The sequence below is a fragment of the Trachemys scripta genome, chromosome 7 (genome assembly GCF_013100865.1).
Source record: "Trachemys scripta elegans isolate TJP31775 chromosome 7, CAS_Tse_1.0, whole genome shotgun sequence".
Lineage (NCBI taxonomy): Eukaryota > Metazoa > Chordata > Testudines > Emydidae > Trachemys > Trachemys scripta.
The window spans coordinates 76,011,237-76,083,325 of record NC_048304.1 but is presented as its reverse complement, the minus strand read 5'-3'; positions in this window follow the sequence as shown (position 1 = coordinate 76,083,325).

Genomic DNA, 72,089 nt, shown 5'->3' with positions numbered 1-72,089 from the left:
CCAGGTCCCCAGCTTCTAAATCAAATGGATTGCCAGGAAGTTAAAGGAATGGCCCTACTAGAGCTCGTACTGTGCTATCCAATCTTGATTACACAGAGGATTGAATGGATAGTGGCCATGGAGGAGGGTTCCCTGATTGGTCATTCTCCTTTGCCTATAAACACTCACAATCAGAATAGCAGGCTTTTCTTAAATGTTTAAACATTAAATATTTTCTGAGACATTTTATAATTTTCTGCATGGATGAGATGGGAAACGTGAATTATTCTGTCACTGAAACAAGTATATAGAGCAAGAGTCTGTGGATTGCCTGAACAAAAGCTTGTCTCTCGTCACCAATTGCTTCAATAGTCTGTGTTTTGATTGCTGACAGCATTCAAAAGTGGTTTTTGTTTTCAAGTAATTTCTATTTATTTGGGAACTTGGAGGGTTTGTTTAGTCCTTACAAAAATGAGGTTCTGAGAGCACTGATTGGAGGTAGGTATTGTCCACATAACACTTACTGATGCTTCCTTGTTCTAACAATGCACTTCCATCCTGACCTGCATTGCCCTCTACTCTACTATTTATGCCTCTCTTGAGCATAGAGCTCAATGAATTGGATGAATTGTGCCCCATGGTGTAGTAATTGTGTGCTGTGAACGGTCTAATTTGTTACATTCTGTGTCAAAACCATCAAACTCTTCTCGCTTGTGGCCTAATTTTAATTTTCAGAAGAGCTGATCAAAAATTCAAAACCTGAACATTTTTGACTAAATTTAGAATTTTGAGAGGAAAGAGCAGCAAAATTTCTATAACACTTCCCAAACCTCAAACACTTTTACCTGCTACACAGCTGATCCAAACTTTTTAGATTTATAAATTTCAAAATTTAGAATTTCAGAAAAAAAATCACAGATTTAAATATTAATGCACTCTTCATTCATGCGCTGACATTTAAGATTAGAGAAGGGTGAAAAGAAGGGGGGGGCATTTCCCCCCCTTTCTTCATCTCACTCTAGTAATCAGTATTCAGTATTTTCCAAATGCTTTTAAATGAACATTACATTTTTCAAAAATAGCATTTTCTTTCCAGTGTTCTACGGTTGCCCTATCACTGTAGTTATATATGTACAACCCATATTGCATTCACCTCTGGTAATCTAAATGATAGGCTTTAGATCTATTGTGATGTGGATGCAGGAACTGGGAATGGGGAAGGGTGGCTTTGAGTACCTCTACGCAGTAAAAAAAGACACATGGCAGCAAGTCTTAGAGCCCTAGTCCAGTGGTCTCCAAACTTTTTTGATCGCGCACCCCTATCAGTAAAAAAATGTTGAGCACGCACCCCGTGCTGTGCCGGCTCTACCATTTTTGCCGAAGCAACAACAACAATAAAATTCACTCAGACTCCCGCCTGAAGTGCGCGCACAAAAAAAAAAAAAAAAAAAAACCTGCTCAGACTCCCGCCTGATGAAGGGAAAAAAAAGCGCTCCTCCTGCCGCGCACCCCCAAGAATGCTTTTGCACACCCCTGGGGTGTGCGCACCCCACTTTGGAGACCACTGCCCTAGTCAACTGAGCGAGGCTCGCACTGTGGAGCTAAGAATAGCAAAGTAGATGTTCGGGGCTGGGCTCTGAGACCCTCCCCACTTGCCAAGACCCTCTCCTTTCATCAGGTTTCAGAGCCTGAGTCTCTTTTCCCATATACCTTTCTACTGAAATCAGCTGGGGGAGCTTTTGTATCAGCCTTATGATTTGAACTGTCAGGAGTGGGAAGTGAGGTAGTGCCTGTGTGTAGATTGGGGGAAGTGGGAGAAGGAATAGCGCTGGAAACCCGCTTGCCCTTTGGTTCAACAAAGCTTGAATTTGCTGACCTTCAGGTCATGTTTAAGACTTTTTTCTGTTTACTCCAGCCTTTGCTTGAAGAAGACTGGGGACTGAGTTTCACCATTATTTTTGAGGATTTTTTTTAAAGGTTGATTTTATAGCAATTAAAAATGAAGCACATGAACCCATAGGCTATGATACAAGCCTGCAGGGGAAATGCATCCTTGATTTTGGAGATCACTCACAGTTGAAGCTTGTTCACATTCTTTCTGTCTACTTCCTTGCCAGCTCCCCATCTCTAATCTTGGCCTCCCCTTTGTACTTGACTCTCCAATGTGAAAACAGGAGCTGAGTATTAGGTTTCTGATTATGATTCTATTTACACTTATATTGTCCTCTTTTACAAAATTGAGTTCTTTCCTTCACGTCCTTCAAGCCACTGATTCACTTCCTGTCCTCAAATCTGCCATCATTTGCATCTCCTCTATAGGCCTATAATTACCTGTCTTTCTGGAAGGCATTTTAGGATGCTGTGTATGAAGAACGTTGCATTGTATTTTTTCATTCTCTTGACTGTGTTGCTGCTCAACCCAAGTTATCACCTTGCCAGAGACAGAACAATTATACAAAGATCCATCCTCTGACTACTCCCTGTCATCTTTCACTATAGCCAGGATAATAGGTTAAACCTTCTACCAAATGCCCTTTCCTTTTCTCACCACACCCTTCTTACCTTCCTCTGTTTGTATAGATTAGTGAAGTATAGAGAATGTTTAATTAAGTTTAATTGCATGACAGCTTAAAAGTGGAAAGGTAATTACTCATTTAATTATTGTGCTGCTTGGTGCTTAAAGTGTGTATATAATTGCTCTTTTTATAAGGACACTCGACTTTGCAAGCTTGCATGAAATTACAATCTCCTACCCGTTCCCCCTGCTTTAAGTGAAGCTTAGCACGTCAGATCTATAAAGACAAGAGAAACCTGTCCTAAAGTCTGCTAGTCCATTATCTGAGGCCTATCAGTTCCTTAGCTTCCCCTGACTTTGAGGTGCCTGTATTTTAAAGTGGGGGACTTTCCTGCTGGGAAGAACTTTAAAATTAATTCTATTTAAACATATATAACCAATTACCTTTCACATGTTTTTCATAAATTAATATTTGTAGAGCACATTGAGATCCTGGGATTAAAGTCATCTTAAAAGTGCAAATAATTCCACATGCTGCCTTTTAAAATTATATTAACAGGGGCACCTGCCAGTAGGCAATTTCCTGAGGCAGCCAAGGTTAAGTGACTTGTGGTTGTATGAGTGCTGATAGAAGGAGAGGGCATTTCCCAGCGTGTGTAGAGCTATCAAAGGTAGTGGTCTTTAAACAAGCATATTCTCCTTCACAGTATATCTTCTCTTCTTACTTCTTGCAAGTGAGACTGTCTTGCTGAATTTTTTTGCAGAGCAGAGAGCCCTGGTGTCCTAAAGACAGGAGTAGGATTTCCCTGCAGGACCCAACAGAAGGAGAAGCTGAGATGTGAAGGAGAAATCTAGCTGTTCAAACACACATCGCTGTAGTAACAGCAAGGGGGATTGAGACAATTGCAGACTTGGTAGAATTACTTTTTTGTGTAACTGTTTGCTATTTAAAGTGTTCCCCGGTGTGTAGGTCCATCCCTCTTCAAAGATTAGGAAGATGAAAAAGATTTCCCTAACTCCCCCATGTTTACTGTAAAATTAATTCATGTATTGATGTGTTCTCTAGGATTTCTTATGAAAGGAGAGGATGGGTGTGTGTAGAAGAGTATCTAAAGTTAAGAACCAAACGTTGCTTTTGTTTGGAATCTTTCATGTGACACCACTGATCTGAACTGACCATGAACATGTACTGTGTATATCTATAGGCCCTTTGGATACTTTTGTGACAGATGCACTCAGGCATTAAGATTATTTTTTGGTAAAATGGTGAGCATGATTCTTTGACTTAATCTAATATGGTGAGAGAAGATTTTAAGCTAAAATTGGCATAGCCATTTTACAGCTACAAATGAGAGAAAACAGACATTTGTTTCCTCATAGCCTGCAAGGGTCAGCTAAACTTAATATGTTTTTACACAGTCTCATCTGAAAGCGGCACATATAGCTGATGGCTGTGTATTGCACAGTGGAAGTGAGTACTTAAAAATGTTGTGCATAAGACCCATAGTGGTTTGGAGAGGTAGGTGGGAGAAATCAAACAGGAATCTGAAAAAAACTGATTTTGGTGGGTGATGAAAAGTTTTTGAAATGTCTTTGCATGGTTGGGAACACCCAACAAGACACTGTTTGGCATTACCTTAAAAGCCAAGCAAGGGCACAGGACCTGTTTCCTTAGGACTTGTGACGTGCTGATCTTAAAGATATTCAGTATTTTCTGAATCAGACTGGGTTTTCCTGCTATGTAATAATAATTTCAGCTCTTGTGCATTTGGCAAGAGGAATGAATGAACAGGGAGAAAAAGCAATCTGGCAATGGCACTTTTTTTTTTTTTTTAACAGAACATGCTTTCTTATATTTTTGCCTTGGAGGTGTGTGCACTGACAATGTAGAATCAATTTTCATCATTTCCACAGAAGCAAATTCCTTCTTCGGAAATGCTATGCAGCATTAGTGAAAGTCCCAGGTACTCTCAGCAGTAGTTAACAGATTTTCATCAAACTTATTATAAATGGATTCATCAAAAAATAAGAGGATGGAATGTGGGGAAGGAAGATGATAGGGGAAAATGGTACAGTATATATTGGAACTTTATTAATAGATATGAAGCAAAACTGAAACTCCAAGTACAGTGTAGTAATCGAATGGTCAACTGAATGAGACAGAAAACATGAAATCTAAGGTCTGACTCTCTAATGAAAAGGGATTAAACTTGTGCCATTACACACACTGTGTATGTGATTTCCCAGAGCTGGATTAGCGTTGTCATTTTCTGTTTTAGTTCTGCTGTGATTGACTGTACTATCTTTTGGTGGCTGGTGCCCTGATATTTCCATTGTATAACTAGTAAACCATTTGTGTGTGTTTATCCCATATACAGAAGAAAACTGAAAGAGATTGAGCCTAAACAAGGGAAGAGAAACTGATGTATTCAGAAATTTGTGAATAGATATTAACTATCTCGATGCTGTTCACAGTCCTAGATCTGAGTCTTACATAGCAGGAAAGCCCAGCCTGATCTGCATCACTTTAAGCTCAGCTTGTCACAAGTCCTAAGGAAACTACTCTCCAGGTCCTCAGCCCCTAGAACCAGGTCTTAGCTTTGCAGCTTTAACTCCTCTCTGAATATATAATACTGTATATATCTTGTGCAACTCTATTTAAACAGCACTGTCTCACTAGCACTGTCTGCAGTGACTGAGGAGCATGAATACCCACCTCCGGGCAGACTGTTAAGAAGCGGGACACAACCCCCAAATTGGTTGTGAATTCTATTCTTAGATTTCACCAACCAATTAGCAAGTGTAAACTCCTCAGGCACTATAACAGCCTAAATATGGAGCCACAGACAGAGCAGGGTAGCCAAGGGGGTCTATCTTGCTACCCATAGTGAGCATACCTTTGTGATAGAGGGTCCCTTACACCAATATTCAAGTCACTCCCAGTCCCAAGGGACCAATCACTTACCCCAGGCACCATAGATATCAATAGCACCCTAGATATCACAGCAAAGATGCTTGTAGCCAATCCTATAATAAACCATATAAAGATTTATTAAATGGGAAAAGTAAATGAGTTATTTACAAGGTTAAAGAAGGTAAAATATATACACAAATGAGTTACAATCTTAAATTTCAAAAAGCAATAGAAGCTTCTATAATAAGCAAGATCTAGATGTTCCTTAGGGCTAACCCAGGCTAAGCAGCTGGGGATCTCTTGCTTATGCCTAAAATCTTGCCCCCAAGAGTCCAAGCAGCATAGAGATCATCAGTTCCTTCTGCTCGGGGTTTTAAATCCCCCTTCTACCATGTGCTCTGAACTGCAAGCTTGGCTCATGGGAGTCCACTTGCATGACTCATCTTCAGGGGGGGAAGGGCAGAACAACCAATGTCTTTTGTCCTCTTTACTGTCCCACAGTAGTCCATCTGGTGTTGATGTACCTTTCATGTTGGGGAGGACATAACACCTTCTGGTGGAAATCAGCACTTTGCAATAGTTAATGTCTCTCTCCTCTCTGGTGATTTACCTAGTTACAGGGGGCCACAATACAACCACTCAAATATTACCTTACAATATGGGACTCAGAGGTTATAAGTTAGCCTATGCTTATGTCACAGAGGTCGTGGAAGTCACAGAATCTGCTTTAGCCCCAGGGGTTGCGGGACTGCAGCTGGCAGCCAGCGGGGCCCCAGCAGGGTTCCAGTGACAGGCAACAGCAGCAACAGGCAGCAGCATCTTCAGGGGGCCCCCTGCAAGATTCCAGTCACAGGCAACAGACTCCTGAGGGGCCCTCCTCAGGGTTCCAATGACGCACGGGGGAAGAAGGGGAGAAGACACCTTGGGTGAGTAGCTGAGGGTGTCCCATTTTCTCTTTGGGAAATATGGTCACCCTACAGCTCCCAGCCACCATAGGCAGAGGGATCCCCCCCTGCAGCTTCCAGCTGCTGTGGGCGGAGGGGGAACCCCGCAGCTCCCAGCCACCACTGTGGCGGGAGAAATCATGGAGTCGCAGCAGCAAAAGTCACAGACAGGTTGCGGCTTCCATGAATTTTTTTTTTATTGCCCATGACCTGTCCGTGACTTTTACTAAAAATAACCATGACAAAATCTTAGCCTTAGTTATAAGTTAAATGAATTCATGTGTAACATCAACAGACCCCAGTCATCAGCGGGTCGGATCGAACCAGGGACCTCTGGAGCTTAGTGCATGAGCCTCTACTGCATGAGCTAAAAGCCCTGTGGCTATTAAGCAGACTCATTAATTTCTCTAAGTGGTTTCGGTGCCACTAGGTTGGATAGAACACCAGACCCAGAAGGTGTGCGGGTTACACATGCAACTACTGATAAGCATTCAATAAAGTCTAAACACATTCTTATTATTCGGATTCCTATTTTAAAGGTATTAACACACAGCTGAGCCAGACTGATTGTCCGTGTTCAGTTGAGTCATGGGACTTTGGCATGAGCTGGCACCTGTTTTGCCAGGACCACACTAACCACCTGAAGAAGTGCTCCTGGCCAGAATTTCCACCATTAAGGAATTGCCGGTGATTAGAAATTCTCTCTTGGGGTGGAAGAGTTCTCTGCGATCCCCCAATTTCCTCCACCCCTTTTTTATTACTACTACTAACTTACATTTCTGTATTGTAATACCATCTCAAAGGATCATAGTGAACTTTACTAATTATATCTAGGTATGATATTACCCTCCTTTGAAATGCAGCACACAGATCAATCAGTATTGGCACTTCCCTCTTGTCTGTCTAGGATATTTATTGAGTGACCAAGTGACATTCTCTCTAGACCGTTGAACTGCTCTAGTCATTCTCCTGAAGATCGACTCCTGCAGAAAGTTATCTCTCTTGAAGTGCTGCTGCATAAAATGAAGTGGAAATACAGGAAGATTTTGCTTTTGATACATCAGTGCAGAGCACTTGGACACAACAGCAATGAGGGCTGGATAAGTAGGTATATACATAGCGCCTCCAGATTATGGTGAGAAAGCAGTTCTAGGAATCAGCCAGAAGCTTTCATGGGATGGATGTCATCTGTGATTTCACAGTGGAACCAGCTAATCTGTGTCACAAAGTGACAGAAACTTAACTGTGTGTCATGCTGCTGACACTTCTGAAAGCATGAGCTGTGGGGGGAGTGCAACCATCTCTCCTGTCTTCTTTGTTTGGCTGTCTAACTCTCATAAGATTCCACCTCCTCCTTTATTGCCTATGAAGGTCAAGGAAAGATGGCTTCCCTTTTGATTCCATCCAACACAAAGCTAGGTTGGGTGGGCTTGGCTAAGCATTACCATTTATTTATTCCAATGTTTTCCAAAGTTTGCAATGTTGTTATCTTCTCTGCCCAGGAAGGATAAGAAGGAAGTGAAGCTGGAAGAAAAAAAAGACACTTGCACACAATCTGTTACTAAATATTTTATGTTTAGCTGGAAATATCTTTATTAAACAAATGTTCCATCCTTGCATTGATTTGGGGGGAGATTCTCCTTCCACTGTCAAAATTACTGAAGCTGTATCTCTCCATAGTGCATGAGCTTCATTTGCATGGAGATTTAGTCAAATGCAATACAGTAAAATCTTATTATGCTGCCATAAAAATAGGTATGCTATATATGTTCCCAGTAGTTCAAATTCTGGCTATGGCACGTTAATCTGCTGTAATGATCTAGCCAGGAGCTTGCTTGGAGCAGATGTAGAAACTACAGACATTTTTACCTAAGGGTATGAGAGAACTACAGACCTTGATCATGTAGTCACACAGTGTCAAATACATTTACTCTGGACACACTCTCTTCTCGTCCCAAAGTGGGTGAAATATCTAGAAATGTTGCAGATGGTGAGAATCTGCTGTGATATGGGATGCCTGTAAAGGGTCAGTCAGTCCTTAGTTTAATAGCTAAGCTACTGGAAACTAGTTTGAATCAAATACATCATCAAGTTGTAGGGGGGTTTCAAAATCAATTTTCTTTTTCATTTATTTGGTATGTGGTGCTTCCTAGGTATTCAAAAGAGAGGGCTCTCTGTTACAGCACTTTCACCTGTGCTAGAATAGCTCTAGACTGGATGGAGTTCACAGGTTTTTCTCTATCCCTTTTGTTCTCTTGTTTTGTCCAGTAGCTCACATAAACTCATGCACAAGTATTGCTATATGTCAGCTATTACAAGAGCTCACCAATTCTGATGACCGTATGCTGTTGTGAGTTTGAGATCCTGCTATGATGTGATATTGAATTATATTGTGTGATAGCACAGGGATAAAGGAATGTGTACAGAGGAATACATGTATCTGAAAGGAGTCCATGTTCCCAAGCAGGGCCAAAGGTGTTTGTATGAAGCAGTATAGAAGTGCTTTCCTAACCACCCTCTCCACCCACACCCCAATATAGTGTGCCAATAAGTGATAGGGAACTCACAGGGACTTCTTGTTTTTTTTTCTGTATAGTATTCAGGTCTCCCCTCCTCACAGGAGAGAGAGAAAGCCTGCTGCCTTGGCTCTCCTTCTCCGCACTCCAGAGAAGAGCGGGAGCTAGTAAGGGGACAGGTCTTCCAGTAGGAGAAAGGAGGTAGATGAGATTTCACAGTGCCCCCATGCCCCCAGACTGCCACAAGGGGGAGCTGTATTCCATTAGCCTCACCCTTTAAATCTTGAGGATGCCACTGCAAGAACTCATATTCTACCCTTCTAGGGAGAGGTATTCCATCTGGCCTTTACCGTGGCCACATTAGTAGCAGGGGTGCTGGGACAGTTTTTATAGTGGGGATGTTGAGAGGCACTGACCTAAACTATAAACCCCGTATATAATGGAATCCACTTCAAGCCACGGTGTGTGGCAGCATCCCCAGCACCCTAGTTGGCAGCACCTATGGTTAGCAGTGCTGCTCCCTGAGGTCAGTGTCAGGATTTGCTGCGAAAGAAATGCAGGTGGCCCCCTTTTGCTGGCACACATGCAATGCAGCAGGTAATCCCAGAAATATCCTCTCATCAGATCAGTCAGAGAAGTACCATAGGTTTCTGAAGGCAAACGTACAGAAGGCCTTTTAATTCATAGAGCAGTCTTAACTAAATAGAGTGTGTCCACTCTACAAGATACCCTATATAAGCTTCAAGTTCATAAATGGAAAAAGATAATGACAAATTATGTTTAAAATATTTATTGTGGCCTGTGGCCATGTCACATCTTTGGTTATGAACCTCACTCATAACCTGTACTACCCCCTGCTAGTCTAGGATTAGACCTCTTCTGACTACAAAGTATTGCATGCCAAATGATCAGGTGTCTTGTGCTGTTAAAATAAATCTCCACTAAAATGTTATTGACAGGTCTACATTTAAAAAAAATGTAGATGTCAAGCTGAAATGTCTGTCCCTAGTTACACTCGAAAATTGACCCGTTGCTAATATCATAACAATAATTAAGTCTTATGTCTCTCTTATCTGTAGGTCTCAAAACACTTTACAAAAGAAGCTATGTATCATTATCCCAATTGTACAGATGGGACAGCTGTGACTTGCCCAAGATCAGACAGCATGTCAGTAGTAGCAAAGCCAAGAACAGAACCAGGTCTCTTGACTCCCAGTATAGTAGGACACGTTACTGATTGTGTGCAGCCGTGCCCTGGCATGAGTGCTGACGATGTTCGTGTAGTCCGGTAAACCCATTACATGTTACAGGCAGGATGGGTTGCTCTTGTCTAAGCTAGCAGTTAACCCTTTTCCAACAACATAGCTGATAACTATTGACAGTATAAATAGTAGTAGTAGCTACGATAGCACAGGTAGCAGTGCACAGTTTTGTTGTGCCAAGTATGTATCCACAGGGTTCAAGTGGGCTTGTACTCAGCACAGCTAAGCCAGGATTCTGCTGCCCATGCTGCAGTCACACTAGGATTTATATTTGCAGTAGCTCTCACTGAGCTGGTCCAAGTATGCGTATATGAGGTGGGAATCAAACCCCCTTGTTCACAGTGTAGCCATAGTCCATATTCAAGAAGCAGAGGTGGGAGACCCATCAACAGAGCAGTTTGGGAGACATATCCCCTTTATTTCCTCTGTGGATCTGTCTATTCGCCTGCAAATGCTGACAAATGTCTAAAATAAGAAAAACAAATATTGCAGTACAGCAGCCAGAATCTCTTTTGAGTTCAAAAGTCTAAAAGTCTTGCTGGCTGGTGTTCTCACTTTTCTGTGTCAGCCTCACAAACCCACAGGAATGTATCTGTGCCTCTGAATCAGAGATGATGAGATTCTAGTCTCTTCCCACAGGCAAAAGCTCCATTTGAGCCATCTGCAGTACACAGTACTCCCACAATAAAAGTATCTTGATTATGTTTCTATGTATTATTTACAGAAATAAACTGCAGTAAGGAAAGTGAAGGCAATCACCTGAGGTTCTATTTATTCAGCATCTATTTTCCTTAAGATATTTGGTTCAAATGAAGTATCTTTTCTCTTTGTGCCTGCCTGCAGAAGAAATAATTTTGTTTTTCTGGTATCATTGGTGCTTCATCTTGGGGAAGGGGAGATACGGATTTGTTTCTGGAGTCTGCTGACCAGGATCACTATTCTAGTTCTATTTCCACTGAAAATTGTCATGACTAGAACTTTCCCCTTAACCAGGATATGAGCATGAACAATACCACTCCTAGTATTTATGTGACCCAGAGCTTCTTACTGATCCTACATGGGCACAATAGTCAGAAGACAGGAGAGGGAAAATGATGGAGACTATGTAGTGAGATACATAGGGCGGGAGAGGTGATGTAGTGGTCACTGAGTAGATTCAGGTTTGTTTCCCATTTGCTCATATATCTGCTTTGCACACAATTGTAATCCACTAATTTGAGTTGATGAGGCCTAGAATTTTGTATAAATGGGTTCATCTGAAATTTATGTAAATTGATGTGATCTTATTGGCTATAGATGTCTGGGAATAATCGAAAGGGTAAACATAGTTCCAATGTAGTAGTGAACACCTGCCATCTAATTAAGTCTGCTTATTAAATCGGGGTGGGGCTAACTTTGCCTTTATCTGGAAGCAAAGCCGTTCCAGAACTACTGAGGTGACTTGCATGCAGACTTATAAAATGGTCAGCCTCTTTTGATCTCTAAACCTCTTTGGGATTCCTTCCGTGTTAAATGACAGTTAACCGTTTTTGCTTAGCAAATCCGAGTGACTAGTGGTTCTGCTGTGCACAAGGCTGTCTCTGATTCTCTCTTTGCCACCAGTTGAGAGTGTCTCAGCAACTTCTCCAGCCAATTATGCTGTGGCTTTGAAGTTCTCAAGGGAGTCCTAATTTATCCTCATCCTCTGAAAGATTACTGGCTGCAGTGTGGGACCCTGCAGGAAAGCAAGGTTAAGGAGGGAGAGGAAGTTACGAGAGCTCCTTCACGGTTGTGAAGCGGACCGGCCCAGGACATTGGTGGGAGATGTCTCTGTAGAATGGACTGGGGGGAGAAGGTAAGCAGGTGAGGGAAAGCAGGGATTTCAAAGGGCAAGTACTTACAAAGATTAAATATTAAAGAGCTTGGTTTGCAGCTGGTAAACAGGAAAATGCCAGGGTGATATTTCTGATGTGAAGGTCTTGGCAAATTAGCAGTAATTAAAACTGAGCTAAATCCTCTCTGTGTGTTCTTTTCCCTCTCTGTCTACATGTTTACCCCTTAGTGTAAAAAATCAAATAAGGTTAGTACCATTTTTTTAGAACCAACTTTCTAAACCCTATTAGGATAGGGACAGAACTCATACCAAGCAACTCTCAGCTGCTTTTTGTTTGGGTGTATGGGGTTCCCTCTGCATATCATGCCATTTCTTTTTCACAACATTTTATTTTTATAAATGAGCAACTTATATATAGTGAAACAATATATATTTGTTTTTTAAAAAGCCTGTGCAATTCCTTAGTTTGATAATACAGACATACACCGTAGGGACTAAAGGCTGAGGAAGTTTGGAAAAAAATTGTTTAAAACTTTCTCTTTACATGCAGTTTATTTTGTATATTTTTCCTCACTCTTATTTTATTTTTGATCAATGTGGGTAAAAACAAAAGCTTTGTTATTAGTAAGGTCTGTTTTTTTTTTATATATAGTGCATGCATGCAGTTGCATACATGAAATGTGTTAAATTGCACAGCTACTGTATGCATTGAAAACAATAGTGTATGAACCTCAATTTGCACTTTCATTTATTCAAACTTGCTGTATGCACATGAGCAATTGCTGTAATTGTGTATACAATTATGACCTAAACTATATAGAAACCAAACCCATTAGTGTGCATCTGTTCCTGAAGATGTTTTCTGATCTGTATGACTACTAGTGACAAAGCAAGAACTCCATCAACAGACTCCAGAAATCTCTAACCAGTCACAAGGACTGTAACCCAAGCAAACCTATTGGCATATCATCACATATGAATATGCTTTAGCACCATCTAGCAGTCTTCTAAGGTAACTCCCTTAATAACTAAACAAAAAATCTGGTTTTCAGACAATTGTCTTTAAAATGTTAAAGTAAGATGAATACAAAAAAAAAAAAAAAAAAGACTGCCACGATGGTGTATTCAGAACAGCCCATTTTACATAGATTCCCTGAAGTGGCAGCAGTTTTGCAAACAAAGGGTTGCAATTTGTGAGCTGGGAGTGAAAGCTGAACTTCATAAAACATATGCAGCTCTTGAGCTGTGCAAAGTGCTTTGGGGATATTTCTTGGTGACATCCTATCACTTATGTTTTTATCTTGTAATGTGTTGGCCACAACATCTCTGTGGACAGTTCACATTGTCAGCATTTTCCTACCTTGCGGTTATGGCAGCTCAGATTTGAGGTTTTAATTTTGTAACTCAAAGTTGCACCTATACAGTAGAATGTAATCCTGGATTATTTCTAAATCCCCAACTCTAAAATCTAGCACAAGTGTGTAAATATTATCAAATGAGACAATCAGATCTCATTCATTTCCCATGCCCATTGGTGCGAATTGGACAGTTAGTCTGTCTATGAATGATGCTCATAAGTGGTGATGTCATGACACACAAGGTCAAGAATCCTAACATTTTTTTCCCAACAACTATTGAACTATCTTGCGACCTTTCTCTTGACTGTATTGTATGCAGCAAAAATAAAGCGCCTTTGGAGGGCATCACCAATGCTTGTAATGCTGTGACATGGATCTTGGAGCATGTGGTGTGCCTTGCTTGTACCATAGGATTTATATTCCCCTTCACTTGTGAAGCTGTTACTCTCTTATTTGTATTGAAACCAGTTCTCCGTGTATGCAGCATTAGTATGCAGAGCAGATGTCAGCCCCATTACAGTGAAATTATCCGGAGAAAAGATAAATAATTTTCAGTGGATTGACTTTATGCAGCCTTCCTTTTCAGATCACAAAATAAGAAATGTACAAATCATTGTAGGTGACACATGGGATATGAAATGAAATCTATAACAAATAAGAAGCATGGAGACATTTGGGGTTATCACAGCATATATAGGGCTTCTGGGATCCCCGTTATTCCCACTGCATGCAGTACAGTCTAGCAAAGGGTAGAAAGATAGTTCAGTAGTTGTTGGGATAAAATGTTAGGATATAAATGCTATAAATATTAGGCTGCAAGACAGGCAGTGTTTTTAGGCTGGCTGTAATTGCTTTTCAGGCAAGAGATAAACATGGTGAAAGAAATCATAAAGCCAAAAAGCAGTCAAGTAGTATCAGATCAGGGAAAAAAGTTGTAAACATTATTTCATTATAACTAATAAAACTGAATTTGTAGTATTTTTTTTAAAACACATTTCAGGAGGATTGTAACTCTTGGCTTCTCCAACTTATTTCCAAACAGGAAATTCAAGAGCTCAGCAGTTGGCCTTCTTATGAGAGTTTAGATCACTGAGCCCTTATCAGCACTGAGTAGAATAACTTTCCCTTTCAGCACATTTATCCTGCTATTGCATTTGAATTCAGCAAAAACCATTAGTGCAGTGTCATTTTCCTCAGAGTTAGTAACCATTGTACACCTTCTCTCTTTCATCTGTGGTCTCAGAAAGGTCCATGAGAGCACACTCTGGACCAAGTCACCATAACATTAATATTATTGGTTCACAGTAGACTTTAACCTGATTGGTCAGCAGCAATGGTGTCCTAAGGCCTGTATGTCCACCTAAGACTTTGGCTTTCCTAGAGTCCTAACAACAGTGACCAGATACTGCAGTTAACTTTGTCCTAGATTTGAGTGGCTGAATAGGGTGATCAGATGATATGGCTACTATGTTCCCATTTTGGGTTATATACTGACCAATTTATATGTGTGGTAAATAGAACTGACTTTCTTTTTAGAGCAGAACTACTAGTCCAGGATACCAAGATTGGGTTGGTGTAGTCTTCTCCTCATTCCAGTCAGCATCTTTGATTCTCACTGGGATTGCCTGCTCAGAGTAAAGTCATCCATGATCCAGAAACTTATGTTTTGGATAAAAGTAAGAGGTGGAGCATTCTGTTTATCTGTAGTCCATTAATAGGTTTGTAGCTTGGAACACTAGGCAACTGGTATCTAAAAATATTTGAGTGTCCCTGTTGGAGTGGGGAATTTTGTTTTCTTTAAGCTTTTGGGGAACAGGTATAGTTAAATCTGACAAGGGAAATTGGTTGTCATGTGTACTTTCTGTTTTTGGAAGGAAATTCATAATAGATGTCTCTTCGTTTTTTCCTCAGAAGTTCATTATTGTAGCTTGGGTATGCTGAAGATAGGTTCTGGGGAGTCTAGCTATGTAGGAGTGAGTGTTTGATAATTTATCTTGCATTTGGAGCCTCTATACTTTTTGGAATATGTTGTAAAATGGTTAACCAGATACTCAATATGCCAGATCCCTCTAATTACCTGAATGGGATGCATGGGGGTAAGTGGGGATTCTTTTAATGAAAAGGTTGACAAGCGGCACTACTAAGCCTGAGGCTCAATAGTAGGTATTCATAGATTCTGAGGCTGGAAAGGACCGTTGTGATCATGTAGTCTGACCTCCTTTATAATGGAGATCAGAGGACTTCTCAAAAATAATTCCTAGAGTGTATATTTTAGAAAAACATTGAGTATTCACAGAAATATTTGTGTGCTTATTCCAGATGGTGGTGTATGTATAGGTACATACACACATTATTTGTATATGTAACTCCTCCCACAAGGTCTGGCTCAAACTTCCTCTTGGAATGGCTTCGCTCTCCTCACATGGGTTGGGTTGGGTCCGGGCTTCTTTTTCTGATGCCTGGTGACTCATCACTATGTCCAAGAAGACACAACAAGTGCTGTCCTTTGGGAAAACAAATAATGCTACCAACAGGCAAGGAATATAAAGCCTAGTACTCAATAAACAGTAATGTACATCAGCAAAAACTGTAATAACAGAATGACACACCCAAAAATAACTGTATAACAAAGGGAAATTTGATGGGGAGCAGGAAAATAAGATCTGGGGAAGGAAAGGGTTAGGGTTAACTAGTAAATACTAAACATTAACAAATCCACTAATTCCCCGCCTTCCAATACTCGCAACTCTTCCCAAGCCCCAAGACCCTCCGGGGCACCTTCCTAGATGGCATCCTGAGGTTGAGTCCTGCAGCACTGTAAATGTTGGCCTGCTTAAACCCAAAGGATCCCCTTACTGTGTCTTAGCCCCTTTGTGGGGCAGTGTCTTCTCCTCACTCTCCTATCAGGCTCCCTGGTGTGGAGTCCTGTGGAGGTCTTGGCTGGCTTTTGGTAGCCGACACTGGTTCAGATTCCTATTCCTGTGGATGCTGGTCTCTGTGGGGCTGGAGCACACAGTAGTTCAGACTCCCATTGCAGATCACCCCATTCAGAAGGCGCCCTGTTGGTCAGAGCAGGAGTTTAAGTAATTTGTTCCACATCCATGACTCCAAACATGCTGGTTTCAAAGGTGCTGGTAGCCATTACAGTTGTAGTCCCTTGGCCAGGATCCCCTAGGAGCTCCGTCTGGCACTCCAGGAGCTGGCAGATTCCAAGTGGGAGCTGCATACAATATGAACACATATTAGTGTGCATAATTATATTGTATCATATTGATAGAGTGGAACAAGGCAACAGACCGAAATTTTACAAACCTTTGTCTTAACATATTCTTCAAAAAGGAGGGAAATATTCTAGCTGTAGTGACTTTAAACTCAATTTAAAAACGTTTATAGTGGCCCAGAGTGTCCAGGCTATTGAACTGCTAAATGAAGCTAATCTGATCAAATGAGGCCCTTGGTTACAAATGGATGGAACTGTTGGGCTCTATGTATCGTCACTGTAAATTGCCAGTCTTTGAGATAATTTTAATAAAACAAACCTCAGCTCATTACTGCATTAATACTGTTTTTCTCTCTGTAGCAATGCTTTAAAAGGGAATAGTCCAGCAGTTACAAATGGAAGAAAGTAGGCTAGCTCCATAAGGGCATTGTGATGAGGTGTATGGACCTACTGAGAGGTTGGCAGGAAAGGACTACAAGAGAGACCATAGCTGCCTGCTGTAAGTGCAAGGATTTGCAGGGTAGAAGAACTAGGTCAGCTATGATGAATTATTGCCTCCTTCACATTGTGAGAGGGATGGTCTGGGGAAGTTGTAGGCAGGGGTGAAAGTAACTTAAAGGACTTACCGGTATGCTGGCGTCCTGAGCAGGGGCATGGCCTCAACTGGAAGAGGTGGGGCATTTCAAGATTTAAAGGCCCTGGGGCTCCGGCTGTGGCTGGGAGCCCCAGGGCCTTTAAATCACCCCAGAGCTACCAGCTGCAGAGGTGGCTGGGAGCCCCGGAGCTCAGGGGCAAATTAAAGGGCCCGGGGCTCTGGCTGCCACGGAGCTCCGGCCCTTTAAATCACCACAGGAGCCTGGCTGCTGGAGCTCTGGCGGGGATTTAAAGGGCCCGGGGCTCCGCACAGCGTCTGGAGCCCTGGGCCCTTTAAATCACTGCCGCAGAAGCCGGTCCAGTCCGGCACGGCGTACTGGCTCTTGCCGGTACGCCGTGCCGGCTTACTTCCTCCTCTTGTAGGAGAGGAGACTGGAAACAATGTTCAGAGAGGATGGTCCTTTAATTAGATAGCTGGAGCTGAGAGGAGATGCAACAACATGGAGATGTTCCTGCATTGAGCCACACTGAAGACCTTTGCTTTGGACTTGGCTCAGGGGAGCTCTGTAGTATTTGGTCCGGACGGGGCAAGACGTTCTTGATTTATTAAATCTCTCTTTTACAATAAAGCCTATTGGAAAAGTGTTTAAACTCCACCTAGATGCAAAATCCTTTCTTCTTCCTAGAAGCCTGTCACACACCTTTCTAAAACGGCTGTGTTAGAAATATCCAATTTTAGCTGGGCCCTCCAAGCAATACTGTAATACAAATAATAAGTAAGAATAGAAATTGGCATCTGAACTGAATGAAAGAATAGACTTATGAAAGAAAGAGCTAATTAAGATAAAATCTTCTTTTTGCAACCATTCGGATCTGCTTACAGGAAACAACCCCTGCAATGCATTTTTTTTTGCCCACATCTCCTATCAAAGAACCTGTCATTCTTACTTTCCAGGTTAAAAAAAACCCCACTGCAGTGGAGGGAGCTGGGGAGTTGTAACACTGTGGTTCTGGTTAGTGAGAGGAGGGACAGTGCTGGGGTTCTTCAGGAACTCTATGGATGCTGCGGTTCATGTGTTAAGAGGGGTTGGTGGGGAGGAGAGCTGAGGGAGTGGCTGCTCTTCGTAGCTGTGACACTGTACCCCATATTCTTCTCAGATGAATGCAGCAGGCTATTTACATATACAGATATAAGGAATATAACTATCCTCAGTTCTCCACTTCCCACTAATAACAAAGCTAAGGCAATTGAACAGACAGTGAAGGTCAGAGCAAGATTATACAGGTAAATGTGTCTCAGTGTAACTGTAGCAATAGTCAGTGAATGGAGGGATTCATACTACTAAATATCCGGAGGATATAGATTGGCCCCACATAATGAGGTGTAACCCCAACGTGGCCTGGAATTTCTGACTCTATCTTGCCAGTACTTCTGTGCCAAGTTCCTGGCCTTGCTACATTGTTAAAATATGCTATATGCATGGCTACCTGTCTCTAGAGTGGGTTTGAAATAACTCGTTCAGTGAAAAGGAAAGGAAAGCCACTGACCTAAAATCCCAATGATAACTTCAATAGGCTAGGTAATTGCCATCATTACACATGCATTAAACACATAGATAAACATGCACAATTATATGCAGTAGGACGATAAGTGCATACATTGGAGCAGAACCGTTCAAACACTATCAGGAGAAAACAGAAACATTCTTTACAGGGCCAGTGGCTTACATGAAAGCCGCCTTTTTTTCAGATAGCACATTAACAAGATCAGATTTAGGGGAAAAAAGAAAAGAGGGGGGATGTGGGGAGTTATATTTTCCAGCACTGACTGAGAATTCACATTTAAAATAAACAAAGGTGGGCATAAGTTGTGACCTATTGCTTGAAGATTCTTTGAAGGATGATGCCTGTTATGGCTTAGTGCTCAGGGAACAGATAATGGGAGCCAAATAGAAAATGCTGTGATAGCAAACAGATAATGAGTGAGTTAATTATTGCAAAGAAGGGTTTTTATTAATTCACACAGTGAATTCTAAAACAGAATCAAAATACAGGTAATGCATATAATGCCCAATACATATGGTGAAGTGCCGTTTCATCATCTGCTGAACAGAAGTGATAAGACCTACCAGGATCTTTAGAAGAGTTGCGGTGCAATTGCACAGATGGTTTAGGCAGGTACCACCTTAACAGGTGCAAGTTCAATCTGAGCCCCCCCCCCCCCCCCCGCCAAATACATAGACTCCAGTAGTGTCTGATTGCTGTCAGTGCAGTGTGATCAATAGTCCAATTGAAGGGAAATAACATTAAAAGTTTACAAAGCCCAGCCTATCAGGGGTACAGTCATCTGAAACACCCATTAAAGAACTAGCGTAATCTATGGGAATGGTCAAAGTGTTACCTCTGATGGCAGTGATATAGGAGTGCTTGAGGAGATTGTGTCTTTCTCTTCTTGTATGAGTCTTATGGCATCCAGAAAGCTTTCTGTGTTTATATTCAGTTTTGCATCATTCATTAGTTTCTTTTACTTTACAAAATCTAGCAGCTTCTTCTGCACTTTTACTTTGCTAATTAACTATGGAAACTCAGAATGCCTTGATTTTTCTTGGGGTATGTCTTCACTACCAGTCAGATTGGCGGGCAGCGATCGATACAGCAGGGATCGATTTATCACATCTAGTCTAGACACGATAAATCGATCCCCGAGCGCTCTCCCATCGACGCCTGTACTCCAGCTTGGCAAGAGGCGCAGGCAGACTCAACGGGGGAGTGGCAGCAGTCGACTCACTGTGGTGAAGACGCCACGGTAAGTCGATCTAAGTACGTCGACTTCAGCTACGTGAATAAAGTAGCTGAAGTTACGTAACTTAGATCGATCCCCCCCAGTATAGACCTTAATTTTGCATATTTAAAAAAACATACCGCCCCTCCTTTCCCCTGCACTCTAACAGATTTTGTCTGTTCTAGTTTATTGAAGGTTATAACTGCATAACACCAGGGCTGTCTTCACCAAGTATGTTTTTAAAACTGGAATCAGTGATTAACTTAGTTTCTCTTTTTCCTATTGTTTTTCATAGATTTATAGATTTTTAAGGCCAGAAGGGACCATTCTGATCATCTAGTCTGACCAACTGCATAACACAGACCAATAATTTCTGTATCAAGCCCACAACTTTAGAGTTATAGCACATTCACATTTTTTAGACAGACTTTTGATTAGACTGATTTTAATCATATAAAATGTAAGACATGTTACATAGAGTGGAACACTTCTAGGCATGGTACCAGTAATCTACCTAGTCTGTTTGAATATTAATGTAGGAATGGCTGTTACTGAGGAGGAGAAAAGAGTAAAAATAGGCATAGGATTCAGTTCAGCAAAGCAATTAATCATGTGAATAACTTTAAGCACAAGCACATATGAAGTGCCATTGAAGTCAATGGGACTACTCAGTGCCACAAGTTGCACACACACTTAAGTGCTTTGCTGAATCAGGGCCATAGTGATTGAATCATAGTCTTAAGCACTCAGATCAGACAGTGATGTCAGGTAAAGTTTGTAGTATGGTACGTTTGCTGTAAGACATCTGTGAAGAGGTTTTAGAAAACCATTCTCTGTAACCGCTTTTGTGAATCTGACAATCGGAGTGGTTAAAATCATACATTCAGCATGTATCTATATGAGTAACATCTTTTTAAAGGTTAAGATGGATGCCCAGAAAAGAATAAGCTGGAGGAGAACAGTGTTATTAAAGGAAATAGTACTATTATATCAGGGCCTCAGATGTTTTCCTTTGCATATTAGCAAAATCTTCAAGGCAAAATTGGGCTATAGCAGACCCAGTTCCTAGGAAAAGATGGACTCTCCATTCTCCGGGGACAGGGGCGTGTGGGCCATCTAGGCAGCTCTGGAAGGAGGCAGGCTTAACAAAAAGTAGAATTGTTGTACTCCTTTGGATTCTGCTTTGTAGCTGATAGTTCCTTGAATTTGGTTTGTTTGCCTTAATTTTTGGTAGTAATTAAATGGGACACTTAAGAGATTATCTGTTTGAAATGTTTATTCTGTATTTTTTTTCTGCCGTATCTTAAAACAAGAGAGGTATTTACTTTATCTAATTTGGACTTAGCTGGACTGTGGTGTTTGGGGGAAATGCTGATATGTAGTGATCTTAATGAGTTAAGTTATTTACCTGTCTTCAAGTCTGGATGAAGGTAAGAGAAAAATGAAATTAACTGTTGAGGTGCTGTTCTGATAATGAGCGGGCACGGGGTCAGCAGGGGACAATGCCACAGAAAAGTTGGTGGAACCGCCAGATATCAATAGGCTCATGAGCAAGTCCCATTGAACAAAAGCCCATTGATTATGTGGTAGAAACCACATGTTCACTGTAGAAATGTATGTACAAGAACCAGTTTCACCCACTTGATAGTCAATTTTGACTCCATTCACTAAAATAACAAGCCTAGGAAAGCAGAATGATGGCCACTGCTGGGAGTGAGTGTATGTTTATGACATATCAAAAGTGCTACAGGAATACACCAGTGGTGTCTATGCTGTCTCTACTCTTTGTATTATTAGGCCCAAGGTTGTCTTTGTGACCATCTCTCCTGCAGATATTTTGTATGTACCTATCAACCAGAGATATTTACAATGTGTTTGCCTGAGAATTGATTCCTAATTGCTGTCTGTGTTGATTCAGTTTCTATGGCAATAAGGAGAGAACTATCATAAGAGTCGGTGCGACAATTACAGGAAATCCAACTAGATCCTTTAAGCATTCAGATATTCTATTTGTTCCTATATCACTTAAGAATGAGAGGCTTACCAAGACTAATATGCATGTGTTATGCAGAAATGGATTGCAAGAGCTAGGAAGAGACAACATAACCTTACTATTAGTCCTCTTTCTGTTCTTCCCCAAATAAAAGCTTTAATGATTTATTCTATTATATTTTCTTGTATAATAGTACTGACAGCCCAGCCCTCATGAGCAAACCAACAGAAACCAGTGGCATGGATATCATGGGTCTGACCTGGTGATAATCTAGTGGGATTGGGTCCAAAAGACCTATTGCTATTGAAGTCAATGGTAAAACTCCCTCTGACTTCAAAGAGAGAAGGCTCCAAAGTGAGTAATTATTATATATATAAAAAAGAGGCTTTTGTGCAAAGGAGCAGTGTGTTTGGGAAATGTAGCATCAGCAAGAATAGGAATAATTTCCTTTTCTTGTGGGAAATGATTGTGTGAAAGTGGTCTCTGTCCTTGTATAATTAAACATTTTCCCCCTTGGCGTGCTAATATAAAAAGAATGAACAATCCAGCAGGATGGCTGGCAGAGGAATAGGCAATGGGAAATAACATAGTTTATTGTATTTTAGATTAGTTAGGCTTTCACAAAGAGAGTGTTTCTACATGTGAACAAAACTCCTTCTCCCTCATGGGACAGTTACGAGAAATTACCTGCTCGGGTTTTAATTCTGAGCTTGAATTTATGAAATAGTAACCACTGCTTTGCTAAAGATAGTATTTGCCAGGTTGACCAGCAAAATAGGAGGGCTTGTGGGCTCTCAGAAGAATTTGGAGAAAGGAGAAAATTCACTGGATTCAGCTTTTTCTATTGTTTGCATACTTATTCATTTGGTGATTCTCCAGAAAAACAGCTGGCATAAGAAATTGTGCAAGTTGCTCTCTTTAAATGGTTGCTCAAGGTTTTCTTTTCTTTTTTTTTTTTTGGTCCCCCCCCCCCCTGTCCTATGATAAATTAGGACTTTTAGGGGGCAGTGAGGAAGTCAAGACATTTTGCTTCCTTTATTTAAATTCTCTCTGTCTGTCTGCTGGCAGCCTGAAATTTAAATGTATTTAATTTCATTAACTTTCCTCATTTCAGGTCTGATTCTGCTCCTAGTGAGGTTTACTGAAAGTATGTCATTGATTTTAGTGGTCACAAAGATCAGTGATTTGTTTTTTCACACCTGCTTAATTATTCAGCTAAGATTGTCTTGCCACCAATGACAATGCTGGTTCTTGATACTTAGCATGGAAGATAATTTTTGGCTAGGCACTGGCTGAAAGATTCATCAGTGATAGTAATAAATGGTCTGATTCCTGTCAGTTACAGCAGAGTGATTAGGGATAATTCCACTGAAGTCGGTGGCCTTATATTGTATTCCATTTGGTTGGTGAAGAAGCAAGAACATGATTCCTTCCTGAGTTAATCAGTGTAAATTCTTCGATTGGCTGGAGGCTGCTAAAAGATGAAAGGCTGAGCACTCATTTGTTGCATATGGCCCCTTTAGGCCTGGGGATCAAGAGAATGAAACTGGAACCCACAGAACTGTTTTCTTCATTGCCCTGCACCTTGTGCGGTCCATTTACATCAGTGCAAAATAGCATAAAGTATTTATTGACCATTCTGCTTTGGTCAATGGGACTTAAGCACGTGCTTAATATTAAGTATATGCTTAGGTGCTTTCCTAGACACCACAGTAATGGATATAGCTACTTCACAAAAAAGTCACTCAATTCAACTTATTTTTTCTTTCTCTTCCCTTCTGGTGTCTCATGCTATTTGCACTTTAATTTGTATTGAAAAGCAGCTTTCCTACCACCTGTACTTTAAATATATATATAAATAAATAAAGGGTAGTCTTTTGTTTGTTTATTTATTTATTATATATGTATATATATATATATATGAGAGAGAGAGAGGCGGGGAGGGATAGCTCAGTGGTTTGAGCATTAGCCTGCTAAACCCAGGGTTGTGAGTTCAATCCTTGAGGAGGCCACTTAGGGATCTGGGGCAAAATCAGTACTTGGTCCTGCTAGTGAAGGCAGGGGGCTGGACTTGATGACCTTTCAAGGTCCCTTCCAGTCCTAGGAGATAGGATATCTCCATTATTATTTTATTATTATTATTTTTAACCAAAGAATAAAAAAGAGAGGCATTGACTAATTTCATCAGCAAGGTTGGCCACATGTTAAGAGAGTTTCTTGTTAGCAATAGAAATGTTGAACTGGTTACTTTCCATTTGTATCTCATTCTGGTGCACATCAACACTTCCATGACTGCAAGGGTAATTATTTCTTTGTTTGCCAGGAACATTAAAATTGTAATGGTTTCTATAGATAATGTGCTTAGACTACTTAAAAGTAAATTGCACTATGGTTCATCACAGCTGGCTTTTCTGCTGGAGTTATTTTAAGTAATAGCAGCACACCGCAATTAATCCTTTGTGCTTTAGGAGGTACATCCTATTCCCAATCCAATGGATACTTAAAACAATTTAGGGGCCTGGGATGAACAGTGTCAGGATTCATTTCTGAAATGTGTCTTGTTGTACTGCTATGATCTTTGATAATAACTCCTCTTTCAATGCTGTATTGGATTTCTTGGACTGAGCCTCCTGCATTATGCTGATATGACTCTTGTTTTTCCCTTTCTTTTGAAAAAATGTGTGGGTGAATTTAGTGCTTAGGAAAGTGAGGTAGTGCTGGCTAGGGCTAGGCTATTAGTGTGGGCAGTTGCTGGGTAAGCTTCTCGAACACACATCTCTTCCAGGGTACCTAAATTCTGGCCTATATCAGGCATGGTGTACTAGTCTTAGGCTTCCACATAGCTGTGCCCATGTATCCTAGTTCTGCCATGCAGAACTAATTGCTGTTCTAGGTCTGGACTGCCCCTTGTGCTGAAATCTCCGGTGTATTTCTTTTTGATGTTGAATAAATACCCATTTGGAAAAATGTGAGATGTGACCAACCAAACTTATTTTTCTTTTAAGTAAAATGTGTGTTTGAAAGGTGAAAGCTTTGCATTGACTAGTGCATTAGCTTGTACCACCAATTCCAACTTGGAAAGAATTCAAGAATAATATTGAAATGATGATTGGAAAGGCTTCTAAACAGTCAGGAATTCCAGAGTGCAATAGGAAAATGTGTCCATCGCTGTTATAGACTCTGATTCAAAGTCCACTGAAGTCAATGGAAACACTTCCACAGTGAACTTTTATAGAAGTGTATATAATAATATTTTTTCCTTCCTGGAACTGGAAAATATGCAATTACCATGGAAAGCATTGCAGAGTCATAAGAAATCTTACCAAACCTAATCTAGGAGAATCTAGACCTGTTGACTAGTTATAAAATGTTTTAGACTGAATTATAAAAATGCTTTAAACCAAAACTTACTGAGAATTATCACACTTAGTACAATTAAAAATGTTGTTATCCACTTCTTTTGTATCTTAATATCACATTGTGGAGCAAGAAGCCCATAAACAGACCACTCCACTAGTCCCTCCAAAATTTCAGAAACTTGGCAGTTTTCTGTCTGTGTGTTCAGATTGCCGGATGCAAATACGGGGATAATCTCTCAATTTTTGTTACTTATTATCACTACCTGCACTGGAAACTGCACATCCCCATTTGGCTTTTATTTTTTCAGAACAAATTTGTTAGAGAGAGAGAATGAGTGGTTCCTAAATTTGGGCATTAAGTCATGTTAAGAAACAGTAATACGACTAGAGTTTGTTTATCCATCCTCTACATCTCTGTGTGATGTTGTGACTACTGTGATGGGGCAAGGCCAGATGGCTACAGTAAAGTAGAGAGGAACAGGTATGTTAGTCCCAGGCTAAACAAATCCCTGGTACCATGGTAACCAAATGGCAGTTGCTCCAGGTTAATCAAGACACCTGGGGCCAATTAAGATAGCTAGATTATTGGGACACCTGAAGCCAATCAAGGACTGGCTGGAACTAGTTAAAAGCCTCCCAGTTAGTCAGTGAGGTGCAGGTGTCAGGAGCTATAGGAGGGAGCTGTGCTGTTGGAGGAATGAAGCAGCACAAATATATATTATGTGCAAGGAGGGAGGCCATGAGGTAATTGTGAAGAAGATATTGAGTGGGGGCTGCTGTGGGGAAGTGGCCCAGGGAATTGTACATGTCCTATTTCCAAAAAGTCAGCTTCCATAGCTGCTAATTTTAGGGTCCCTGGGCTGGAGCCCAGAGTAGAGGGCGGGCCCGGGCTCCCCCCTCCCCTCCCTGATAATCACTGATACTGGGAGACAACAGAGACGTTGCGAAGGAGGGTTGCTTCTCCTCACCTCCCTTGCTGGCTAATGATGAAAATGGCTCAGTAGCCTGTGACCCTTGCCTCTAGAGAGAGAGAAGGGCTAAGTGGAGGGTCACAGTGAGCCTCTGAGGCTAGCAAAATCCGTCAGGAAACGCAGGACCCATGGAGTCAAGGACAGAACTTTGTCACACTACATATACCCTAGACTCTGGTCACCTTAGAGTTCAGGATTGTGTGTGCAGAGACAGCTGTTGTCCTTGTTAAAATGAAAGCAATAAGCTTAAACAATAGAGAGTGTTGAAAAGAAAGGGAGCTGCTCTTGATACACTGGGTTTACAATGGTACAAGTTTATTTCACCCTCTACATCCAGATACTCTATAAAGCTCTCCAGTGAAGTACATTGCTTTCTGAAGTTGCTTTGAGCACTGATGTAGGATTAGGGTTTCATGCATGAAATCTTTCTGCCTCTTCAAACCAAACTAAATATTAGTAGAAACTTATTTTGGATCTGAGACTCCAGTGGGCCGGAGTATAGTCCGTGGGCTGAGAGCTAAGGGACTCTTCCAGCTACATCTGTTTTTTTTTTTTTTTCAAGCCTTGTAATCCCACTGGATAAACAAAATTCTGTTTGTAGATCAGATATATTTTGTGCATGACTGCATCAGTGGTTCATATAATGAACTTGATTGGAGATTTTACTACATTTTTAATGTCATTTTCGAGTGAGGATTCTTTTTCATTTCATAGGATCATTTGTATTGTATGATTAAATAATGTAAATACAGGCCTTTGTTTAAATCTTTAGTTATCTGTGAGACATGGGTCTTGGATGGTATCAATAATACTTTGGAAAATGCACTTGAATCTTAAAAAGCAACTGACATCTCATGGTGAATCTTCAGAAGTATTATTTTCTAGAAGCAGTTCTGCTGCTAAGGGATAGAGATTTCTTCTATTTTTCTCTTTCTTTGTTCTATATTGCCTAAATATAATACCTTTGCTTAGAAGTTCATATATTGAGCTTATTTACTGTTTCTTTTCCCCCACTCTTTTAAGTCATAAACTTCTATTTATGATGATATATTCATTGCCACATCGGAATTCCAAAAAACAGGCTCTTATGGTCTTAAAGTGTAAAATAAACAGAGCAAATGTTCTTCCCATTTCTCAAGAGAAAGATTCCATCTTCATATAAATCTCATGAAGAAATGAAAAGAGGGAAAGAAGTAAATTTCATATAGTTGTAGATATCCAGAAGAACTTGTATGTATGGGGCTAGATTTAATCCACTCTGCTGAAAATAAGTGCAAATCCTGGATCTCTCTCAAGTGGCAGAAAGTCCACTTGCTGTGCCAGTGCTACACAACTCTATAAGGGGGCTCAGAGCAGCACCCCAAAAGTAGTCAGTGTGAGCTATGGAGTGGCTGTGGTCAGAAGATTTACATATCTTTTGGCAGACTCTAGTATATCCAATGGTCACAAAATTTTTCCTCTCCTGTTGGACCATTCGTGAGGGTAGCAGTGAATTGACCTGTGGGAGTTCTGTGCACCAGACTATTGCAGGAAGATGCTCTTCTCTGTGCCAGGTGCTATCTGTACCAGCAGGGATGGATTCAGACTGGAATGCCCTTTGAAACTTTCCAAGGGCATCAGTTGCTCTTTGCCTTACCAGAGGAAAGCCTGCAGAGATTACAGCAATATAAAAGGAAAGAATGCCCAAATACAGAGCTCCTCAGTATAGCTGGTGCTGCACTGGACAGTAGAATTTGGCATTGAGCTTGGTTACTTGAACTTCAGTGACATCAACAGTGTGAGAGGTCAGTTGAATTATGAAGTGTGCATGCTTCTTCCTAGTGGCGTTAGATGTGTGTGCTGCATCCATGACTGTACAAGGGGAAAAGACCATTTGGAGGGATGAAAAATATTCACTGAGAATAGTGGGGATGGGTGAACATGGAAAAGCCTTTACCTTTCTGGACTGACATAATCCCTGTCAGTAGTCGTCTTCTGCCTTGCCCTTGATCATTTACAGTTAGGAAGGAAAGATGGGGGTCGAGGGACAGGGACCTGTTGTCTAATATCTGAAATATTCTTCCACCTTCTGAAATTATATGGGCAGCAAGCAGCCTTGTCATTGTTAACATGCAGTGGCTTTGCAAGTGCTCGAACACGGCAGTTGAATCAAAGTCAAAATAAACTTGAAGTTAAGATTTGAACAGTGGTGGTCAAGCAATACCACTATTGAACACTACTGCAACCCCAAATGTTCAAAATTAATGAATCAGGCCCCCCAAATCATTTATTTATAGCGAGAAAGAGTGTTTTCTTTAATTTTCTGCCTGGTTTCTGACTCATTTGGACCATGTTTGAAAAGCAGTAGTAAATTCCCCTCCCCTGATAATGCTCACACTGAATCGCCTGCAGGTTCCTGCTGCAATGGAAATGCAGTTTTATTTATATACTGACATTATGGCTGTCAAAGTGTTATTTGATGGAAGGGCTCTCCTAGTAGTTTGGTTTTATTATTTTATTTTTAATGCAGCAAAATGTTTTGCTCTACAGGGCAGATGTAGGTGAAGAAAAGACTATGAACATCTCTTTCTCTCTCCAGACAAGAAAGGCTAGATTTATCAGAGGACTGGGGTGCCTGGGAAAAGGTGCCAAACAGTGCCCAAATCAAGCAGTGAAAAAGTGTTTAGCTTTCAGATAGTTCAGTTTTCTTCTTTCAGCCTGATGGACAGTGGTCAGGCTCCTCTTGCTGGCCTATGAGAAAAGCAGAGACTAGAGTAAAGTAGAGGGGCAGACCAATAATGCAAAAGCTAGTGATAAGAGCCAACCAAGTTCTAGTTCTAATTTAGGGTCTGCTGTTGATGATACAGCAGTTTAAAAATATCTTGAACAAATATTGCTGTAGATGTAAAGTACATTAAACAAGCTGGAATAAAGGCTTCTCTGTCAGGATTGATTTTTTTTTCTTCCGTACATGATATTCCCAACTTTGTAATAATTTATCCTTCTATCTTGTAATGATTTTCCCCCTTCCCCACTATGCACTTTGATGATGAATCAGTGAAACATTTTTGTCTAACTACCTCAGTGTGGTGTTATACTACTAGCAGCATGAGGCCCTTTGATTTTAATTATTTCTACTATGCCTGTCCCTATATACTAACTAATCTCTTTAGGTTATTAGCAGTTAATGAAGAAAATGCAGCCAACTTCACAACCTAGTCAGCCTGGCTATTGAAGAACAATAGTTGTCAACCCTGTCAACTTTTCTAATGTCTGTCCTGCAAGATCAGTTTGCAGAACAGAAAAAACATAAGGAACACATTTAGTTAAATGATCAAATACATTATTTGTGAGTTCTGTATCCCTAGGTGTCAAACTGATGCTACATTGTGGAGTCAGCATTGTGAATTTTCACTGTGTGGTGATGTTGCATCATGACGATGTGGTCCTTTTAGCCTCTGTGTTAACTACAACAGCCCTGTTACAATGAACAGTCCATGAGCCTAACCAACAAAAACAAGCAGTCCACTAAAGGCCACATTCCAGACTTGGCTGTGCAAAATGAGATCCAATGAATGTCAATGTGAACTGTATTTTCACATGCAAAAGCAGAATTTTGGCCTTAATTAGTTAGACTGAACATGGCAGCCAGGTACCCCAGGAAAGCACGAGGAGTTGTTAGCAGAAAGCCATAAGTGTTAATGACAGCCACCCAGAAAAGACATACCAAATTTTAAGGTCAAATAATTATGATATGAGCTAAACCTAAAGCATGTTTGAACTTATAAAAATCAGCTGAACTTTTTTATTTTTTTCCCCACCACTCTGTATATCTGTGTCTTCCTAAAATGGAAACAGAAGAGAAGAAATATTAGGTCAGTCAAAGCAAGGAGATAGTTGAAATCTTGTAAGAGAGTCTCGGCTCAAAATATTGCATGACTTAGGAGCTTCAACAAGATGGGACATTGCTAGACGCCCATTTTATTCTGGTGGCCCATCATTTTCTGGTCATTTGCATTTAAATTGCTTGCTCTCCCAAGATCTGGTGCTTTTTGTTCTATGCAACACGCAAAATGCCAAATTCTAAAGGGTCTGCATCATATTGAACATTTCTTTTGGGGAGAGATAGTAAGTACTGATAGAAATACATGTCCTTGCAAGAACTGTTATGAGAGTGCTCTATGTCTAAATATATATATAAAGAGTTAATAAAAAATGCCAATAGTGCTCAAGAATATGCAGCATTGTTCGTGGATTTTGTAGGACCAATACAACTGGTTTGTCGCTGTGCACTGCCAATATCTTCTTTTGTGAGACTCTTTACATCAACTCCTAACGAGCTCTTTTTAGACATGGAAATGCCTATGGAAAATACATGGGTTGCATTTTACTTGCCTATTGCATCTTAAAAGCATCAAACAGATGAACATCTGTGAAAACCGCATGGATTTTGTTTTCAGCTGACAAAGAGACAGGTTTAATTTTTTGGTCTGAAGGGCTAATGCTTCATTATAAACTACAGTGAGTGTGATTTCCATCCTGATCCAAATAAAGCCAAAAGTGTTGTATAAGGTAAAACTTACCTTTTCCCCCCTGGGGTTTAGTTTTACTGGTAATTCAAATTATAACAGACCGGAATCCTCAGCTGATGTCAAATCGGTATAGCTCCATTGACTTCAGTGAAGCTATGTTGATTTTACAATAGCTGAGGACTCAGCCCAATAAGCCTTTTCTTCTCTGGATGCCACTTAAGCCTGAGGTAACCCTGGAAAATAGGAGAATGTCTCTCTTGCAGTGAGATCTGGGCAACGCTGTCAGTGGTGTCATTGTGCTAGGAGATACAGCTCTGTGAGACTGTGTTTTTATTTTTCTTGTTTATTTTGCTCTAATTAAACACAAATTATTTGTACACCATTTTCTGGTTTGTTTTGATGAGATATACCAACTTCTCACACTTCCAAATAAAAAAATGAGTGTGCCATAGTATTAAAACACATTGCTGGGGTATTCCTTTTGGTATGACAGCCTTATGCTATTCCTGTATGGATGCCAGAACTACTATGTTTTGCTTTAACTTTCTCTTATCCATACCCAGTAGTACAATAAATAACAATAAGATCTAGCTCTTTCATCCATAGATATCAAAGATAAAAAGGAGTAGGTGTCATTGTCTGCATTTCGGGGGGGAGGGGACGCCAGAGGTGAATTGGGTTGCTGAAGATTACACAACAGGTCAGGAAGAGTACCCAGATGTCCTGAGTCTCAGGCCAATGTGCTACCCACTAGATCATACTGGAGAAAATAACATTGTTACAGGTGGGGATGGCTTTCTATTGTTAATGGGAGCCCAGAAGTACCTCAATGTGACAGCAGGACTGAATCCTTTCCCGATAAAGTTTAATACTTTGAAAATCAGTTCATGGGACAGATATGGTGAGGTGACCCAGGTTTGAAAATGTAAAGTGTGGGACAGAGAGAGTGCTAAGTTGCTGATGATTTTATATATATAATTAGCAACTTTCCACTCATTCATTCATTCACCTATAAATAAACGTATATTAAGCAAAGGGTAGGTTGAAGGTTAGATATGGTTTTGCTTTAAGGAAGCTGGCCCAAATGCCTGCTGTTGGGCGGCAGACAGCTTGAGCGAGCTTGGATCAGCTGACAATAAGATAAATAAAAAATAGCTACGTATTTTCAATAATTCAGTTTAAAACTCTGGTGAAGGATTTTATTTCTTTAAAATCTTTTGAAGATGTGTTGGCAGCCTCACATAAGAGACATCCTTGAGATTCTTCAAGGGGTTCAAACAAGGAAGATGGCTTTCTTCAACTTTCATGCTGAACTGGAGTCATGCAAACACTAAAAAAAGACTTAAACTTTACAGAAAAGGACTCTGTTAAGATAATAAAACATGCAGTGCTGGATAAGGTAGTTGTCCTCCTTCCCCACTTACCCTCCATGCCCCACAGAGCCACAATAGAATAAAGTGGGATCTGAGCATACAGCCCCTGAAGAATGTGTTCCCATAAAGTCTATGGCTGCAGTGCAAAGCCATGAGGACCCTTGTACAAACTGGGTTTAGTTTGGGTCAGAGGGATGGGCAAGGGTTGGATTGGTGCCTGTTTCTGCTGAGCACATTTGACTATTGCAAATACAGGGGTATCCATCAGATAATAAAGCACTCTCCCACCAACCAGATGTTATGCTGACTGCCAGAGTGGAACAGTGAGCAGAGCAGGGGCAGGAGAGAGGAAGCTTCAGAAAAAGAATAGAACAGCAGTAAGGAAAATGACCTGGGAGAGAGAGTGTAAAAACCCTGCAGGGTTGGACCTTGGGACCATGGGGGTTCTGTGATGCTGCTGCCACTGTATCGTCCCTGGTGGCTTAGACTGGGCTCCTAGAGGAGCACCCTGTGAGGCTGGGCTCAGTAGGAAGTACAGCCCAGCAGATTCTTATAGACCACTGATTGACTGGTTCCAATACTTAAACCAGGAAGCCATGATTGGAAGCTTGCTGAGCAAAACTGCAGACTGCATGCATGTCTTCTGCTCCTGATAGATCCTAGACTCCAGCTTCTGACCCTGGTTTGTACTTGGCTTTGCTCTTTGATTGCTGTCTATAATCTGGTGCCTGACCCTGATCTCCTGGTAACCTGACCCTGCCCGCCTCCTGATGCTGACTCTTGGTTTGCCCTGACTCGGCCTGACTCCCAACTCCTGCTTTGACCAATAGGTCTGACTTCTCTTGTGAAAGACTGGGGAGCACATGGTGAACAAAATCTGTTTGTGTGAGCTTGACTGCACTGTATTTCCTGCCAGTGTGTATTTAGTTCTGCACCTGTCCATGAAGGTTGTACATTTATATATACAAGTGGTTTAGGATAAATTATAAACTTGTGCTTGCTGTCTCTTTTCATACGTGCCCTAAATGGGCTAATCACCACACATCTGTATCATATAAGTCAGTGTCTTCCACTGGGCAGGTCTCATCAGTAGATGAGGAGAATGAGTGAGCTTGGTCTCCAAATATTTCAGAAATAAAACACGGCTGCTGTCCTTTAAGGAATTTTAACAGGCACCCCCATTAGAGTGAAAGTATTGCTGACCTACACCTGCCTTTTGATGGATCATCCCCATTACCACAGCCAATGATAAACTGTTTCAGTTGCACAGCCTGTTTGAGGGTGGCCTCAGACTGCAGTTATGAATCTCATTAGGTTTCTTTTTCCTTGCTGTAAGTCCACCTCCCCTTCTTAATCTCTATCTTATATTTATAAATCAATTCCTGTCATAGGAGTGCTTTATGCAACACTTTCAAAAAAATAATTGTGTGGCTGCATTAATCAAAGGAATACAGCACTGAAGGAAACGTCAGGCCTAATAGCTCGTCTTGATGCAGCGATCAGTGACAGAAAAGCTGCTTTCAGCTAATTTGCATGGGTTTGGTGACACTAATGAAAAGTCTCGGTACCTTTTTTAGAATGTGATAAAAGGGAGAGAGGGGAAAAAGGCGACACGATCAGAGCTGCTGTGGCAGCAGCAGCAGGCTCAGGATGCTTGGCATGATCTATAGCCTTTTGGTCTAATAAGGCAAATGACCTATGGTTTTGGCCACATTATGCCCAGCCAATCAAACTAGACAGAACTCTTCTGTTCTCTCAAGGAGTTCTCTCTCCGCTGACCACAGAAAGGCAATAAGGGGAAAGGGTTGTCAGCAGACCCTACATTGAACAGTTGGGCCACTCCACCATGATAGCAGCTGAAACTGGTTTTAGGACTATGGGCCTAATCCATAACCCACTGAAGTGAATAAAATGCCTTTCATTTACTTCAATTGACTTTGGATCTGGTCCTATAAATGTAGTTGTCACTGAGAAAACTGCCCTTTGCCTCCAATGAGGACTAATCCTAACACCATACAGAGCCAACACCAGCTGGCAAGGTTGCAGGCAGTGAAGGTTGGCATTTTGTGTATGGGGAAGAGGATGATTGGGACTGTAGCTGGAAGATTTGCATGTAGGGAGGAGATACACATTGATGCTATGCCACCAGGATTGCCATCTTGTCCTGGAACTGAGCCAGATCATATCTGAGGCCGCAGCCAAAAGAATGGTGTCAGTTCTCTTCCCAGTATTAACCCACTTTACTAGCTTGATAGGAAATACCCATAATTCATTACAAACATGGACCAGAACCAGCTTTTATAGTTTATGATAGGTACGTTTACTCAGTCATGTGTGGACTTTACAGGTTGCTATAAATATCAGAACTGAGTACAGCTTTCTATGTGTGAGGTGCTAACTTTCCTCCCTCAATCCTCAATGATCCCTCCGCAGAGGGAGCTTACTAAGCAACAGCAAGACAATTAAGCAGGATTTGCTGAACTCAGTGACAAAAATCATGAGCTGTATATAACAAACCATCAACACCACCCAGCACACACATACTAAACCCAACAACTGACATTAGACCAAAGTATCACAGCCCACAGGAGACTAGACTACGTGCCACAGACAGAGGCTAGGAGGGGCTGAGGTGCGCCAATGTCCAAGCCCCTGCCACTGCAATGATTTTAAGATATGCCCCGATAATCCTGGCATGTGACCTGCACCCACACACTGCAGAAAAAGGCAACCCACCCTCACTCCAAGATCACTGCCAACCTAACCTGTGGAAAAATTCCTTCCCAAATCCACGTATGGGGATCAGGTAGACCCTGAGCATGTGAGCAAGAACCAGCCTGCCAAGCACCTGAGAGAGAATACTGGGTAGCATCTCAGATGTCTGGCCATCCCTGTCCAATGCCTCATCTTCAGTAATAGCCATCCCTAATGCTTCAGAGGAAGGAGATTGCCCCCCTCTTCCCAGAATTGGGGACGGGGTTAGGAACCCCTTACTGAGCTCTGCAGGTGACTGGCTGAGATGAGATGTCTACACACTGTGCCTCTGATTCTTCAAGATATTACTTCTATTGTGAGAAGGAGAGAGAGAGGCACCTGGGAATCATCCAGACAGTGGAGCAAAGGTAATCACCATACCACATCATGGATGGAATTACTTTGGACAGAGTGCTATGCACTAATATCATATCTCAAGAATCCAGATTAGGAGGAAAAATCAAGAAAGGAGGGAGGAGACTTGAAGATGAACTTTAAAAAGCTGGCACAATTAGGGAAGTACTTGGAAAAGTTAATAGTGAGGAATTGTTTGTGCTGATATTGTCCTCCTTCAAATCCCTTCCTAACTCACCTTTGCTGTGATGCCTGCAAAAATTTGACACGATTAGGCTGCTGGTGTACTGTTACCATGGCTTATCAAGCTGTTAATAATCATCTCATTGTTAACTTGCATTCTCCCTAATGCCCTAGGTTTGGTGTATCTGCTTGCTGTCTCATCTTATAGTAGATTGTAAGCTCCTTGAGGCAGGGACACGATGGATTGTCTAGTGACTAGCACCATGAAGCTGAGGCCTCGGTGCTACTGCAGGATAGATGATGATAAAGAATGGATTAAAAAAACTAGGGGCTATATAAAAATGAGAAACTTGAAGAAAATTGGAAACTTGGTTCAAGCTATTTTGTACAAAAGAGAATATACATAAGGAATAAATTGCTGGGGCTGGTGACAGAAACCAAGGATATAAATTAGTTTGTACTGTGTATTATCTTAGGGAGAAACATGGGGGTCCACCAAAAATGGTGGGAAAGTTGGATTTTTCTGATTCTAGTATTCATGTTCAGTATAGAATTAATGCAGCCTACCTTGCTAGAATTGCCTCAGGATTCTATACAGTCAGAATACATGGAGCTTATTTGTTTGTGGGAAAACAATTGCACATTTCTTGTTCAAATGCAGTCCAACTTGAATTTCGAGTTCGGTAAAAGTTTTGCAAACAATTTTTTTTTTTTTTTTTTTTTTTTTTACAAAAGTGCCCATTTTGAAAGCCGGAAAAAAATGTTGCAAAATGGAAACAAATCTTTAAAAAAAATTGAGAATTTTTTCCATATGTAATCTCTAAGGAAAAACTTCGCTATTAGGAAAACTGCAAAAAATGATTTACGTGGATATGAGTATTCTTTTATTTGCATTTCAAGCTGGTGTTTTGAGATGGATCACATGGAATTGTTTTTGGTTTCCTGATTGGCTGTTGTTACCCCCCATATGGTCAGAAGGGTAACCAAAGTCATTTTAAATAATTTTCTCAGACACGGTAATGGCAGGTGTGCGTGTGCGTGCGTGTGCGTGTGTGTGCGTGTGTGTGTGTGTGTGAGAGAGAGAGAGCGAACATACAAATTCCGCTATTTTCTTTCCCCTTGTGAAAAGTTTTTTCTGTGTTTTATGGGTATTGTGACCCTGCTTGGGATCTCCCAAAATACAAAATTTCTCACCATCTCCCAGTAACTGTTGTACTTCCAATCTCAAAGCACTTCTCTGACAAGGGGGTGAGAAGAATGATTGTTAGCTACATGACTTGGAAAGAGCAAAAAGAGATAGGAAGGTAGAAGTGGGTAGGGCGCTGAAGGATAAAGACAAGGAGGTTATATTTGATATGGAAGACTAGGGGAAGCCAGTGAAAGGATTTGAAGATCAGGCAGGATGTGGTCAGAACAATGGGCAACATGGATTAACTTTATAATGGTAAAGGTCAAAGACCGTTCACCATATAAATCTACTGAGCCTATCTTCCCATGCAGTTCACGTCTGTGTCATGTTTATACAGCTTACATAACAATAACTTGGATTATACTGTACATTTAATAAAGAAATGTGAACATAGCTACAACATTCATGAACACTTCTAAGATCATAATAATCACTACAAGGAGAACTCAGTTGCTTTCCCAAATCCCTCCAATATTCCTTGTGACAGGGTGCTGAGTGAGAAGCACTTAATCAGCCCCTGCCACTCCAGCCCCAATCAATGGGAATGGATTGGGGCTGGTTGGATAGCCCTGTATCTCCCTGGTAACGGGCAGCACCTGCCAGCCTCATTAGCCAGGGCTATAAAGGCTGGGAGGAAGACAGAGAATGGAGGAAGTGGGGGGAGGAGGAGAGAGAGGCAGGCCAGGCCCGGCCCGGCGGGAGCTGGGAGCCTTCTGGTCTGTTGCTGGCCAGGCCTGCGCTTGGCAAAGTTGGCTGAGAAACCTGTATATAGGTGGAAAGAGGTGGCGGGAAAACAACTATAAATAAAAAACACTGGTGTTGCATCAAGCTGAGGAGTTCCTGACTGATTGGAGAGGGCCACAGGGGCTGAAACCAGAGGGGCCCAGCGTGCACCTTGCTACACTCCTTCTCTGATCCTCTTGCCCGTGATGTTCTGCCAGCAGAAATTTCTCACATCTAATTTGAGACCACTTTTAATATTATCTCTTCAGACTGTTAGTTCAAAACTTCTAATTCTGTGCTTAGAGGTTTATATGACCAGATTCGTGCTCAATGAGAAAATAGGAAGAAGGTTGAAAGCTGCTTTCTATTGTCTCATTCCTAAGAAACTCCATTAACAACATGAATTGGAAAGGGTGTTGTGCGTGACCCTTAGTAACGTACGACTGAGTGGATATTGGAGGCTTTTAATCGCTTCTTATACGAGCAGCACTTTTAGATCCATTAGAAAGAATTTCAGTTACCAGAACACACACACGCTCCCTCCCCCTCTCAATTTGCTTTGGAGAGTAACCTTAACATGACATGCTGAAGTTGCTAACAGTCTTTGTCCAAATTGCCAAAAGACTTTCTGGAAATTGCTCTATGTCATAGAACAGAAGGAACTATGTTGGCTAGGAACTGCAGCCAATAGTCTAGTTTCCTAAAAGGGAGACATTAAGTGGCTGTGCCAGATATTGTGAACTACCACCTTTTCTGCAGTGTTTAACTTCTGGAAGGTAAAAGGATTTGTGGTTTTGCAGATTGACTTCAATGTGGATTATGCAATAAGGTGAACCATGCCAGGTTTTCTTTCCACAAGAAGAATTGGTGTTTTCTGATGGAATGATGTTTCAGACTAGCTCTAGTTGTAATGGCTGGTTGCAATATTTGCATTAGGGAACATACATTAGCTCCAGCTAAAGTAGAGCCATCTGTTTTATTTTCCTTCCAGTATCAGCAAGACAGTTCAAACTTCAAAAAATCACTAGTCCAGCTCCCAGAAATCATGAGTGTCTTAAAAATAATGAGGTATTTAAAAAATGTTGGGTTCTTTTTCTTTACCTTCGGGCTTTTGAGCCTTTAGGGTGCATTTGCTCCATGTTTTGAAGCTTTTCTCTGCAACCATGAGGACTAGAATCTTTAATGAAAGCTGAGATTCTCATGTAATAGCATGATTCCAACAGCTTTAAGGAAAACATGAAAAATTTGCGAGAATTATGATAAAATTACAAGAGTTAGCAATATTGGGAAGATATGAGGATGACGTCTGCACTAGTTCATTTGCTCCTATTAATGTCAATTCACAATGTAGTGTCACTCTTTTTATTTTATTTATTTATTTATTTGCATGTGTTCCATTTCAGGGTTTCTATAGTATCCTCTGTGTGAGGTATCCCATGAGACATTTTTGCATGTATTGTCCAGTATTTTTCAGCAGGTAAGCTACATCTACCTGCTAGTGGGGGTGATTTATTATTATGGACCTTTGAATCGTCTATAGACAATTACAGAGGTGGTTGAAGCAGCTTGGTCTGCTAACCAGAGGTTCCTTATTGCATCTCCCGTTGTCCCCTTTGAATTTTTCCAATTTTCACCAAAATCAGTAGTGTTTTGCCTGCTGACCCCCCGAAAGAGAAAGGAAAGAAGGAAGGAGAAAAGAGAAAGGGGAAAAAATGTATGGGTGTTGGGGGGGGTGTCAAGGGGAGACTGGGGGCAAGACACAGAAACCTGGCATAGGAGAAAAAGTGTGGGGTAAAAGGATGGCACATACCACCCCAGGTATACGGGGGAGATGGGATCACATAGGACCTCTAGTGGAGGCTGGGGAGAGAATGGAGGACAACCAGAGAAATGTTAAGTTGCGTGAAACTTCTCTTCACTCAGCCAACTATTTGCCGTTAGTATTGTCCTAGGAGACTTTTAAACTAAAGGCTCTATAGCCTGTCAATCCTTTGAACAATCCACTCCCTCTGCGTTACTTCTTCCTTAACTCTCTTCTTCTCTTTAACCTTTTATTTTGATGAACAATCTATGTTGTTTGGGGTTTGCTTTTTTGTTTTTGCTTTGGATAAACTGGACTGTTACTGGAACTGGAGGAAAACAGGATTAAATTGGGCAGAATAGATCTAGCCTATAAAACTATAACAATTGCTGAAAATGCTTTCAGATGAAATGTCCTCCCTTTTCTGCTTCAGTCTGGGCCATCACTGTAAGGAAGAAAAATACTGACTTAACATTGCTGTTTATGGTGTTTCTTTTTCATTAAAATATTTGCCCTTGAAATTTTTGTTATAGAGACTATGTATTTAAAGACAAATCAAGTATCATGGGTCATTTGGAGCTCACAGCATCACCAAAGTGATAGCCTCTGAGGGAAGGGGAATGCAATTGTAGTATTCACCATACTTGCTATCTCATGTTGTGTTTCATGAAGAAGAATCCAGAAGAAAGACAAGAGTTATCCATTACCAGGGTCTTTTCACAGGTGGCTGGGCTCTGTGTGTGTGTGTGTGTGGCACATCCATTGCAACTGAAGCTGTGATGGGGATCCTTATGGTTCAAAGATACTGGCTCTACTAGGTGATACAAACGTGAACCTTCTATTGGTTTAGGCAGTAGGAGCTGTGCTAAATTCATCTAACTGGAAGCTCCTCATTGAATAACTTACATCTTACCTTGAGGATTATTCAGAAATACATTTAGTTTGCCTTTTCTTTGACCAATGGTGAGCATAGTAACTCTTGCTGAATAAACTCTTAGGTGTTTAGATCATTGACAATATTACTAGAGAAGAAGAGAGTCTACTTTTAGAGGTGTGAGATTACATTCCTCCCTGACTACTGTGGTGCAATGAAATAAATAAAGCAGACTTTAAATTGGTACCTTTCAATAAAGTTTGCAATCAAACCATCTAGTATCAGTGTGTTCTATTAAGTGAGCTACTCTTCTCTGGGCCAAGAGTAGTTAAAAGTTCATGGAGAGGCAGGGGAACACAAGTTATAAGTGCAAGCAAACACCCTGCATCTGTGCATTTAAACATGTCCATACGAAATACATATATTTACGTGACTATTATTTCAGATTAAGCAATACCATATTCTTCATGATTACTGTATAGATGTAGTAAATTCCAATGGAGTACTAAAAGTTAAGCATGTGTATAATTGCTTTTGTTGAATGAGGAGCTTCTGATGTCCAAAGTGGTATATGAGCTATTTCTGTGTCCATAAGGCCTGTTGCATTACTCTATATTGTCAGTGAGTGGTTTATGCCCATGAGTGCCTGCCTCAGGGCATACAGTCAAAAACAAGGCAGACACTCCAAACTAGCGGTATGCTCTATAATAAGATTTCACCAAGCCACTAACAAATGTGAACTCCGGGATCACTATAACAGTCTCCCCATGGAGTCACAGACCCTTTAGAAATACTCTAGTCTATCTTGCCACCCAGGCAGATTGGATTTAGTGATCAATGGTCACTTACACCAAAAATCACACCATATTCAGATTGCTTCCAGTCCCCAGACCTCTCGGTACTCAAGATTTTACACCAAAGACAATCCCTGTAGCCAATCCCTTAATAAACTATCTAAAGTTTTATTAACTAGGAAAAAGAAATGAGAGATTTATTTACAGGTTAAAGCATGCAAACCTATACATACAAAGGACTTACTATCTAAGAGTGACAGAGGTGCACTGATCTGTCAATTCAAAGTGTCTTTCAGGGTAGACCAAGGAGGTAACCCCTGGGGATCTTTGGCTTCATTTTAGTTTCTCTGGTCCTGTGAGAGTTCAAACTCCAAAGAGATCACAAATCTTCACATCAACTATTTTTATTTCCCTTTTCCAGCATTCAAAGCAGTGGGCTGAGTCTTTCTGTGTGTACTTCTCTATGGGTGGATGGGGCAATTAACAAAGCTTTTGTCTTGTAATGGCCAACTTAAAGTTTGATAGCCCTCCAGAATGGGGGTGTGTGTGTGTGTGTGTGTGTGTGTGAGAGAGAGAGAGAGAGAGAGATTCCCGTGCCTGGGCTCACAAGTTCAGAGCAAACACTTTCAAAGTTATAAAGTAAAGTTTAGATATTTTCTTATAGCATGGAATACAGACACTACAAGTGAGATTAATGCATGCAGCATTTCATAAAGTCTAAACACTAAAGACATTCTTAAAAAAATAATACCTCTTTTGAGTAAAACTAACATACATATGAACTAGTGTGGTCTCCAGCTATGAGTTTGTCATTCTGCTAATGCCTGCAGTCTTGACAGGAGCTGGCGCCTGGTCTGCAAGTGTAATGTTGACAGACCCTGTCGTCAGCGGGCGGGATTGAACCTGGGACCTCTGGAGCTTAGCGCATATGACCCTCTACTGCATGAGCTAAAAGCCAACTGGCTGTTAGCTAAGGCTATAGAGCAGACTCATTTTATCTCTCTCTCTCTCTCTAAGTGGTCTTGGTGCCACTAGATGGGACAGAACACGATACCCAGAAGGTGTGTGGGTTACACCAGCATCACACAGTGTACTATTAGTATATCATTTGTAACACTGTAAGACTAAAAACTGAAAATGTCCATTGCTTTGAATTCATCCCAGGCTAGTAGTGACCAAAAGTTACCTACTGGGTGGCCTTTGATGGTCTCAATCTAATTCCCAATTAACAGGAACCCACATTGCAACTGGTATATACTTACACTCCTCTTGGCATTTTAAACAGAGATGGGAAGGTTTGGATGAGTGCTGGAACTAATCCTACCCTTTCAACACTTGAGCTGGTCTCTTCCTGTCAGGAGTGAATGAGATGCCCTAGAGATGTAACCATGCAAGCAAATTTCCTCTACCTTTGCTCATGAATCTATTCTACTGATCGAGAACTTCAGACTCTAGTGCTGTCAATCTTGTACCTTCCACAAGTTCTTTTTAGAGTATATTTTATGCAAATACATTGCTTTTTAGTCTGCTTTGGGAGATGAAATTTTTCATACTTTTATGTAATAAAATTTTATTTTTGCATTAGTTTCAAGTGGGTCCAAGGATCTTCTCAGTTTGTTAATTGCCTGGGAATAAAAAGACATTGCTAAAGTATATTTCTGCTTCTGCTCAACTTTGTGCTCTGAGTTGTACTTATGGTCCTGAAGTAGTGCCAAATACAAGGCATAGCTTCATAATTCATAAAGTGACAGGGTTAAGATGGTGAAAACTCAAGTACTGGGAGAACATCTGTTTGCTCAGAACTGATGATTCATTTCTTGTGAATTAAATTTTCATTTTTAACAGAGGCATAGTTATGCATAAGGATCACAGTTCAAACTTTTTAAGGTACAGTAGTCACAATTATTAAGGTGGAAAAGATCTGGCAGTCCACCCCAGCCAATATGCAAGAGCATCTTTACTGAATATTCACAAGGGCTTTACTCTATCTTGGAATATCTCCAGTGACAGAGCTTTTATAAATGGCTTTGGAAGACTATTCTCTTATCTAACTGTTCCTACAGGTAAACATTGTAAGCTATTTAGATACATTTCTCATGTCAATTCTCAGTCTCCTTTCCCCCTAAATCGTACCCGTGTAATTCTCTCAGTCTTGGTTCATACTGGTATGAGAATTTTTTCAAGTCCTCCTCCATTTTGCTTACCTTTCTCTGAATTTCTTGCCGTTTCTCAATGTATTTTTACACTCTGGCACCAAAAACTGGACAGTTCTCAATGTGCATGTACTAATAACTGGAATGTTATATTGCCAGAGAGAGGGGATACTAATGCATGTTTCTAATGGAATATAATCACAGAGCCAGTGTAATCTAGTGTTGCAAGGAAGAAAGTAAAATAAATATTGTCTCATTTGTCTCCTTAATGCACTGTATTATTCCCGGATAAATTACTCCTGCATTTTTCATTTCATGGTTTTCAAGCATCATGGTTTTCTAAAATTTCTCTCCAAGTCATAGCAGGCAGCCCTTTTCCCAATGCAAGAACACAACAAGGGAAAAGATTAGATAAGCAATATGTCATAAAAGGGTCACCTGTTCCCTCCAGTAAATTAGGTACAAAATTATGAGAACTTTTAGAAATTTTCAATCTTGACAACGGTGTCTACCAAAAATCTGAACCGACAGAATCCACAGGGATTGGTGACAGCATTTTATAGTGAAGTCAGACCAGTGCTTTTAACGTTACAGTTTTACCCATATTCATGTAGGGCCAGTTTTGTGATAGACAAGGAGTCTGGTTTCTAGACTGGAGTGTAGGACTGTGAATTGCTTTTCTTTTTGCTCTCATCTGTCAAAAAAGAGGAAGAAACTAGATGGTGACTAACTGCCCTAATGAATTCAAAAGCATATTTATCAAGGAATGCCGCTATGTGGCTGGTGATCACTTGGGTGCAAAAAACGTCAGTGGTGCAGTAAGATCATTACTGAAAATTATCAACCCAGACCACCTTAAGAATCTAGCTAGAGATCGATCAGGGTGGGCCTCTTTCTACAAGGAGGTGACATGCCTTTGGGATTTGCTATGACGACGATGCCCTACCCTCTGGTCCAGTTTCCATAGGGAGAAAACTAGTCATCTGTCATCCCCTTCTGTCCCATTGCTGATTTGGCTAGCCTATGAGTTGCCAGATCTGGGCAGGTGATTTCAGAAGTGCAGGATCCCAGGCAGTCACTTACACTGGGCAGAGTTGAGGCTGATCCTGGCTCCACGCACCCATTTTTAATTAGTTTTTTTTTAACAACAAAAATAATTTAATGAGCCTCATGTCTCAATCAAGGTTTATGAATAACTGCCTATGCTAACACTGCCTTCCATAATAAATATCATTTCAAGAAAAGGGCCTCTATTTTCTTTATTGCCAATAACTGTCTGAATATAAATTGCAGCTAAAGTCAGAAAGGTGACTAAAAATAAAATAAAATAGTACTTTCTTCCAGATCAGGCTAATGCTTCCGTGTATTTTAAATCATGTCTGATTATTTTAGTGACAAAAATAAGTTTTTAACACTTTTTACTCCAGTGAGCATTGCAGAGTCAGCACAGCTCTGAAAGAGTGAGTTGGCTTCTATTCTGCCTTGCATATCATTAGCAGAATGGTTAACTCCACTCCCCAATATTTATTGCTGTTTTTGAAGCATACATCTGAAGGAATACAGTTTGACTCAACGCAGCTTGAGTTTTCAGGGCTGGCAGTTAGGAAAATCATCTTTTTACTTGTGAACTGAGCAAACTTGTTCTGAAAGGCACTGGGGGGGGGGTAATAAGCATGCTGTTGTTGTTTTTTACAGAGTCACCTTTGAGAGACTAGCCATATTTTAATTTCAACCAGAGCCTTCTGTGTGTAGTCAACAGAATCAGAGTTTCAGGGTAATTGTACCTGTGTTCCCCTTCCATGGTCCACCAAGGGCATCCACTTTTAGGCTTCTGGCTTCCAGACATCACCTCTGCTGGGCGGAGCTCTGACCTCCTGACCGGGAAATCATTAAGGCTGCACAGTTCCCTACCTACACTGTGATATCCCCAGCAAGCCAGACTGCCTAAAAGGTCAGCTACTACACTTTGCTTTTCCCTCCAGAGGCTCTGACCAATGTATTGCAGGCAGTTATAAGTTACCACACAGCTCTTTCTAAGCACCCATATTACTTTTAAGGTGAAAGCATTACAGAGAAAACATAATAAAACAATAAAAGAACCTGCACACATGCTAAAAAGCTGACCAGAGGTCACCTTCAACTCTATGGCTCTGGTAGGTGTCAGTCCTTCGAAACCCACAACTGTGGTTACAAGTTCATTTCTGTTTCAGAACCAGAACCCTGGCTGGGCAGGTAAGCCATTTCTTTACACAGCTTGAGCAGGTGATCTCCAGTCTATGGGAACAAGTAATCAGCAGACTATGACCCAGGCCTCAAGGCATAGTTTCAAAAAAGGCTGGGTTTTTGCATAATCAGAAGTGGAGAATTTTCATTAATCTCTCCCTAGGTATTCCCTAGGAAATCCCTTTCATACCTATTGTTCCCAAAATCCATTTTTGTTTGACATATTTTTAGTATCGTTCTTTAGACTTCCACATCTCATATCTCCTCTCCCCCCTAGAGAAGTTGCATGCAGTCCTGGCCCACAATAATACATACACTTAATACTATAAGATTTTTCAAGGGTATTGCAGGAAATTGCCATATCTGTCACAGGCAGCACTTTATATTTCAGTAAAAGTGGTGGTAGCCTTTCATCAGCAAACTTGACTCAAAATTCCAAGTACTAAAGTTCTAATGAAGCCAGAGACTACATAAGCAAAACAATCTGTATTTATTTATTTCTAGGGGGGAGAGAGAGAGAATAAAAATAGCATTCTACTCTCCCTCCCAGACATGATATTGCTGGATGGAATGGTAGCAATTCTTTTAAAGTCTACATTTCATTCCAAAGGACTTTCCTGGTTGGCAAATAAGAATAAATCAGGCAATGGCTGGAAGTCCTCATATACAACCTGCATAAATATTTCCAGCTCTTAAGCATTTCAAGGTCCTTCATCTGCAATTCTAATGAGTTACATTACTTGTGAATTATTCCATCTTAAAACATTGGATCCTAGTGTGGCAAGGAGACTGTGGAACTATGAAATAACTGAACATACCTGCATTTTGTTTAAAATCTTGCATAACAACAATGGAGCAAGGAGTTGCTTTAGTCCTTTTATATAATACAGTTCCTGACTACTGCTGAAACTAATTTCCAGAAATATTCTGTGAGTTAGAAATGTGCAGACATGTTTTTATTACCTAATATTTGTCTTCTTCGGCACCAACTATAAAATGAAAGCTATTTTTTTTTGAATATGGCAATAGTAATTTCATTTATTTAAAAAAAGTCAGTTTGTTACTTAAGAGATGCAGTGGAGGTAGATTTTCCACTAGAGCTTTGCTGATGAATTTCAGGCCTGGCCTGCATCGTATATGCCATTCAACTATTAGACAAAGGCATCTCTGACTCAGTTTTAAAAAGTGACTAGTGATTTTGTATGTCTCAATATTTGGGTGTCTAATTTTTTGGAGGATGAGTGCTCAGCACTTTCTGAAAATCAGGCCCTTTCAAGGTGTCTTAAACGGGGCAGCATAAGAACATTCAATTTTTGTTGCCTCCAAAAGGTAACACCTCAAATTCGCTAAATTCAGTTTACCTGTGACCTAAAGCAGAATTTAAATTCCAGAGTATTAACTTGGGATGAGTAAATTGAATCTTTTATACGCAACATATAATTAACCAGTGGAACTCGTTGAGGCTTAAGAACATGTCGAAGGTTAAAATAGAGAATGATTAGACATTTCTATGGATAATGAGAACATATACAGTTACATTAGACAGGATTATTATTATATTGAGGGGCTATAACCCCTGGTGCTTCTGGTCAAAAACCAATCTCTTAACTGACAGGGATTAGAAACTTCCCTTATGAGACGGTTATCTCATAATTGTCCACTATAGAGTTCCTTGCAACTTCTACTGAAGTATTAGGTATTAGTCTCTGTGTGAGACAAGATCCTGGACTAGACGGAGTACAGGTCTGATCTGGTATGGCAATTATTATGTCCCTATGAATCAATACCAATGTGAACCTTTGTCCAGTACTTGGACTAAACTTGAATCCCTTTTGAGGATTAAAAAAATGAGTAGCCTTTAGAAAAAAATGTATTTGCAGGCCTCTGAACACTTTGGTGTTCTATGGGTTTGGAAGTGGAAAAACATACAACAAAAACAAACTATTTTGGGGGTTTTCTAACCTAAGTCCAGGAGGTTCTGAACATAGTGTGAGACAGCTACTTCTTGTGGCATTCCAAGCCTGATACCTTGACCAAAAATGTTTAGACAATCTCCAGATCAACATGTGAATTTCTGAGTGTTTATCCAAGCTCAGCCAAACCATTAATCACAACAACTAACCCAGTACTCACAATACCACCTGCCTCCCTGTAACAGGAAGGACCTTGTACTGTGAAAAATTAATGAGCTCCTTAATTAGAATCAGTAAAAGTGGTGATAACTGTAATTTAAAAAGAAAAGAAAAACTGTAATTTAAAAAGTTTGACCAGATAATGTGTAAACATTTCTGTGGGTAATCAGCTTCCCCCAGCAAAAAGTAAGTATTAATTTAGTTGCCTGTCATCTACATGCATACAGTCACTGATGATGAGATGATATAATTTATTCATTTCTAGCCCACAGTTTGTCACCTAATGTATCGCTGGTGGACTTGCATCCAGAAGTTTTGTTTTTCACCTGTCTACATTTGCCATAGGCTTAATTTGTGCCAGTAACATATGCACTAGTGAGAGTATTACTTTACTGCTGATGCTGGGCGTTTTCCAAAATTGTGTCTCCCAGTTTTTATCTCATTCTTGCTAAAAGTACTAATTTTATTTTTGCTTTTATTCTTATTGTTAAAGGATAATATGAAGCACAAAACTTGTTCAGAAAGTCATCAATGAATAAGTGCAGCTAAAGATCTATGTTGATTTATTTACCCCATCACTAGGGTTGCCCAGGTATCAACAAAGCTCTAAATATTTAAAAACAAAAATGAAGATTGGGGTTTCCGAAGGCACCTAAAGGGTTTAGGTGCCAAACTTCCACTGTAATTCAGGGAGTGGAGAGCTTACTTCCCTTATTCATATTAGAAAATCTCAGCAACATAACATCACCATTCTTCTGACCCTACTACCAGGGGTTTTCTGAATCTTTGTCTTTTCTTCATTATCACTCTTCTTTCCACTACACTGGTCTGTGGATAACTAATGCAAATTGTCTTTCATGCAAGAGACCGCTGGTTAATATTGCCAATTAGTACAAACAAGCATGCAATAATGCATATGATACATACATACATACAGTTCTATATAATTGCTAGATTTCATAATTGCAATAATTCATCCCCTACAGAACTGTACTATGGTTGTTCTGTATCCTACTAATCAACATGTTAGATTTTTTAAATTACTAGAATTATCAATAATTTGTGTGTATTATATCTATTTTATTATTTAATATAGTGAGAGTGGGGGGAAATAACCTGTTGTAAATCTAGGGAAAGCCACCTCTTCTCTTTGGTGTTTCAAAAGGACACTGTTGGTCAGATGATAAAGTATTGGATACCTGTAACTCCCAATGACTTCAGCTGGAACTGCAGATGCTCAGTAATCAGCCCTATATCTCCAGAGAATTACCCCCTGCAAATTTTTTCATCTCAAATTTTCCCATAACTATTATATTCCAATCTATATTATCCTACATCAAAATGTTACAAGGCTAATTACTCCCTCCCTCACCCCAACAAGTAGCAGGCAAACATCTACATATCATAAAGAAAACAGTAATCCTCCACCCTCTCCCCATATGCTAAAGGAGATAATTCTGACCATGATGACTTAGCTGATTCCATTAAAATAAGAACATTCATTCCCCACCAAATCTCGATTAAAGTCCTGGTTAATGTTTTAGCTTTCTTGTTATCCAATTTCCTCATCTATGTGAATTTTGATTTTGGACAAGTCTGTAAGTGGAAGTTCAAAAATGTCAAGAAAAGAGTCTTTACCTGCAATATTTCTGGTCCAGCATAAGTAGAACTGGAGAAATTTTTTTTTTTCCACAGAAAGCTTTGTATTTTCATTAAAACCCTGAAAACTTGAGGTGTTTGATTTTTGGCAATCAAAAACATTTGCCCCAAAACTGAAAACAAATTGATTTTCATCTAAAAGGCTTTTCCCCCACCCCCCAAATATTAAAAGGTCAAGGAAAACAGACACTCTCCATGAAAAACTTTGTTTAGTTGAAAACCTAATTTTCTTTTGAAAAAGAGTTTTGACAGAAAATTGCTGCACTTCCCAGCAGGAAGTACTGACTCTCTCATGAGAGCTTGTTCTTTTGAAATGACCAATCACAGTTTTGCACACCCTAGAAGATTGGCTAACTTTGATTAATCATCAGAACTTTTGGTACTTAAATCTTTTGGGATTTCCTCATGACTTAAAAAATAGAAAACCATTGGGTTAAAGGGTGATTCAATACTTGTAATTGGTTACTAATGGGAGGAGATAAGATTCACAAACCTCTGAGACCAAATTAATCCATGGTGGAACTCTGCTGATGACAGTCATTTTAATTTTTCAGTCTTTTGAAAATCAGATGAATTTGGTGCACGGAATAGGGAAAACGGTTACCAATATGCAAAAAGCTTCTTGTTCTTCTTTTGTATGGAAATAGCAACATTTATAATTTAATAGAAAGGTTTGAAATCCATTTGAGGGCTTCAGGAGGTGTAGAATGCATTTTTGCTGTGCCTCTTGGAAATGAAATTATGGGGTGTTTATTCACAATATGTTTGATGGTTTGGAGGTGTGCACATTTGCACTATGGTGAATTCTTGATTCTCTATTTGTGCATCAGGCACAGTCATCTTCCATGTAACATCCTAATATGGTTGATGGTTGTCCAGTGTCTTCAGCAGAGCAAAAAAACCAGGCAGTTCTATGGTGGGATCATCTATAAGGAGCTTGTTGTTTACAGCAGAGCCTGTCCCTTGCATCTGTCAGGTGTCTTCTGGGTTGAAGTTGAATGACAGCAGAGCTTCTCCAGCCAACCAGAATGGCCAGCAGGATTTCTGGTGAATGCAAGGTTGGAGAACAACAGAGCAGGAGCTTTTGGTTAGTGAGAGCTTTTTTGTACTTGCGCAAGGTAGCCATCTCTTGCTGGATTGTTGAAGGAAGGACATTTGTGAGGACTGGAAGCCAAGACAGTGGGGTCAGCTTCAGGGCACCAGTTACAAGTCTCATAGCTGCATTTATCTGGGTATTGACAAGGACCATGTGCAGGCTTCTTCCCCAAACAGGTGTGCAGTACTCGGCTGTGGAATAAATTAAATTCAGCTTTGCCATTCATAGCATTCGATCATCACAACCCCTGTTAGAGAACCTGCTAGCTTTTGGATGGTATTAATGAAACTCTTTGTTTTATGGTGTATCCGTTTCAGGTGATATTCCTATCTCCTAGAACTGGAAGGGACCTTGAAAGGTCATCGAGTCCAGCCCCCTGCCTTCACTAGCAGGACCAAGTACTGATTTTGCCCCAGATCCCCAAGTGGCCCCCTCAAGGATTGAACTCACAACCCTGGGTTTAGCAGGCCAATGCTCAAACCACTGAGCTATCCCTAGGTAAGGCGGCAATCGACAGTGACCCCTAAGTAGCAGGGGTTAGGAGTGTGGGTGATTGCCTTGCCACAGAAGTTTATGTTCAGCATTCTCTTAGCTTCAGAACTGCTGAGATGGAAAACTGATGATACTGTTTTTGATAGATTGGGTTTGAGCTGCCAGCACCTAAAGTAATTTTCCATCTTTTTAGCATTAATGGTGTCTTCCACTTCCTTGAGTGTTACAGCTTGTGTCATTAATGCCAGGTTGTCGGCATAAATTAACTTGCAGCATGTCATTTTTGTCATATCACTTATATATAAGTTAAAAGTTCAATTATACTTCCTGATTCCCTCCTGTTTTCTTCGCCACAGTATCTGAAAGGCCAACCAGGGTAAATTGTTCCTTGAATTTTCTAGCTGTCCACAGTGGTAGGGGGCTCACCTTAACTTCCCTTTCTGCAAAACGGATTCATGAAAGCTTTTTCATTTCTGCCCCATCACTTGCTCTTCAAAGGGTAACAATCTCCTTGAAACTACTCTAGCCCCTACTGACCATCTCCCTGCACACATTCACACCTGGACCTTCCTCCTTGTTAATGCCCCTCCTTGCCTTTACATCTCACACTTCAAGCCTGTTATGGCTTTTAGAATTTTATGCTTTTGGCTGCTGTTGATTGCAAAACATAAATACACATCTTTTGATTTTTGCCTTCATTCAGCATCCTTCAGAAATACTATGCTGCCTACTATGGGGTACAAGATCAATTATTTAGTCTCCTTTTGACTTTGATTGCAAATACAACATGTTCTCCACTGTCTCCCTTGTTTTACAACAAAACTAACAATGATTTAAAGAAATCTCTTAAAGGGAGCAATATTTTATTCTAAGCACACTAGCCTCCTCCCATCAGACTATGCTATATAAACTTGGGGAAATACCCACCATATTTGACTAACTTTTTAGGGTTTTGTGCATGTTAAAACTGACAGCTCCTCTGGGATGTGCTACTCAATTTCAAAGCATGGATCGTGGCTGGGATGGCCACCATTGGACCTCTTCTTTGAACCATATACACTTATGTTATTTGGCACGTTCTATTGAAGGGAGTGAAGAAGATTGGGGGTAAGACATATGATTAATGAAGTGCTCCTACAATTATACTAGCTGATGTCACCATTTCAGGGTCTGCATGAAAGGTGCATTGGACACAAATAGAAGCCGTATTGTGAAAATTTTAACATATTGCTTAGTTTTTTTAATTCTGAATTTTGCAGTGTGTTTCAGTAAAACATTTTTAAATCTCTCTCTCTCTCCCCCTCTCTAGCCCTTGGTTAAGTACTTTCTAGTTCCCTACAAAACAGTCCAATGTGTGTGAAGGGTTCTGTAGCCTGTGACAGTATTTCACTCTATTGTATTGGGTTAAATTTTAAAAATGCAAAACTTTGGAAAGTCAAATTCAGCCCATTGAAAAACTGCAAAGACAGAGGGTTATTTTCAGCTGGGAAAAGCTTTCCAACGTGATGTGCTGCTCACAGAGCAAATGGTGATCAGGTTATTCACAGATTAGCTGTGAAATCAGGTCTTTTGCAGGTGTCTGTATAACCAGGGAAACCATTCAAGTTTCCTCTAACTACTGTGAATTCTGTGAAGTACTCTTGAGATTTTTTTTTTTTTAATATCAGTCTCAGTGTATGGATCTGAAGTTTTGACAGATGGTGTCATGTACATGCTGTCAGTGCATAGTGTTGCTATCGCACAATCCATTTAATGATTTGATAGTCTCCCTTCCATCCAGCTATTCCCCAGGAGTCCATGTTGTGGGCGAAATGAGGGAGTGCTGGAACTCAATATTTAAAGTGGGGTAGTGGGATCCAGTACATGAATTATATATATTTTTGTGGTCCTCCTCATGGTAGTATCAGATCTCTAAACAATTGCTAATGAATGTTATCCTCACAGCACCTCTCTGAGGTAGGGAAGTACAATCCCATTGTGTAGATGGGAGACCAAGGGATGGTAGAAAGTGACTTGCTCAAGGCCACACAGGAAGTCTGTGGCTGAGCTGGGAACTGAACCCTGCTCTCCTGAATCCCAGTCCAGTGCCCTCTCCATCTTTTCTTCTGACCCTTTCTCACTGGTTCAGTAATTGCTGGAGGTGTCCTAAGTTACAAATAAAATGGGGCACGTACAATAGGAGGTGCACAGATGCCAATGGTTCTGGTTATAGTGTAAATATAGATGATGCAAATGTTTAAAATAATGAAATATATTTCTGAATACTCATTTATTGCTTTCTATGTATTCTCGCCCTTGGTGCAACTCTACCATTAACTGCTGTTCTATCAGGGCTATGCGTCTATCTTAAAATAGTGCACATTTGGTGGAAGCCCTGACTATTCATATCTTGGAGGAATGCAGTATTTTTAACACTAAAAATCTCTCTCTCTCTCTCACACTCACACACACACACACTCACACACGCCTTTTAACTTTCATTATTCCTGCTTAATAGAAGGGCAATTTGATGCTAGATGGAAAGTCAAATATAACAACCAGGAATATGCTTGTACAGTGGCATGGCTATGAACCCACGGTAGATGGCAGATCACTCTGGGCAGTGGAAGGGTCAGTTTTATTTACTCTATCTGGTATTCTTCAGTGCAAACAAAAACAAATTGCAGCTGAAGTCCTCTGAGTTCTAATCTATCATAGTGAGGAAGATGGCAGCCAAGCTTTGACAAATTACCTCCTGCATATTGAAATTTCTGTAATGAGAATTGCCCCTTCTGGGCTTGACTAACCTGGCATCTTTTTTTCAGTTCTCTCACTGTTAAACTACTACTGGAGCAGCCGCAATGGTGGGAGCACTAGTGAAGAGCAGACACTTGTATCTATGCCACCATGTCATTTTAGATGACAGCATGGTACTAATGCCTATGCCTTTCTCTCACTGTTACGATCACTGGTGGAGCTACTTCAGTATAGCATAACAGTAGCTGAAACAATAGAATAACTCTAGGTGAAGATGGAAACTACAGTTGGCTGAATGCAGAAGAGCCTCATGGGAGTGGTGATGTTTGCTCTGATGAAACAAATATCCTGATTATGTTAGCATTGCTTCTGCTGCAAGGGAAGGAGCTGCTTAGCAATTTAAACTTGCAGAAAACGTCTTTCAAGTACTACTAGACTTATTCTGTATGAGGAGGGGAGGGAGGAAACAACCTATTCTTCTGGGGTCATTTAGATTCCACAGCTGAAACATTTTGGAATATATTAGCAGTTGACTAACTCTCTCACGTCTATCACAGAAAGTCAGGTCGGTGGATGACATTAACAAATTAACAGCATCATTTGTTGAGTGCTGATTCTGTTATTCATGTATCTTCTTTTTACATGAATCAGTTGAGATACAGTCCTGTTGCATCTCTTTCTCTGGGGTCTGGAAGCTTCTCTCACAACAGAGCATGGCAGACTGTGACAGATATGGCAATTTCTTGCAATATCTAGGGGAGATTTTACTGTATTAAGTTTATGTATGATTATGGACCAGGGATTGCATATAAATCCATGGGGAAGGTAACCACAGACCCTCTAGGAACTGAGACCAGTGTGGCGTGATTAGGCAAATTTACTCAGGTTGTAACACCTCCTGAGGGATACTACCACCTGATGAGGCTCACCTGTACTAGTTCATAGTGAATGCTCCAGAGATTGACAGACAAAGAAAGGGCTTTTGGATAAAGAGCCTGGGTTTAAACTGACTCTAGGGCTTCTTTCTGATCCGGCAAATGGACAGGACCTTCTGTCCAAGGGGTGGGTGGGGAGGGGACAGGATCGGGGTGGAGGGGAGATGACTGAATTCTGAGGGAAGGGTTGGAAGGACTGACATTGACCAGAGCTCTTGTGGATGAGGGAGGAGGTGATCTCTGGCAAGCTTATTAGCATTTGTACAGGTTCTTTTATTGTTTTAATATGCTTGTAATGTTTTTAGTTTAAGAATAAATGTGCTTGTTTAAAAAGAGCTGTGTGGTAACTTAACTGTGGGCAATTATGCAGTGTACTGTTTCAGAAGGGAAAGTAAAGGAGACTTGTCTAGACAATCTGCCTTGATGGGGGAATTCACAGTGTAGGCAGGGAACTGTGCAGCCTGTAGAAACCCTGGTCAGGGAGAGAGACATGGGTCTCTGCCCAAGAGAGGTGACAGCTGGGAGTCAGAAGCCTAAGAGTGGGTACCCTTGCTGGACCACAAGGGGGAATGTAGCGCCAGTTGCCCTGAACTGTGACACACCCACTGCTCAGATAGCTTTCATGCTGTATGCTGGACAACTCCAGATGCTCCTGAGGACTATATTAGTGCCATCCCAGCCTATTTTTGTGCACTAAACTCTGAAAACAGTTTGAATTTTTGAAGGTGTTCCAAACTCTTCCTCTTTTCAGTGAGTATTAAAAGTGACTAAAAATGTCTAAAATGCAAAAAAGGGACACCTGGAAATATCTGTTGTATGTTTGAATGTAACTCCTGTCACCATAAGCAGCTTCCTTCAGAAACCAGTTCAGAATAGTCCTCCTGGTTTTGATGAACTACTTCATCCTGCTTCTCAAACTACCTTCCGAAATACATTCCTATCTGTTTCTTCTATATGGCCACTTCAGTGGCTCTGTAGTTAGGAGTTGCTTTTTCACTTGTACTTTCTTATCTGTCCAGAAAAAATCTTTCCCTCCTTTGTCCATCCAGTCAATTTCTCTTTTCAAATCTTACCCTAAATTTATTAGTATTTAGAAAAATTCAGGAGACTTAAGCCTTCTGATTTAACACCAAGGTTTATGCAAACAATCAGGTACCATACATGTAGAGCCGGTATCTGTAACAAACAAACAATTTTTTAAACGAACTTAGACTCTTTTTTCTCTTTTCAGATTGTCCAGAAAAAAATCAACCTTTAAAATATGCTTGGTATTTGAATTTGTTTTCTGTATAATATTAAGAAGCTTTGGATTGTTTGTGAATGGTTCATTGCAGATGTTCAGTAGATTATTTGATATTTAGCATTTACTAGTGTAAGCAGAGTCAGGATGAGCTCTACCCTGACATTTGGTGGTGAATTATGGCGAGTGTGGAAAAGAACGTCAGGGGCTGATCTTGTTTGCATAGGCACACCCACCCCGCCTAGCATGAGCCCATGGCAGCCCAAAATGGTCTCTTTGGCAGCTGTGGGATCCCCAGTTTCTCTGTTATTGGGGCAGGAGGAATAAAGTGTTACCCTGATTATGTGAATCAAGGACAATGAAACTGTTTTATGACAGAGGGTCTCACCATCACCTAAATAGCACTTGCTAGACAAGGGACATGGGTTCCAAAGCCCAGTGAATTGAGAGAGGTTGGGGATAGATATATTTATCTGATGGTATTGGCCCCCTTTTGAGAGTCTGAAACACCACTTACACTGCATTCTCTCTCCACTATTGAATAGCAGAGCTACTTTTGATTCCATTAGGAATCTAGCTAGAGACTGCTGAGCTGAATTCACTTTGGGCCAATGGTGCACCAGCACTGGGGCTCCCCTACTACAAGCTGAAATCACTAAGAGTTGAAATCACTAAAAGAGCTAAAATTACTGAGCTGAGATCACTGAGTGCTGTGTTAACTAGTAGGGGAGCCTGAAGATATATTGCTAAGCGGCTGGCAGAGCGGAGCAGTTTGCGGGACAGCTGGAGTGGTTCATGGGATGGTTGGTGGAGTGAGCGGCTAGCAGAGTGGAGCAGTTTGTGGGACGGTTGGAACAGCCCACAGAACAGCAAGTGAGCGGAGCAGTTTGTGGGGACAGCTGGAGTGGCCCACGGAACAGCAAGCAGAGCGGAGCAGTTTGTAGGGATGGCTGGAGGAATGGCTGGTAGAGCAGAGCCATTCGTGGTGAAGGCTGCAGCAGAACTCCATGGAGAGGTGGGGCAGTCAGCCCTGGACCACGTAAGGTGCCCCTTAACACTGTGTGTGCCCCCCCCCGCCATTTCCACCCAGGCTGGGGAGGTAAAACTCTGCAGATAAACTTTTGAACTCTGGGGCGGCACTGACCAGGGACAGAGACTTTTGGGTTGTTGGACTTTGGGGTGATTGGAAGAGACTTTTGGGTTGTTGGACTTTGGGGTGATTGGACTTAAGACCCTGAGGGGAAAAGGACACTGCCAAACTTACTTGGAGGTGGGTCTTTTGTTCATAGTTTGTGTTATGAATCCTGTTTGTGGTGTTTCCCCAATTGTTTCTTTCCTTTATTAAAAGGCTTTTGCTACCCTCAGACTCCGTGCTTGCAAGAGGGGAAGTATTGCCTCCTAGAGGCGCCCGGGGGGTGGTATGTAATTGTCCCAGGTCACTGGGTGGGGGCTCGAGCCGGTTTTGCATTGTGTTATTGAAACAGAACCCCTAGATACTGAACCCGGCCCTTGTTGCTGCCAACTCAGAGGGGCAGAAGGGTTACACTAGTCAGCTAGGCCTAGATTTTCAAAGATTTCAGCAACTACAAATGGTGCTAGATTTCAAAAGAGCTCAGCTCCCATTTAGGCATCAAAATAATGGGCCAGATCTTCAAAGGAGTTTGGCACAGTGGGTGCTGACGATTTTTGAAAATTTGCTGAGGTGCCTAAATGGGTGCTCGGATCTTTTAAAAATCTGACCCCACTTGTGGTGTGTGTGTGTGTGTGTGTGTGTGTGTGTGTATATATAATGTGAGAGAGAGAGAGAAAAAAAAACTGGTCCAAAGCTCTGTTGAAAATCTGGCCCCTAATTCACATGACATTATTTCTGTTCTGCAGTTGGACATAACTAACCTTTATAAACTTATTCCACTCCCCCCCTCCCCCAAATGAATTTTGTCTGATTACCAAACAAATTTTATTTCTTGATTTTTATGAATCTCTGGACCTGAAACTCTCTTTACATGGACTTTGAAATGAATGAAACTTGATATATATGAATGGTCACAGATGGTGAATGTTATAGTGGCTATTAACAGGTCAAATAAAAATCCAGTTCCTCATTTGACAAAATGCTCACAGAAAGGTGTGTTTTTACAATATTTAACAAGCTCTAATTCAACCACCACTTAAATTCTCAAAATAGGACGAATGTGGGTCTTAATTAGTGTATAAGTTTTGTTCTGGACCTTTGCATGGGGTGAATTTCACCCTGAGAGTGTAGAAGCAAAAACTTAACAGAAATCTCTTTCTCTATGACTGTCCCTATTGGAAAGATAGTATCATTAATGTATTTTTTTTTCTAAATGCTTTACTCTCTGGTGTGCATTAACATTAAAACTTCCAGTCCTAAAATCTGCATTACTTTCCCTTTCAAATGAGTTTTCTTTCAAAACCTTCCATTGTTACTTTAGCTATGAGTGATTCACTCTGTCTGAAGCAATTTGTATTGCCCTTCATGAAGGATACTATATCAAATTAAATGTTGTTATAAAGTATATTTTACGTGCTGTAGCCACATAAGTACCGAGGCTGGGAATTCACCATAGCATATTGAATTCCTCAATGTGTGTTGAGCTCTGCATAGCAGGTTTACTCCCAAATTGTAACTGTTTAAACAAATGTTGTTTCACAGGGTTACTAGGAATGAGATTGTTATTTCTACAATCTAAGTACCAGTAATAGGCACATCAAAAGAGCAAGTGCACAGAAATCATAGCTAATATATAACATACCCAGCTTTATAAGGGTCTGTATTTATATGGAAAAGAAAAAGTGGTCTTTAATTAGCCAGTAAATACTGTATAGCCTCAGATTGTCATCCAGGTAAAAAGAGTTTAATCTGTCTCAAACAGATTACAATGTAATCTCACTGCAGTTTGGGAATTCTACCATTCCAGACAGTATCATCGAATCTTTGTAAATCCATTAAGTTGCAGTAATATTCTTTAACAGAAAATGGCACTGAATAACTGAAAGAGTAACCTACTAAATGGTGGATTCTCTGTAACTTGATTTGAGGACTTCAGTAACTCAGCCAGAGGTTATGGGCCTATTGCAGGAGTGGGTGGGGGAGGATCTATGGTTTGCGATGGCAGGAGGTCTGACTAGATGATAATGATGGTAGCTTTTGGCCTTAAAAATCTATTAATCTAAACAACAAATAGCTAAGACTTTAGTAATTACTATGACTGGCTTTTTAAACCACCATGCAAAATTCAAGTTTCCAAAAGATGATTGATGTGAATCAAATAAGATTTCAGAGCAACAATTTACAGGAACAGATGCTTAGCTGGCATAAAGGAGGGCTACAGTACATCAATTTGCAACAACTGGGGATCTCTCCTACAGTCTTTCAACAGTAATTGGCTATCTTTGGCTTCTGGCTTTGTCTGGAGTAGACAGGCTTCAGAGACTTTATTTATTTGCCCCAGAGAAAAGAATATGAAAGGGGGCTTGCCTTTTAATGTTAGAAAATAGATACTAAATACTGCTCGGATGGGTGCATCATTCCATTCTACCATTGTAGACAGGGTCCAAAACTGTACACCTGAACTGTGGCTGCTGTTGTAATCCAGGCCAGCCAATTACAGCCTCTCTTACAGAAAGCATTCTTTCTTTAATTAGTGTTGGAAACAATTTTGCCCTGTCTAGACCAGCAGTCAAATCATTTTCTACCCCAGTAGATGAATGGCCATGGGTTTTCATGGTGGTGAACAGGCCCTTTTCAAAGTACAGAACCCAGATTTAAAAATAAAATCTAAACTCTCTTTGAGACAAGGGGAGAGGAGTTTGTGCAAGCTGTGGAATGGTCTCTGGTTTTGGAGCTCAGATCCTTTCAGCTTTGTTTTCTTTTTATTTGCTGCTCTGCACAGGGTAAATTTACTGAAAAGCTCAGCTGAGGCTGAGAGAAGCTTCTCTGATTTGGAAACTGCCTCTGAATAAATATCCTACTGTGAAAGAATTACACATATTTCCTCCCTAAGATCCAGTGGGGGCAGGATGGGAACAATTAGTGCAGCTGCAAGTGTGTCAGGAGCCACAGCAGGATGGAATGCAGGGATTCTAGGCCTCCTTCAGACTTGTGTACAAATGTCTGGACTTGAACCAGAAAATGCAGTAAGGGCTGCAAGAGGTTTTGATGTTTTGCAATATGTAGAAGAAGCCCATGATAGGCACTGTCTACTGTTGGTAGCCTATTTTCTGAGACCGCTTATTGCTCAGGTATAGTGAATTTAGGGAAATATAAAACTGAGGCCTAGGCAACTATGCAGTTGCATAGAGCCCTGCTTTGGCAGGCCACACCCCAATCCACCAGCTAGAACACTATGCCTGATTATCTATCTGTAGTCCCAATGGCTGTGAATGAAGAATGGGATTTTCAAAGCACCCAAGATCACATTGACTGTCAATGAGACTTATGTTCCTAAGTCACTTAAGCACTCTTGTAAATTGCACCCAAATACTGTACCTGCACCACTGCCATTGTGGAAAGTTGAACTTTGGCTCCACTCCAGGTATCCCAGTCCACATACGTGAAGCCTGGAGGTGGCAGAGCCTCAAACAGTTGAGAGTTGAAAGGTTACCTGGATGGAATTGCAGGCAGACAGGAGGTGGCACAGGTACAGACTTGCCAGACCTGCCTGGTGATAGGTGAAGAGGGAGTTAAATATGTTCCAGGCAGTTGTTAATTCCCACAGGGCTCTGTGAAACCTTGAGCCCAGACCTGCTCATTGCTGTGCTTTCTGGCCACCGCCTAGAAGAGGAAACTGCTCGTGTCATGATGCCTCATGGAAGCAGAAACTCACCAAAAGCTGTATCCTGTATCTACTGGATGATAGATGCCTGTTCAAGATCTTGTTTTAGTTGACTATATGCATGATAGGGGATTTAGTCTGAGATGATAAATTTTGTGTTTTTAGCAGTCACCTATATCTCAATTCAGGAATCTCATGGGGATTATAGATAGTTTTTCAAGTATAAGATTTCCTCTTTCCTCCTATCCTATGCTCTGACTCTTTTAGAGAACACTACGATAATCCATAAACTGCTGTTGCTGTACTTTTTCCACTGCTTAAGCAATGAGAGGTTATATGATCTGCTGAATTCCATTAGCCATTGTGTATGCTACATTATATACGCAGTTCAGTTCTTTTCTATATAGATATTCAGACCATGCTCATCACTGTAGTATCTGAGCGCCGTCCAGTAGTGCATTAAGCCATGTGACATAAATGTGTTGTTTGTTCTGTCATTCTCTCTCCAGAGGGAGAAGTGTGTGCAATGGAGTGTTTTGTTTTGGCTTGGTGTGTCTCTTTTTTCCTTCTTTCTTTAAAAATATACCTATTGCTCTCTGTTTCTGTTAGAAAAGGCAAGGTCAAAGAAATGTGCCTTGCACTTGGAGCAGAAAGCAGTGAGGTTTGTGATGGTGCTTAGTTCCTGGGGGAGTCTCAGATCACTCCTGGTGAAAGTTCTGTTCCCTGCATGATGGGAGTTCCATTGTGCCACAGGAGTGAAGTCATCAGCCAGTGTCCATATCTTGTTTCCATGTGAAAAACATTCTCATATTAATATTAAGAACACAATAAAGGTTCAGTTTATGTAAAGGCAATCAGGTGAGGTTTGCAGGGATTAATCTAGCCACTAGGGATATGACAATTGCTCTTTTTTAAAGAGTAGTTTATTGGTCTTTGCATTTTAAAGATTCATAATTACCTGCTTTCAGGGCTGTTGGGGAGCTTCACAAGATTGGAATTGATGCTTCAGTGTTCTCTTTATTTACAGTTTTGCCATGTCATTAAAACAAGAGAAGGCTTTGTTTTTACAATGTTATTTCTCAGTGTGGACAGATACCACATTTTCCCTTTAACTTCATGCAGCTTTTTTCAGCTGCTTGGCTCGGAAGCTCAGCTGGTGTAAATTGTCATAGTGCCACTGAAATCAATAGAACTACGCTGGGCATCTTTCTGCCTACTGCCCCCTGGCATGTTTTTGTTTTTTAATGATCAGATCAGCCCTGGGTGGCTGAGTATATTAGTGGCATTCTACAGACTCAGCAGACTAATATCGGTCCATCAAGAGCAATCTTTGGCTGCCAATAGGACTGGAGAAAGGATGGAAGCACAAACATAGCAGCCAATGAGACTGGACCAGGGCGTGGGCAGAATGAATTGACTCCTGCAGCAGTCAAAGAAAGTGCCAGCTAGCCTCAGGAACTTACATTGGCTGCTGGAGTAATTTGTTTGCTGGATGCAACAATATTGCCTGATACATTTATTAGCCCTGGTTGGGTGGACTCTATCAGTACTACCAGCTCTGTCAGTGACGGCACATAAATAAGAATGAAGGGTAAGTGCATAATCCAACTGTACCAGTATCTTCAATGATATGTTTAATAATCAGTGGGCATATTCCATAGACATGCTTTTCAAAATGCCCTGGGATTTTTCTACATTCAGAGCTATATAAATGACAATCAATATTATTATTCTTGCTTAAAAAGTCAGGGCATGTTTCTAAAATTTCACGGCACATCTTTGTGTGTGTCCTTGTACAATGTTTTTCTTAGGGCCCTGACCTCACCAGAAAAACATTTTGAATTGGGACCCATCAAATATCTCCCATCTTCATACTGAAAGTCTCTACATTTTATTAACCTTATTTTTATACATACTGTATAATAACTTATATAGTTATATTAAGAACTGGCATTAATGATGACTCCCTAGCGCCTATTTTTCCCTGAAGGATCTCAGAGTGCCTAATAATCCTTGCAAAACAATTTACAAACCATGTGCTAAAACCCGCGCTGGTTGTTGCAACTCTGCTTCTAGCATCCTCTGCTACAGGAATCTGCCCAGCCATGGCAGGGATGAGATGGGGAGGGGAGGGACGTGCTGCAGAGCTCACTTTGCAAGTTCTTACCATTGATAGGCATCACACATGAGTGATCTGGGGACCCCTGCCTAACTCACTGGGCATGGCCCCTTGGAGACATAACACACTTCCCAGCTCAACCAGCTCCACAACGTGTTGCTCTTTTCCGTGTGTGTGTGTGAGAGAGAGAGAGAGAGAGAGAGAGATTTCCTAAGTCTCTTCCCCCCTTGCTTACTAGTGCCACACACAGCAAAATTTGGCCCTACACACAGGAATCACTTCACCCACCATTAAAATGCAGCTATCTCTGGGGTAAAATTTGGCACCTGTTTAACAGCATACCAGCAATGCTAAAATATTGTTTAGGACAGGAAGTTGAAAACAGCATATCCAATTAAGACTACAGGGAAAATCCTAGAATGTGATTACTGCTGTGGAATTCAGGCGCACAGCTATGAAAAGGTGCCAGTGGCTATTTAAGTGCAAGTGGCCAAGACCATGGTTTTATAGATCATTTGAAAGATGGCACCTCCAATAACATAGCTCCCCTAGCACCATATAGAAGCTTGGTTACTAACCCAAAGGGGAGAGTGTTCTATGAATCTTCAATGATATTTCCTCTAGTGCCTGGGTTTTCTATTATAGTCTTCCATCCAAACACTTAAGCCTGTTCTGTTTATCTCAAAGCAACAGAAAGTGGGATAGGTGGAAGGTAGTGCTAGTCTTTATTTCTGTGGATTTCCTTTCTTTGCTTTGTTGGTGTCACACAGGAATATTGGATCCTCATGGCCTTGCTTTATAGTCCCACTCCTTCTGACTTACTAATTGCTACATTTTTTTCACAAATGTCTACAGCATCACTTTGATTCCCTACTACTTGTAAGTGTTAGTGTTGTGGTAGTGCTGAGAGGCCAGAACTCCACTGAACTAGGAAGTGTACAAACATAACAAACAGTCTGCTGCTACTAGCGTAAAGTTATCCCATTATGTTATAGAACACGTGCAAAAGCTTATGTTAATGAATTATTAAGGTTGCAAGATGAAATGACCAAAAGTGAAGAAGTTTTTAAAAAAAATTTGCTCTGGCAACTGTGTCTTGTAAGTTTCTTGTTCTGTGCTCATTCAGCTTCTAAACTGTTTTTCTCCCAGCTGGTTTCCTTGAGCAATGTACAAGCTCTTCTGGCTTTACCACTATGACATTCGGAGGTGCAATCCAGACCAGTGAGGGGTTGTGTCACCACCTGCTATGCAACCTTGGATAACTTATAATGCTTTGCTACTGTAACTTGCAACCTGGGCCTTCACAAACAGCCAGACAGCATGCAGGTCATACGCTCAGTGTCTAGGGTGACCAGATAGCAATGGTGAAAAATCAGGACAGGGGGTGGGGGATAATTGGCACCTATATAAGACACAGCCCCAAATATTGGGACTGTCCCTATAAAATCGGGACATCTGGTCAACCTATGAGTGTCTGAGTATAGCCGCAGCATGCCAGCACACTCCAGTCACACACTGGTTTCCACCAGCCTTGGTTATCACTTGCAGGGTTACCCAACACACATCCAGTCCTGGATTTCCTCCCAAAAATGTGTGTGCTGTACTGTCCAGCTCTCTCTGGAATGGTTCAGGTATTGGAGGTCTATTGCCTCTGTAAAGGTCAATGTACAACAGTTTGCTACCTTAAATGGAGCTACCAACACATTTTTGTTTAAACACAACACTGGGTTAGTTTTGATTTAAAGAATAAAACAAGTTTACTTAACTACAAAGAGAGATTTGAAACGAATAGAAGTATAAGGTATTAAAGTCAGAAATGGTAACAAGAAATAAAGATGAAATGCCTTATAGTAACTAAACTTAACAAACTAAACTTGGTTCAAGGTAAACTTCTTACCACAGGTTCCCAGTAACATTGCTGACCAAATTCTCAGGTCAGGATGTGACCCCAAAGTCTAAGGGACTGGTTCCTTTGTCATTTCAGATGAAAGAGTAAGCGAAAGAGAGAGAGAGAGAGAGAGAATATGTGGGGTGTTTTGTTTGTTAAAATGCAAATCAATCTGTTTCTGCTCCCTTTTGCTGCCAAAGGACTTAACTGGTGATGGCAAATCAACTTTGATGACACTTGGCTAGAGGCCTCAGCTTGTCCTTTGTCTTCAAAGAACAGGTTTACCCATTGTCCAGGCTCGGCTGGTGAGCAAATTTCAGTCATAACTTCAGCTTATGTTCATAACTTTACATATAATGTTGCTACATGAATTTCTCCATGATATTATGGACCAGTGAGTTATTAGTTTTCAAATGATACCTCACAGGCATATTTTGTACAGAGATTATTACAATGGCGTGTAGGGTGTGAATTCAGGGGTGCATTTGGTCACAACCACATTACACAGCCAATGCATATTGGACAAAATTCATGCCTGGCCTAACTCTTCTTTTGAAGGGAGTAGAGTTTCACTGGGGAGGAATTTGATCAATGCATCAGGATTGCCATCTCTGCTCAGGAGAGGCCCAGGAATGGAATAAGACATGATGTTCAGTCCAGATCTGTGGTGTATACGTAGCTGATTAAATCAGCCATTTGTTTATTCACTCCTGAAATAAAACAAACAGATCCATCAAGGTGAAACGATATTGGGAGAGGTAATGCAAGAGAGAGGATGAGATGCCAATTCCATGTCTGACCAAGCTCAGATGTAGACTGATAACCTTTAAAAAATCTGTGGGTAAAGGATCACAAATAGGTATCGACCAAATGGACCTTTACCTGATCTGACAGTCACTCCCGGCTGTGAAAGTGAAAGGGAAACTGCATGTTAACAATTTCTCTCTCCTCAAACCCTATTTTTTTTATATACTGAACTCCTTTTTTTCATGTGATTTATTGAGGAATGACCTTCAAAGCACCAAGAAATTGAGGTGAAATTTCCTGATGGAACATATTCAGTGATTACATTGATTTGTAAGGTCTAGAGGTTAATGCCTGCAAGACACAGCCTACTCTTTTTTTAAAAAAAGAAAAAGGCGATTTGGCAATTTGATTCTATTATTTGATTATATAAAACAGCAGGGAGGCAGTTTTATGAAGAATATTTATCTTTATTTATTGTTTCATGGCATTCATTTGGTATTATTTGTAAAGGACTTTTAATAATAGGGTGAGAATTAAGACCTAATCCCAATTGATATTTGGTAATGTTGGAAAGTAAAGGACAGACAAGGATCTGAGGGAATCCTTCATGCTCAGCCTTCCAGAAATAGCTGACCCAGGGTGGAAAAATTATTTTCTTATCTGATAACTCAGGAAAGTGACTGGAAAGTCAGATTTGCATAGGTCCTGAGGTGCAGATGTCTTATAGTTTTGAAGGGAACCTCTCCTACTTTCCACCTGGACTGTGTGACTCTGTGGTGATTTATTTTGCAGGTGATTGCAGGGATTTTACACAGAGTAAGGAAAATCTTGAGTGTACATTTTTTCAGGAAAAAAAATTACCAGTGACTTTTATTAGGCTTTTAATTTTTTTTTCTATAGAACTATGAACTATTTACATGCATATACCATATATTTGAAAGATTTTTGGATGCTAAACGCATCAAGTTCTAATCTTCACTTTCAACTATTCTAAGTAGTTAATCAAGATTTCTGTTATGCCTATGAGACATAGTGGGAAACAAGAAGAAAGTTATAGAACTGTTTAGGACATTGAAGCAGAAGAGAAATGGATGTAGTTGGGGCATGAATTGTGTGGAATCAACTGTCATTGGATGTTGGGTAGGGGAGGGTGAAGTTATATATGGGTAAGGGTGCTTGATATGAAAGAATCTAGAAACTTCTGGAAGGTATGTGGTTCTATATAAAAGAAGAAAAATTAGCTCATCTTATTTTTGTATTTTCACAGTGACTGTTTCCCATGCTAATTGTAGCAAGTATAAAAGCTACTGATCAATATTGCAAATTGATTCGTGTCTAGTGATTTACCAGACAGTTATATGAATCATCGTACAAAAAGTGGTAGGAAAGAAGGAATTGAGTGGACTGAAATAATGAAATGGATCATTCTTCTCAAGTAAAATGTTAACATCATCTCGAGTTGTGAGGCAAGACGGAAAGGATGTGTGTGCTCCTCAGAAAGTGCAGGGACTCTGTTTCTTCAGATTCTTCCAGAGCACACATGCCTGTGAATATTGTGTTGTCTATTAAGTGGAAGAGCAGGATGTTGATGAGTTTGGTAATCCTGCAAGTGAGACATCTCGGTGGCTGTTAAGTCAGTTTCCTTCCCTGCAAACCTAGTTTTTCTTTTTTATTGTTTTTTTTTCTTTATTTACTTGAAAGCCAGTTGGGTGGTAAGAGTTAGGATTTTCAAGGTAAAAAATAAATAGGCCATATATTTATACAAATCAGACATTTCCCTACAATGTTTTTCAAAGCACAAGAAAATGTCGCAAGTTTCAGCTATGGTTAGTTTGGCCAGAATTTCCATGGAAAACATCAGTTGTTTTTGTTTGTTTTTTGTATTGATTATTATTCAGACAACTGATACCCAATCCTTCCTCTGTGACTCAGTGGTCTTGCAGTATGGAGTAGGTTACCTTTTGTTAATATTTTAATCCAGTTTATGCTCAGTGAAGTAAAGCTTTACTCATACAGCTATAAACTACTACTACATGGTAATTACACTCAGAATGATCCACCGTATAGAGCACTGCTAATTATAAATACCATGAAATTTGCAGGTAATCAATTGCTATAATCATTGTGTCACTTGTACACCTGTGATGGAAAGTATCTTCCTCTAAAAATAGAGAGAGCCCTTTTGACTCAGCAAGGTGTCTCTCTTGACAGTGGGAACTGTTTGTGCATTGTCTCCATGGATATAAAGTATGTCAAGGGTGGGAGACTTGGAAAACAGCTGGTGACTGAAATAGGCAATCAGCCCTGAGTGACTGTGTGGGCATACACAACAAAGGCTGGATGTCCTGGATGCTGGCTTGATTTAAAAAAAAAGACGTAAAACAATCCTAGATAACTGGTGCATTTTTTTGCAAAGAGCAATAAATATTAACTAGAGTTTTAGCATGTTTCTCCTCTAACACTGTTTTACCATATTCTCTCTCGAGAGAGAAAATTGTGATGGAAGGAAAAGGATATTATGACCAAAAATCGATTTATGACAGGTTTCATTTAAGCTACTTTGGAAACTGTTGCCCTACTTCTTTCTTTCTATAAAAGAAACCCGCGTCTCAGACTCTGATAGCCAGCTAGATGCTGAGAATTGGCATGTGAGGATGATGTGATAAGAGGGCGAAAGCAGGGGGAGTGTGGGGATGGGTACAGACACCCAGATGCATCTCAATCACCTTGGAGGACATGCTGTGATTTTAGCAGAAAGCTATGACAGAAAATCAATAGCTTTGAGAAGGGCCCATGGTAAAATGACAACCTTATCTGCACGTTTTCACTCTTGTTTTTTTCCTCTCTAAAGAGACAGATTCACATGATCTAACATTTTATTTCTGTTAACTTTATGCATCTGCATAACTCAAACATTGGGAGATGGGGGAGGAGAGGGAAATAAGATGTCTACAGGCAGACAGAATAGGTATAGGGCATGGGTGAGCCAATGGGAAGTCAGGGCCATGGGATCCCACTAATGTTCTGACCTCCCTGTAGATACTCCACATAGACGACTCCATCCAGTGTCCTGTAGTAGCCTTTGTTGAGTAGCTCTTCCCACACAAAATGACTATTTCTGGCTCGGCTCTGATGAGTCCTTCTCTAATGCAGCTTAATGAAGTGCTGCCCCCAGCTGTGCAGTCCCTGAAGTGTGCACCAGAGGAACTCCCTCCTGCAGACCTCCGAGGGTGTGAGAGACTGGATGTTCTGGTAGGGTCTAGCCAAATAGTCCCACATTATGGAATTTATACCTGCTATTGGCAAGTTTTTGCACAGCTTCAAAGGCTTAGAGAGTGATGTTCTCCTTGGTGCTTTTTAAAGCCTTTCCACCTACTTCTTGTTTAAAAGAGAAACCTGGGAAATTTCATACAAAAAGCTAATTGTATCAGCTGAAATACTTTGTAATCTTGTAATTAAATATATATGCACACACAAGATACAGAAATAACATTGCACACGCAACCTTACTTTTGCTATTTCCTGACTTTTGAGTGCTTAACCATGCTGCCTTAATGCTGTTATAATGTAGTATGTTTGCATGCCCTGAAATTGGGGTGGAAAGATTGCCTCTTGTTTGGAACCCAGTATGAGACTGTAGGCAAGGCTCAGGTTGCACAGCTTGGTTCAGTGTGCATGGGTTCTTTGGTTCTCTGGAACCTGAACTGGGAGCTCTCAAGGCTGATTCCCCACTCTGGCACTTTGAGTGCAGAAGGTGGGGGCCCACAAGGATTCTAAAAACTGATACTGGCCACTCCTGGCTTGTATCAAACTCCCAAGGTTACAGCTTCTCTCTGACCTTGGATGGGTAGATGTTGCCACCACCCAAGTGCAGAACCCCACCAGCTAATTAAACAACATATGCACAAACCTCTTAAGACACAAAAATCCAATTCTGTTCTTAAAAATGCTAATTTTATTAATAAAAAAAGAAAGAAAGAAAATACATCTGGGAATTTAGTCATCTGCTAGATTTAAAAAAAAACAGCTACAAGGATTAAGCATCAAGAATAGCTTTCTTGAGGTCCAGCTTAAAGGTTACAAGCAAAACAAAAAGCACCTGGGGTTAGCACCGAGGAATCCACAAGCCATAAAGAAATAAAAGGAATAAATGTAATCCCGTCATCCTAGACATTTCCTGATCTATTTACATATCTGTGGTTTTAAATGAGTAGTTTCTAGGTCTGATACTTATGATTTTTTTCATACCTGTCCCAAGCTTCTCACAACGTAACTGCTCTGACCCTTTCTCTGGGAGAGCAACTACAGACAGACAAAAGGGGAGTCTTGTTTCAATTTTAAAAAGTTCTAGCCTTCCCATTGGCTCTTTTGCCCAGGTGTCCATTCACTTCCTTTTACGTATGCGTAGCAGTGAGACTTTTTAACCCTTTACAGGTAGAGCAATTAGAGAACAGCTACTAAGAGGGATTTTAGAGCTGCTGGCTGGCTGGGTGTCCATAAAAGGAGGCTACCCCCCCCTTCATTGCTCACAGGAGCAGTGGCCATATTGGAAAGTAACATTGTGATTTCTAAGTTGGAGCCAGAGAAGAGACATTTTTTGAGCAAGGAGAGAGGAAATTAAATCACAATATTCAAACACACAGACACCTAAAGGTAAACATGGGGGCAGGAGGAGTGTGGCAGGGGGTTGCCTAGAGATACAATTATTTTCTTCCTGCTGGTTAACAGTGGAATCCAGTCTGGGTTCCTTTTGCTGTAAAATGTGTAATATCTCATCTGCAGACAATGCTATAAACCCATGATCCCAGGAAAGACACCTCTACCCCGATATAACTCTGTCCTCAGGAGCCAAAAAAACTTACCGCGTTATAGGTGAAACCACATTGTATCCAACTTGCTTTGATCTGCGGGAGTGCGGAGCCCCGTCCCCCTGGAGCACTGCTTTACCATGTTATATCCAAATTCATGTTATATCAGGTTGCGTTATATAGGGGTAGAGGTGTATACAGAGCATGATTGTGAGGAGGTACACCCATGTGTGCATTTACACATACATTCTCGAGGTGTTGGAAGGGCAGTATGGGAGTGGAAGCGGTGTTGGTGTCATCTTTTCATTGTCTTGATAATGTGGACATCTGTTGTGCAGCCACAGACTAGGCAGAGAGAGACTCTGGGCTCAGGGTGTGCGGATGGTGCAGGACCTCATGTCATTGCCTGAGTCAAGTTATGAAGTCAGGAGACTTTTCCATGATAAACTACAACATTAGCATCTATGATATAACAGGGCTAAATGATATTCCAGGTGATTTGTTCCACTAGGAGATGGAATTAAGAATAGTAGCATGATAGACTAAACTTCTGCCTGCTAAAATTAGACCAAAACAAAGGTTATGATAAAGTATCAGAGGGGTAGCTGTGTTAGTCTGTATCCACAAAAACTATGAGGAGTCCAGTGGCACCTTAAGGACTAACAGATTTACTTGGGCATAAGCTTTTGTGGGTAAAAAAGACACTTCTTCAGATGCATGGAGTCCATGCAGATGACTCCATGCATCTGAAGAAGCGGTTTTTTACTCATGAAAGCTTATGCCCAAATAAATCTGTTAGTCTTTAAGGTGTCAACAGACTCCTCATTGTTATGATGGTGTTTTTCTTGCTCATATTTCTATTTGGTTTCTCCCCCCCTTAGATCCCATCTCTCTCTCTTTCTCTCTCTCTCTCATGGCTTCTGCTGCCCCTTGTATTCACATAGGCTTGGCCAATTAAGGATGCAGAAAACTTGCTATATGATTTATTCTCCATAACCTTTTCCCAGCCAACACAGATTGATGTCTACATACACCTGTGCATAGAAGGCTAACAGTGTTCATGGGAGACCCACCCAGAGCAAAGACAGCTTGTCTCCAGCTGTAATGAAAAAAAGTTTACGGAAACAAAATTTCACTGGGAGCTTTACCAGTTTGTAAACACAGGTGGAACTTGGACTATAATTAATTTCAAGTGCATCCAAAGTTTGTACTAAGTTTTCACAGGGGAAAGGTGCCTGTTCTGTGAATAATGCTCATAAGGAGGAGCTGTAATAAGCTGAATCCTCAGCAGCAGCTGAGCTTCATGTGGCACAATTGAGGCAGATTGGGGATGGGTGGGAGGACGTAGGTAGTTTTATACATTTAATCATTTAACTTCCCTTGATGCTGGTGCTGGCTGGGATCTAATTTGGCCCCTGGTCCAAGTTACACCATCTAATGGGCCATTCTGTTAAACTGAGGATTGCTGGAGCACAGAAATGCTCTGATCATCCAATCTTGTCCCTTGGGATGGGTTACATGCAGGGCTGGCTCCAGCATTTCTGCTGCCCCAAGCAAAAAAAAAAAAAAAAAGCCGCGATCGGCGGCGGCAGTTCAGCAGCAGGTCCTTCGCTCCTAGAGGGAGTGAGGTACCTGCCGCCCCCGAATTGCCGCAGGTGCTGCCCCTCTTCTTTGGCTGCCCCAAGCACCTGCTTGTTAAGCTGGTGCCTGGAGCCGGCCCTGGTTACATGAGCTCAACACCACCTTGGGATTCCTTTATGCAAAGGGATCCTCTAACTGGTCTGTTAAACCAACTCTCTGTGTGTTCTGAACAACCAGAATAGCACAGGCAGGCAGAACAGGGGAGGCAGGATCTGGCCCCCTATGTGCCCTGTTAGGCTAAGTTGTCTTTTCCCTCTCTCCTACCTGAACTTTAATACATTGCTATTATTGAGCATTTAGTGAGGAGAAGGAAGTCGAAGTTTAGGGAATTGTTGTAGCAAGGGAAACTTACTTCGCTGAAAGTTTTCCTCAGAGATGCCATCAGTGCAGGGTGAATCACAGTTCAGGTCAGAGATCCAACCTTAGCATCCATCAGACTTTCCCCTGGGAACTGGAAATCTAATGATTAAATGCATGGAGAAGCAGCTTGGAAATCTTTGGCTTGACTGGCACAAAAGCCCCAGGGGATTGTATTGCAGTGTGCCAGGCAGGATGTTAGAGGTCAGGAAGCACTGTTATGAGACACTGGTCCCCGAGGACTCCAAAAGTCCTTTTGAAGACCTCTCTCTCTCTCTCACACACACACAG